This window comes from Myodes glareolus, chromosome 8 (assembly GCF_982192425.1).
Source record: "Myodes glareolus chromosome 8, mMyoGla1.1, whole genome shotgun sequence".
Lineage (NCBI taxonomy): Eukaryota > Metazoa > Chordata > Mammalia > Rodentia > Cricetidae > Myodes > Myodes glareolus.
The window spans coordinates 106919823-106991911 of record NC_142033.1 but is presented as its reverse complement, the minus strand read 5'-3'; the positions used below and the strand labels follow the sequence as shown (position 1 = coordinate 106991911).

General features: G+C 40.6%; 1 protein-coding gene and 1 pseudogene across 4 annotated transcripts; both read left to right on the top strand.

Annotated features, from left to right (window-relative positions):
- The first annotated feature begins 19876 nt into the window (after window positions 1-19876).
- On the top strand, window positions 19877-51847 carry LOC125396604 (uncharacterized). Of its 4 annotated transcripts, XR_015002882.2 has the most exons (6): window positions 19877-19988; window positions 23381-23501; window positions 34501-34627; window positions 34819-34879; window positions 40405-40560; window positions 49802-51847. XR_015002882.2 is itself a non-coding variant. In XM_048428584.3 (5 exons), the coding sequence occupies exons 2-5, from the start codon at window positions 23478-23480 to the stop codon at window positions 37030-37032; spliced, it is 1857 nt and encodes a 618-aa protein (XP_048284541.3). In that variant the 5' UTR covers window positions 19877-19988; window positions 23381-23477; the 3' UTR covers window positions 37033-37478. The 4 variants fall into 4 exon arrangements, 3 of the variants coding, with proteins under 3 accessions (XP_048284541.3, XP_085548536.2, XP_085548537.2); XM_048428584.3 differs by lacking the exons at window positions 40405-40560; window positions 49802-51847 and adding an exon at window positions 35388-37478; XM_085692410.2 differs by lacking the exons at window positions 19877-19988; window positions 40405-40560; window positions 49802-51847 and adding exons at window positions 33258-33335; window positions 35388-37478.
- Window positions 41226-49503, top strand: LOC146894002 (stathmin pseudogene; annotated as a pseudogene).
- Window positions 51848-72089: the final 20242 nt, after the last annotated feature.

Here is a 72089-nt window from a genome sequence, read left to right as displayed (position 1 = left end):
TTTAATTTGCATTTCTCTGATGGCAAAGGATGTTGAGCATTTCCTTAAGTGTTTTTCAGCTATTTTAGATTCCTTTTTTGAGAGTTTTTTGTTGAGGTCTGTACCCCATTTTTTAATGGATTATTTGTTCTTTTGATGGCTAATTTCTTGAGTTCCTTGTATATTTTGGAGATGAGCCCTCTGTCCAATATTGAGTTGGTGAAGATCTTTTCCCACTCTGTAGTTTGCCATTTTGACTTACTGACAGTGTACTTTTATTTACAGAAGCTTCTCAGTTTTAAGATGTCCCAATTATTAATTGTTTCTCTCACTGTCTGTTCTACTGGGTGTTATATTTAGGAAGGGGGCTCCTGTGCTGAAGCATTCAAGTGTACTTTCCTTTCTCTCTTCTATGAAGTTCAGGATGATTGGTTTTATTTTGAGGTCTTTGATCCATTTGGACTTGAGTTTTGTACATGGTGATAGATATGGATTTATATTCATTCTTCTACATGTTGACATCCAGTTATGCCATCACGTTAGTTGAATATGCTTTCTTTCTTCCATTTTATATTTTTTGCTTCTTTGTCAAAAATCAGGTGTTTGTAGGTGTGTGGATTGATATCCAGATTTTTTATTTGGTTTCATTGGTCCTCCTGTCTGTTCTTATGCCAATACCAAGCTGTTTTCAGTATTGTGACTCTGTGGTAGAGTTTGAAGTCAGTGATTGTGATGCCTCCAGACATTCTTTATGGTATAGGATTGTTTTGTCTATCCTCAGTTTTTTTGTTTTTCCATGTGAATTTGAGTATTGTTCTTCTGAGTTCTTTGAAGAGTTTTGCTGGGATTTTGATGGGCATTGCATTGAATCTGTGGATTATTTTTTGTAAGATTGCCATTTTTACTATGTTAATTCTATCTATCTCAGAGCATAAGAGATGTTTTCATTTTCTGCTGTCTTCTTCTATTTCTTTCTTCAAAGATTTAAAGTTCTTGTCATACAAGTTTTCCACTTGTTTGGTTAGAGTTACTTGGAGATGTTTTATGCTATTTGTGGCTATTGTGAAGGACGATGTTTCTCTGATTTCTTTCTCATCCCATTTATCATCTGTGTACAGGAGGGCTGCTGATTTTTTTGAGGTATTCTTGTATCCTGATATATTATTGAAGGTGTTTATGAGTTGTATAAGTTCCTTGCAAGAATTTTTGGGGTTGTTTATGTAAACTATCATATCATCAGCAAATAGTGAGAGCTTGACTTTTTCTTTTCCAATTTGTATCCCCTTGTTCTCCTTTTGTTGTCTTATCTCAAGTACTATATTGAATAGATAAGGAGAGAATGGACAACCTTGTCTTGTTCCTGATTTCAGTGGAATTGCTGGGAGTTTCTCTCCATTTAGTTTGATGTTGGCTGTTGGTTTTCTGTATATTGCCTTTACTATGTTTAGTTACATCATTTTCTATATATTTAGCTTTCTTGGTGGCTGGCTGACATCTTACCTGACTCAGCCTTCTTTTCTCCTTTATCTCTGCTTAGATTTCCTACCTTGGTATATTCTGCTCTGTCCTAGGCCAAAGTTTCTTCTTTATTAACCAATGGTAATAGAACATATTCACAGTGTACAGAGGGGCATCCCACATCCCTAAAAAATTCTGCCGGATACTATGGGCCTATAGGCTGAAGATGAATGCCCCAACATTAAAAAAGAAGTTTGGGTAACTGCCCAGGCAGCAAGATTTCTCTGTCGTTTCTAGAACCTTGGAAGTCGCTTATAATGCACCTACTATTTACTTAGATAATATTATTTCTTTCTGGGGTCTTTGATAGGGTTGAAGTGATAGCTATAATTATAGCTTTCCTTAGTTATGATAAAAATAAATTAGATATAAAATTTTTTACTCACAAAGATAGGATAAACAACAGAATATTTGCCTTAATTTGCAAAATGTAAATAGACTAAAATTTATAATTATAATTCTTGCTGGATAACTTTTGTTATATGTACTTTTACTATGTAAAAGTTAAAACTTTCCTTCTTATTTAGGCAGAAATGGTGAGATGATGTGAAATTCTCCTCTCCATGCTGTGAATATTTTATTATCATTGGTTAATAAAGAATCTGCTTTGGCTTATGGCAGGGCAGAATAGGGTAAGGCAGGGAATCCAAACAGAGAGAGAGGAGGAAAGAAGGTGGAGTCAAGTGAGACACCGGCCATTCCAGCTTGGCAGAACCTCGGGAGTCTCTCTGTGGAAGAGGTGTGCAGCTTCCATGAGTTTTCAGGAAATAGGACGACCAGTAGTGGTAAGCAGGGTTCAGCCCAGCCATGGAAGAGGAGGAACAGTTTCCACAGCCTTTCGCGTAAAGACACGGCTAGCCCAGGGCATGCCGGTCATGGCAGAGGGGACCCAGCTTACCAGAACTGACAACCCAGGACCTGTACGGCCCTGCAGAGGCCAGCCATGGAGGAGAGGAGCAGAGCAGCCTCAGCTTGTCTACCCAGGGCCTGTGCGGCCAACAGAAAACAGCTGTTGAAAGGGGATGCAACTGACCCCTTCTGGTTCTGCAGAGTTTACCTGGCCCTGCATTAACGATCAATGGGAGAGGGCAGTGCAGCTTCCCCTGTTTGGGTCGCCAGGGCCTGTCCAGCACTGTGGAGGTCAGCTGTGGCACAGGGGAGTGCAGCCTGACTGACCTGGGCCCAGAGGTCAGCTCTGGATTTGCATGAGTCAACCATGGAAGAGGGGGACACAGCATCCCTAAGGTCGGCCTGGCCCTGGATAGGTTATTCATGAAAGAGGAGTCGCAGCTTAAACACCCAAACTCCCCAAGGCCCTTAAGGGCCTGCTTCGGCCGGTTGTGGAGTAGGAGAGCACAGCTTCCCTGGCCAGGGTCACCAGGGAACGGCAGGCTCTGGGGAAGCCAGACATGGAAGAGAGGACACAGCTTCCCTGACCTGATACTGCACAGCATGACCACTCCTGGGGGACAGTCATGTAAAAGGGGGTGCAGCTTGCATGGTCTGGCACCCCAGGGCTTGGCCAGCCCTGTTGAGTTCATCCACAGAAGAGCATGAGAACCTTCTGCAGCCTGCCAGGCCGTGGAGAGGCTGAGAAGAGGAGGCAGGCCTTCCACAAGCTTGCAGGCCCAGGTGAGGCCAGCTGTGGAAGTGGGGCCCACTGGCTCCCCAGCCTCTATCATCAGGTTCTGTTCATCCCAGCAGAGGCCAGAATTCAGCGAGTGGGACCCAGCTTCCCTAACTTAGCTAAACAAGGTTTTCCAAGCCTTGGGGATGCAGGCAGTGGAAGAGGGGACCCAACTTCCCTGGTCTGGAAGGCCATTTGGAGGCCAAATGCCTTTTGTCAGGGGGACAGAAAGAATACCCGTAATAGGAGACAGTTTGATGCATTGCCATGCTAAAGATTGTGCTTATCCTTTAGGTCCAGTTATATGGGTAAAAGATGGTGTACAAATATTTAGTCACCTGAATGGAGGATATTTGGTAGGATATTTTGGTAACTGATCAGTCCAAACACTATAATACAGGGTTCAGCATAATGAAGTGCTCTTTAGAAAGCTCTGAGAATGGAAATTATAGTTGAATGAAGATGAGAAATGGATTATCTGATGCACTGCTTTTTAAAAGTTGGTGCTACTGTACCTAGAATACTGCTGTTTCCAGTGGTTTAGAAAATAACTTCTGCCTTCATTTGGCACATGTAATCAACAAGAACAATCCTTTTGTATCATTGGAGACCCATCTATTTCTGGGCTCCTAAAAAGAAATTTATTTGGCATAGGAATCACCCATAAATACTGGACACAAATAACGGGGTCAATATACAGTCCTTCCCTATGTATATTTATAGGGCTTCTCCTGTTTCTCTACCACACTGCTGCACTCTCAATGCACTTATGTCTTTCCTTATTGCAATTCTACTTCTGCTTACACCCATTTTTATGGTAAACAACTGTTTTGGACTGACCTATGGGGGGCACTACTTACACTTCCTTACTGCAGGCTTTAAAGGTCTATGTGCAATAAACCATATTGTACCCATTTTGCTCAGAAAATTTCTGCCCCTATTATGACCACTATTTTTTCTTTAAAATCTTAGAAATGGAGGTTGCTAGGGCCTTGTACTCACAGAGAAGCACTAAGTGAACCAGGAATGTTAATCATGCAGAGTTGTCTCCTCAATGGAGAAGAGGAAATCAAATGCCTGCATTCCATTCAGAAAGCTGAGAGTGGATTTGGTTAATGACCTGGTTACCTTTTTGCTATCTTAGGGACAGACCTCACCCTAAGTCCCCAGAATGATTGTTCCAGATTCTTCCTTCCCTAGACCATTACCCATCCTTAGAGTTCTTTATGGCTTGCTGACTTCTATACTATCAATCAGAGACCACATTAGATTCTGTAACTTTTAGCTATAGAACCCACCCCCATGATCACATGTACTTTGTAAACTAATTTCTATGTAGTCACATGGTGTAAGAGGACCTTCTGTTTATATGTTGCTTTCATTGATTGAATAAAGAAACTGCCTTGGCCTTTTGATAGGGCAGCAGCTTAGGTATCCAGGAAGACAGAGCAGAATTCTGGGAAGAAGAGCAGCGTGGCAGATGCCATGAATCTCTGACATGAGACGGATGTAGGTTAGAATCTTCCTGGTAAGCCACAACCTCGTGGTAATAGACAAATTACTAGAAATGGGTTAGATCAAGATGTGTAAGTTGGCCAAGAAAAGGCTAGATATAATGGGCCAGGCAGTAATTTAATTAATACAATTTCTGTGTGATTATTTTGGGGGTTAAGCTAGCTGGGCAGTGGGACGCAGCCTGCTCTTCCTTCAACAGTCACATATTATTAAGGTTTATTGTATACTTGAATTGGGATGATTATGGAATTTTTGTTGTCTGAAGATATTTTTCCAAGTTCTATTATATTTAAATTTGACTAAAATAAAACACCTGGTGTCTTAGTTAGGGTTTCTATTGCTGTGAAGGGCCACGAAGTCGAGGGAAAGTCTTTTAAAGGAAAACATTTAACTGTGGAAGCTTGCTTACACTTCAGAGGTTTAGTCCATCATCATTATGGTAGGAAGCAAGGCAGTATGCAGTCAGACATGGAGCTAGAGTAGGAGATAAGTGTCCTTACACCTAGGCTCATAGGCAACAGGAAGTGGTCTAAGACACTGAGTATTGCTTGAGCATATATGAGTCTTCAAAGCCTGACTTTGTGGTGAAACACTTTCTTTAACAGGGCCATACCTACTCCAACACAACCACCACAACTCCTAATAGTCCCACCTCCCTATGAGCTTATGCGGGCCAATTGCATTCAAACTACCACACCTGGTATTAGACTCTCCCAAAGTCTGATCCAGGTTGACAAAGTCAGTGTGCATTCAGTTTTCATTCTTATCTCTTCCCATGGTTCACTTTCCTGTCTAACACCTGCAGGGATGCCTTTACCACCCTGTAATGTTTGCTTTCTTTTCTTGCTGGACAAAAGCAGATTTTTGTATATCATTGACTGAACTTTTTACCAGAAGATGGTAGAAATGAACCTGAATTCAGGCCAAGGAAATATTTATTGGAGTGTGAAGATGGTATTCTGCCATAATGCTATAAACATCCTCTTGTTTTCAAGGGACATCTGGCAAGTGCATTGTTGTAGTACGAATTCTTTTTGTTCTGAATAATAAAAAACCTGGAGACAGATATTGGAGGGTGAAAGCTGAGAGATCAGAGAAACAGTGCAGCCAGTCACTAGAGAGACCTTTTCCCTTTACCGAACCCTCAGACTGAAGGGGCGACCACCCTGTCTCTACGAATCCTCAGACTGCACTGAGCTCCTATCTTATATTCTTCTCTCCACCCAGCCTTATCACTCCTGTCTCCACCTCTCTCGTGCTGGGATTAAAGGCGTGAGGTCCCAAGTGCTAGGATCACCTTCTGGGTAAGTTCTCTTTCTCTTTTAGACTCAATCAATTTTGTGCATACCATAACAAAGATATGTCCACCTCTGTCTCATGAGTCCTAGAATTAAAGGTGTGTGCCACCACTGCCTGGCTTCTAGTGGGTTAACACAGCACTATAATCTTCAGGCAAGCTTTATTTGTTAAAATACAAAGTATCACCACCCATTGTCCTGGCCTGATGTCAGTTCAACAAATCTCTTCATTTCCCCTTTTGTGATTAGCCAAATTTTATGAAATAATATTGAATAGAGCTATTCAATGTCAAATCATTTCCTGATGTCAGAAGCTTTTTTCCCCCTAGACTATTAAGAATAGCAAAAACAAGCAAACCATCAATATAGACAGTATAGGTAGAAGGAGTTTGAAAACTTAAATTGATAAAATAGATTTATCTTCCCCAAGTTATTAGCAATACCATCCAATAGCCATAGCCAGGCAGCCCATGTATCTGTTCTGCAAATATGTGATTGATATCAGTGTTATCTCAATATTTCCTGAGGTGTATTTTCATGGTTTAATAAATGTTTTCTAATCTTATCCCAAGGGAACAAGGTCTCATGCCAATGCACAGTAGTAATAGAACTGAGTCACATTCCAACCCCATCTTAATAATAATTATCATTGTAAGCTAACAGTTTCATCTTATAACATAACCACAGCCAATTCTACATCAGTGAATTCAGCATGCAGTATACTCTCTCTATGTCTTTGTGCATGCCATAGTTTTTCTGAATCAGAAGGCCATCTTTGAACTTAATGGACATTTTGCGTGCTTTGCTATAGAACTACTTCAGCACTAGCAACAGTAGCAGTAACAGCGGTAATTCTGAACATAATGGCAATGGTTATTCAAACCACTCTTTTAGCTATTGTCTTCATTTGGTCCAATACATGACGACGCATAGGCGTGGAGAAACATTCCACTTAGGCTCCATCCATCTATCCTGGCATCCAAACACTGCTTTGGGCTGAAAGTACCAAAAGCTCTGGGAACTCAAAATGGCAGGAGCACTAGTATTTAAACATGTATATAAAGAAGAATTAGAACAAGACATATATCCTTTAGATTGATTCCAAGTAGCTTTTCCAATTATAAACAAATAAGGAAGATGAAAACGGGCCATAATATTTTGAGTTACATTTTTTTTTTTGTGTTTTCCTTTAAAGACATCTCCCTAGTTTCTGATCTTTTATAGGTTATTTACATAATATCCAGCATTTTCACTTTATCCCAGGCTTTCCTTTTACATGTCATTTGTTACATGGAGTCCAGATGGGAAAAGGTTTCCAGTCTTTCTCTGCCATCTGGATTTTATGGTTTCTTTCTTTGTTTTTGTTCTGAGACAGGGTCTGATGTAACCCAGGGTGCCTTCAACTCAAACTGTAGCTAAGGATGACCCTGAATGACCCTGAATCACACAGCCTCCCACTGCTGAGTGCTGGGATAGCAGGCATCAGCCAGCATACCTGGTTTATGCCACACTGAAAATGGAAGCCAGGGCTCTGAGCATCCTAGCCAAGCAGTCCACCAAGTCTCAGCCCCTGGCTCCTTTCATACGTTAATCTTGATGCCCATTCTCTGCACATCCCCATGTTCCTCATACAATATTAATGGACCACACTTGGCCAAGAAGGGGTTCATGACAGATTTGTCATTGACATTCTGAGTTCGTTTTAGGAAACACATAATTGAAAATGTCTAGAGGTAGTCCTACCTCAGGCTATTGGTTTGTTTTTAAGAGATGGAAATCAAGCATTTTGGCTCATGCCTATAATTTCACTTGGGATGCTGAGGCAGGAGAATTTCATGAAGTACAGCCCAGTCAATAGTAGATTGCAAATCCAGGCCAGTTCAGACTACAGTGTGATATTTCGTGTACAAATAAATGAAAAAATGGATAAAAAGGAAAGAATCCAGCCTTTCTGGACGATGAGCTCAGAATTTGTTTCATCCTGGTGCACTGGGGTTGGTGTGTCAAGACTGACTGGAGTAAGGGCACTATCATGACTGAACACGGGTAAGAAGTTGATGGGTTTACATTCACATATGTATGCACTTATTTTTATTTATTCTGAATGGGTGCATGCGTTTTCACACATGCAGAGAGGTGGGAAGTGGCTCTATATGCCACAGTGTACACGTCCAGTTCAGAGTCGCGTGCACCTATAGATTCCACGAGATTAACTCAAGTCATTAGGCTTGGGTGCAAATCCCTTTTAGCAATCTTGTTGGCACAGGAATTGGACTCTCAAATTTCTTGTTTTCTTGGCATCTATAAACAAAGTGTCAGTGAAAAAATAGTGAAGTCAGAGATTCATTATAGTGTTTTTACCTTAATGAAATGTAATTCACGCAAGCGAAATCCACAGTTTTAAACTGGTTCACCGTTTACACTACATTATTTTTCCATCACTGCTCTAATTCCACAAGCGCTGGATTATGTGAGACCCTATATTTAAACACAACAGTTTACAGGTTGTGTGACCCCTCTAGAGGCAATGGGTGTTACCTGGGAGAAAGGAGCAGATGAATGAAGTAGACTAAAATCCTGTATAGGCTGGGTGTCATTTTCCCTGTGAGGCAGAGGGATTACTCCACTACATACTGAAGATTGATATATGTATACTAGAGACCCTGTGAATGGGAAAACAGAAATTTAAAAAAGGAAGGGCATGACTGGTTCATGGATTCGGCATCAAACGAATGAATAAAAGAAGTAAAAAAAGCAAAGCACGTGAGTGCTTCTAGCTGTGGCGGAAGAACAGGGTTATCGTAGATAAAAGAGAGTGTAGAGAGAGGTAGAGAGTTCGGGGAGAGTTTAGAGTGGAGGTTAGCCTGAGCCATGAGAGAAGAGGACGGAAGGAAGAGGGGAGAAGGGAGAGGTAAAGAGGTCAGGAAGGTAAAGTGTAGATTGAAAAACAACAACAAAAACAAAAACAGGTTAGCAAAATGATTGGATTATGTGGGAAGAGCAGCCCAGCCCCTGGGCTGGAGAAGGTTAGGGTAGTAGTGGGCGGGTCATGGCAGTCACACCCTGTAATAGGTGGGGACTGAGAAATGCATGGGGAATCTGGCAGACAGTGTGTGGTTTGATATATTAAATAGGGGTCTCAGCCTTGGGACTTGGTTTGAGACTTAACACCCTGTGCCCACAAAGAAGAAGGGGAAGTGCCTACTGAGTGCAGCAACAGTGCAGGAACAACTCTGCAGTCTAGGTGCCAGTTCTGCTGCAATGCCAATCTCTGCAGTTCTGTGCCTGGGGTGGCAGCCAGGGCTGGGAACCGCAGTTCTCTCAGGGAGCTGCTCCTGTCACTCAGGTCTCACTGCCAATCAGTTCCTCCAGGCAAATGTCAATCAGAATAAGGGAAGGCACTTTTGCTTCACCATGCTGCTGGCTCGCCTCCAGATTGAGTCGGGGGTCCTGTGGTCTCCGGTGCTTTGGAGAGTTGGGCAAGCTGGGAATTCCTGCCACAGTGAGGGAAGGGCCCGTTCCCAATCGGGGAGTAGCCGGGGCATCCGTTGTGGGGTCCCTGGGCTGTGGAAACCCGCAGCTGGACTCAGTGGCCTGTGAAATCTGAGGTCCCTGCTGTCCCTGCAACTCGTGTTCAGGTAGCGTCTGAATAACTTGCCTCTGCGGCTGCACAAAACACGGGGATGGGGATACTGTGCGTTCATATTTTATTGTGACGTCACAATCCAGTGCCCACGAATGCACCGCTTTCATAGTCGTCCTGAAAGCAGATTCACTAACTACAGAGCCGTGGTCACTCTAGTGTCTTCTAGAAGTTCTGCACTTGGCCCTAAATATTCAGGTGTAGGATTCGTCAGCAGTCACTTCTGTCAGGAGTAAAGTCTGTGTCATTAACACATTTCTATATAAATGCTAGGGAAGTCCGGTGTCCTGGTTTCAGGTGTCAAAATTGACTCTATATTGCGTTTTTATTTCTAAGTTTTCTCTTACGTTCTGTTCATCTCTGCAGTTGGAAGTCAGATGATGTCACTGGGTGTGTTGCTCATTCAATCTTTATGTTAATCATTTTTCATTCGTGATGGTCTTTTGCCATCAATTTTCTGTTGCTGATAGTGTAAGCTGCTAGACATGTTATTGGACTATAACTGTACTGAAATAATATTGAGACATCCTTCCACAGTCATGGAATTATTCTCCTTTTATTGAGTTCCTTGATTCTTTTAATTACAAAGTTATAGTTTTGTCTACAGGTATTTATCAAATTTCTATGTATTTCTGACTGTTTTTATCCGTAGTGACATATAAGAGATATGAAGGCATGTGTTTTTTAATTTTTCTGCATTTATTTCATATATAGGAGTGTTTTGCTTGCATGTACGTATGTTCACCATATGTGTGTTTGGTGTTCACAGAAGACCATAAGAGCGGCCATTAGGTCCCCTGCAACAGGATCTACAGATGATTGCACGTGGCATGTTAGTGCTGGGGATGACACTTACATGTGGTACAAGAAGTTGCCTCAACTGCTGAGTCAGCTTCCCAGTCCTCGGTGCATTCAATTTTCAAAGCTTTGTGTGTGCGCACTTGCGCACGCTTAAAAACAAGTGTTAAGAGAGTTGGGGTTTACTTCATAAATGCCTTAGGGGCTGAGAGATGACTCAGTAGGGATTCTAGTTGGATTTGGTCAGCTTGACACAAGCTAGAGTCAGATTGGCCTGTAGGCAATTTTAGACCCGCATTCCCTTCCTTAATAGTTGTTGTAATGGGGCCCATCTCACTGTCAGTGGGGCCAGTCTGGGCGGCGCTCCTGAGTTGTTTAAGGAAGCGAACTAAACAAGCCTTGATAGCGGGAGGGCAGAAGGTAATTTTCATGTGCAAACAAATGCAAATGTGCTCCTGAAGAAAATTTAATGTGCCTTGATTTTTAAAGGAAAAGCAGCAGTGCCAATAGGCACAGCTTCAAGTGTATTGATGAGCCTGAGATTCTCTCAGCACCATTTGCCTCAAGGTGAGACAGCTGATGCCTGTTTGCCAAGCCTATGTCTACAAAAGAAGACACGGAAGTAATCCCTTAACAGATTTCATAGTTTTAGTCATACAATGAAATAGTATGTGAAAACCATTTCAAAGAACAGTCAGTCATTTAGTTTTATAACCATTCAAAGTTAGTGAAAGGTACACACCTTGATGAGGGGATCAGTGTATATTCGTGTACTTTTATAAGCAAATCAAACATCCAAAAGCTGTTTTTATTTCTATGCGTGAAGTGATTTACCATAGTTTAATGAGAAGTGCAGGTTTTGAGAGTCAAGCAGTTTGTTTTGGTAGAAATACCTTAATCCCTATACCACATCTCTATGAGGAACAGAAAGCTAAAGTGTTTGAATGGAATGTGGAAGGTTTTTATTTGTTATTCAGGGTACAAACCGTCTGATCCTGATGTACTCTCTCTCTTCCACAACAGTTAGGAAGTATGTACTAGTTCTCACTTTGTGTAGACTCGGTAAGTGTGTTGTAAGTTCACAATTAATTGGTTTTCCAACTTCAGTGGAAATACATCAACAAAGTCACTCAGGAGAGGAACCTCGTGAGTACAAGGAATGTGGAAATTCTTTTGTCTATCCAAGACCACATTGCACATGTAGTGCTACAGAAAATGTTGGGAATGCAGTTGTTTTCAGTTTTCTTCAAAGATGTAAAAAAGTTACAAAGGGAAAAGGAAGTGATGTGTGAGCCATGTGCTAAAATCTTTGGCCATCACGGGTGTCCTAAAACATACAGAAGAACCCATAATGAAGGCGAATCCTGTGAATGTAATAAACACGAAAAACCTTTAGGTCTGATTGCAGGAAGGAACTCCTTTGAAGTAAAATCGTATGAGCACATACACCTTGGTAAATTTTTTAACATTTGAAACTTCTCTTCAGTTTTAGGAAAGACTTAATACCGTTGAAAACATTCACTGTGGTAATGCATTTATAGGTGCTGGTCTTCTACACAGGCATGAAGGAAGTCACTCTGTGTGTGTGTGTGTGTGTGTGTGTGACCCTATGAATGTAATCCATGTGGTATTTCAATAGTCTTTGAAAATATAAAAAAAACATGATAGTGAGATGAATATAATCAATGTGATAAAGCCTTTCATATTGCAGTAATCTTCAGACACATGAAAGAAATCATAATGGAGATAAACATTATGGATGTAATCCATGTGCTAAAGCTTTTGCAAAATAAAGTCAACTCGTAAAATTCTAAGACATATTAACTATGACAGTTCCTCTTTAAAGCTTACATTATCCTCATTCTTTGATCCAAAGGTAGGTCATTTAAAAAACATATCTCAGTTGGGTGTAGTGGTAAGTGCATCTAATTTCACCAAGTGGGAGACAGGAAGGTGGATCTTTATTAATTTGAGTCTAACCTGGTCTATATAGTTCCAAGACAACCATGGCGATATAGAGAGTTCCTGTCTCCCCCCCAAAAAAAATTCCAAATAAAAAAAACATATATCATATTATGGAACTTTTCCTAATATAATCTGGACTCCATTCAACCAATCCTTTTGCTGTTTCCCTTCCATTAAGAGACCTGTGTTAACAATGACAATAAGAAGCATGTGCAGAGATCATTCACAGAGGGATAGAAATCCAGTCGGTTCTTTCATGACCATCCACTGGAGATTTTCATCACCTCCAAGTGGTAGAAGAAACAAGGTGTAATGAGCAAGTTCATCTTCAGCATTATAATGACATTTGATGCTGAAGAGTTGACTAGTGCTGCTCCTGGTCTGTATTCATGTTTGGTTCATAGCCTACACATCAGATGGCTCAGAACTAACTGTAATTTCACAATAATTTCACACTCAGGAAATCCAATGCAGTCTTCTGGCTTCCACTGGGTACCAGAGGTGTAAGTGGTATAAAGATATATATGTGTATCATTATATTTTATACAGTCATTATAAAATGAATATATTTATATATGACTCAGTTTTGTAAAAAATGCTTTCTTCATGTATTCATGAGTGCTTTTACAAAATTAAAATGAAATTAATTTAATTCTGTGTATTGTGAGAACATAATCCTGGAATGGAGCCATGTGAGGAGAATGTTGAGTGCTTGTGGGAACACTAAGGAAACAAGACAAGAGTTTGGTTTTCTTCAAAACAGGGATTTATTCTTGGAACGTGTTTTCTTGTTCTTCCTAAGTGTAGAGATAGGAGTAAATGTACTTAAGATTACTCATTATTGCTTGCTTTCATTATTCCATTAAATGTTAAACAATCTTATTTGGTTCTGCAGAAAAACATGTTTTTGCCATGCATGGTTAACCCTTGTGATTGTAAACAGGTTGAACTCATGAGTAATTTACTCATATTACCTTTCTTAACCAGCAGAGCATAAAATTGTCTGCAGCTCTGTATAAATTTGTTTCTTGAGCCCATAGTCCACTGCTTTTATTGGTTCCATTCTTCCTGGTGCCCCACCTCCATAGTATGATAAGTAGTTCCTGGAGCTAGGATCTGAAGTCAGCTGAAAGATAACAGATGGGGGACACTCACAGAAGGAAGTGAGTGCACAGAAGGAAGTGAGTGCACAGAAGGAAGTGAGTGCACAGAAGGAAGTGAGTGCACAGAAGGAAGTGAGTGCACAGAAGGAAGTGAGTGCACAGAAGGAAGGGAGGATTTCATTTATGCCAAGGTTATTTTTTAAGGAAAGGAAGAACATAAAAATTAAAACCACATCTATTAATTTGCTTTTTAAGTCACTTTTGTTTATAATCCCTGTTTTCCTGAAGAAGAAACTTTAGATGGAGAAGTGTGGGATGAAGATATAAGGAATATTGAAAAGGCATATAAACGGGGGGAAAAGATCCACTTTTAGTTTGGGTCCCTTAACCGTTAATTTGGACTGTTGTCAAAATACTTAAGGAAGATAAGGGGGGTATTAATCATGAGGAAGAGACAGCAAATTCCTTGAATGAATAAAAACTAGATGATCAAACCTCAAAATTGTATATGGATAACCAAAAATAGAAATTTCACCAAGGCAGCTAAGATGATGATGACACTCTCAGCACCAGCCTGTAATAGTATAAAATTAGTCTTAATTGCAACTTGATATGCCAGGTTTGGCTGATAGTCATGGGAGGCCTGTCCTTTTCCTTAGTTGAAATAGAGTAATGCATCGGTGGGAAAAGAGGGGGAGCGGGGAGGAACTGGGAGGAGAGAAAGGAGAGGAAATTGCAGCCAGGATGAAAAATATTTCTTTGAAAAAAAAAGTACCCTAAAGATCAGAATATCCATCATATTATAGGAATTCTATATAATCCTCAAGGCCAGGGCAAAAATTGAAAGAGCATGTAGACCATTAAAACAACAATTGCTAAAAAATAGAAAGGAGAGTTGGGTGTGATGACTCATGCCTTTAATCCAAACACTTGAGAGGTAGAGGCAGGGGGTTTCTGTGAGTTTAGAGCCCGTGTAGTCTACAAAGTGAGTTCAAGGACAGCCAGGGCAGTTACACAAGAAAACTCTGTCTTGAAAACATGCATACACATGCACACAAATTTAAAGGGAAGCCCTAAGGGCTTTGCTTCCGCTTTCCTTATTTACTCTGAAGTTTAAAATTTCAAATGCATGCTTGCACTTTCCATATTTACTCTTAAGTTTAAATTTTTCAAATGTGATATATGTTTGAGAGCTCAAAAGCATTTCTTCTCTACAGAGCATTCTGAACTGCCTTTTAAATAGACTTACTTAGTAGTTTAAACAATTTGAGACTTGAAATTCCAGTTGGCTGAAGACAACTGGGAAGGGTATGTGTCTGTTATTACAGATAGAGCTATTGAAATATCATGAATTCCTCTTTGTCTCCTCCAGCTCTGGACAATAGAGGACAATGGCAGAGTGCAGGGAGACAGTGGAATCACCAGAAAGGTAGCAAATCTCCAGCCATATAGCTAAAGGACAATATAATCAGAATTCCTGTCTGTCCACATGGAGCCGTTTTACGACCCTGTACACCAAGGGAGAAGTATATTGTGAAACACACGGAGCCCCATGCCACCTCAGAATGTCTTTCTGGTGACACTATCTTTGTCTGTATATCTGCGGTGAGTACCTCTGAGCAAGTCTATCTAGCTTCTGTTGTCTGGCTCTACATGGATCAACATGACTGGGATCCAGGAGTGTTAATATGTGCCCCTTCTTGCAAGGTTTGTGTCTACAGGACCGGATAGGTGGTGAGTAGTCAATTTAGGGAAACGGATCCCCAATCTACCATGGCTGGACTCCAAAGGGTCTGGTTTGCCAGGCCAGGGAAGCTGCACCTTCTCTTCCTTGGCTGGCATCTCCAGAGCCTAACTAGCTGTGGAGAACCAGCCTGGGGAAACTGTGCCCCCTCTTCTAAGTCTGACCTCAGCAGGGCTGGACAGGCCCTAAGGAGCCAGGCTGGGGAAGATCTTCTCCCTTTTACTTGTCTGGCAACCACAGAGCTGGAGAATGCCTGTGGAGCCTTGCTGGGGAAGCCGCACCCCCCTCTTCCGCAGCTGGTCTCCCCAGAACAGGCCACAGCTTGTGGTACCAGGCTAGGGAAGCTATGCTTCCTATGCCATGGCTGGCCTCCCAGTGGACAGTAATGCCTGGGTAACTAGGCCATAGAATCTGTGCCCACTCATCCTTGAATGTCCTGTGCTGCCTCTTCCACACCTGGCCTCCGCAGTGCCTGCTAGGCTGGGAAGATGAACCTACTCTTCCATAACTGACCTCCCCAGGGATGCACAGGTCCGGGAAGGCCACGTCAATGAATCTGTGCCCCCCTCTTCCAAGGATGTCCACTGCAGCTCTAGACAATTCCTAGGGAGCCATGTCAAGGAAGCTTTGCCCCACTCTCCCATGGTTGGCATAGTGAGAACAGGAAAGGCCCTGAACTCACAGAATGCACTCTTCCTCCTGAGTGCTTGGATTAAAGATGTGTGTCATCGCCTGGCTATATCTTTGCTTCATTAGTACAGTGATCTCTAGGTGCTATCCTTGAAAGTTACATTTTAACTGGAGTCATTTGGGTCTGTTCATTTCTGGAAAGACACAAGCATAACCTTGCTCTGATGTTAATTTCTTTGTTTTGTCTCTAGATTTTTCCATTTAACATATTCTCTGTCTCCTTTAGGGTAAAATGCTTTTGGGCAGAACTAGAAGCATTATCCTTTAAAATAAAAAAAAATTGAGGTTGAGATAGGTAGATGCAGCATAGTGTGGGGATTTTGATGAGTGCATACACACTCTCTTTATTTTAAGTTTTGTCGTTAAGTGTTTGTTGTTCCTTAATAGTTTGACCTGAGGATTGTAAGGGACTTAAGTAACATGATTAATATTCTGTAAGCTACATAATTCTCTAAAGCATTTGCTGCAATAATCAGGGCTATTAGTTTTTATTATTGTGGTAGTCCTAAAAGTTGTATAACAAATTACTAATGATACCTGAGGTCGTTTCACCTATGTGAGAAGAAGCAATGATCATATTTGAAAAGGTATCGACTGTTATGTGAACATAAATGGCCACATTCTATAATATGAGTAATATCTATTTGCCAAATGATGTTGGATTTTGACTACTGAGGATCCATTCTGCCAACAGATGACAGCAGAGTAAAAGGAGAATAAGAAGAATGGGTCATGATAATTTGTTGAGCTTGCTCACAAAGCAAGGAGAAAAATACCTGTCAAGATTTTGCATTTTGATGAAGTAATTTGTTAGGTTCTTGAGTGACATGGAAAGAAAAAACTAGGGTTGAGGAGGAGGCTAGTCCATCAACTTGGACACTGGTGGACATTTATGGACCTGGCAAATTACAATGAACGTGAATATGAGTTATGGAAAAATGCTGAGTCCATTTTTGTGTATATGTCTAAAGGAACAGAAATAATTGTGAAATAACACTAGTAGTGTGGTAGATTTAAATCTTGCAGTTTCTAGTAGAGGAACTGAGTGCAGTATGCAGAGTCTGTTAAAATAGTCACTGGTTAGGGGATGTCTAATAAAAGCTGGTTGGTAACAGCAAGTTCAGACAGTTGAGCTGTATAACCCGGGGTGGGTACAATCTTTTTTTTGTGGAGTCTGTTGAATTTCCATATAAACTATTTGCTCCATGTCTTCTTTAAGAGCCATCGTAAGAGCATTAACAGCACTCTCTATAAGATTTTTAGATGTAAATTCAGGCAATACCCATGGATTATCTTCCAAATAATCTTAAAGGGGATCCTTTGGATAATGACTATCTATAGATCCCAAGTAACACGCTAATACAGCCTGCCAGTTATTACCTCTGGGAAGCAAATAATCAACCTACATTTTACCTAATAGTACAAAACATTTTGTAGGCTCTTTTCCAGTGAGTTATCTAACATGTCCTTCCCATCATTAGTAAGTTAGAATCTCATAGATAAGGAGTTGAAGATCACTGTGGAGAACAGGATAATCAAATGCATTTATCTCTTTAAGTTTGTATTATCATTCATACAATGGACTTTCAGATTCTCTGCATCTCCTCAAAGAGTACCATAATATAAAAAGGCTTTAACCAGTTGATTGTTCACTAAAAACTTATTTTTGTAAGAAATGTACCATGAAATAAAAAATCACCTCACTGACTATGTTTATAGGGTTTCTGTGCATTATATTTTCTTATGGATTTGAAGACTTCTGATCACATTCAAACAGTTTCTCTAGAGTTTGTGTGTTGTAGGAGGCTGCTTGTTTGTTCCTGGCTGCTCAGCCCCAAAATAATCACACAGAAACTATATTATTTAAATTACTTCTTGGCCAATCATTTAAGGATTGCTAGCTAGTTCTTACATCTAGAACTAACCCATCTCTATTAATCTGTATATCGCCACGTGGCTGTGGCTTACCCTCAAAGTTTCAGCTTGTCTGTTCCCAGTGGCTACATGGTGCATGGCGTCTCTCTGACTCCACTTGTGCTCTCTCTCTCTCTCTCTCTCTCTCTCTCTCTCTCTCTATATATATATATATATATATATATATATATATATATATATACATACATATATATATATATTTATTTCAGTCTGGCTATATTCTGTTAAGCCATTGGTCAAAACAGCTTCTTTATTAATCAGTAGAAGCAACACAAATACAGAAGGACTTCCTACACCATATGTCTTCTTTTATGTTTTTGAAGATTACTGAGATTACTGTGACTTGCAAAGGCATCACCACACTGACTCATTCATAGGGCTTCTCTCCAGTATGTGTTCTTTTATGCCTTCAAAGATCATTGTGATATGTAAGTCTTTACCAAATTGATAGACTACAGAAATATGTATATGCTTTATTACATCAATTACATTCATAGGGTTTCTCTCCACTATGCATTCTTTTATGCTTTTGAAGGTACCCATGTTGTGTAAAGGCTTTATGACACTAATTGTATTTAAAGGGTTTCTCTCCAGTATGTATTCTTTTATGCTTTTGAAGGTAACTATGTCTTAAAAAGACTTTATGACACTGATTACATTCATAGGATTTCTCTTCAGTATGTGTACTTTCAGGACTGTGAAGATGACTGGGATATATAAAGGTTTTACCACACTGATTACATTTGTAAGATTTCTTTCCGGTTTATGTTCTTTTATGCCTTTGAAGAATACTATGATGTGTAAAAGCTGTACCACACTGATTACATTCATAGGGTTTCTCTCCAGTATGTGTTTTTTATGTATTCATAGTCGACTGTGAAATGCATTGACTTCATCATGTTGAATACCTTCCCAGGGCTTCTCTTCCATATGAATTCTTTTATGCCTTTCAAACTGACTTCCGTGACTTCTAGAACTTTGAGAATGCTCTTCAATATCATGATCTTCCCAATAGTAGCCAATAGCCATGAGGTCTTTGAAGGTCTCCAGCACTACATTATTGTAGAGACTCTTCTGCGAAGGATCCAGCAAAGCCCACTCTTCCTGAGTGAAGTTCCCATGTGCATCATCAATAAGTCACTGCATTCACGGTCCGCCAGTCTTCCTTCTTTAATGACAGATGCACACAGCTCACCACAGCCTACTGGCAGAGCTCAACCATGATCTTCTCACAGGGATCCCAAGAGTCAGCAAACATTGCAACTTCTGACTTCCTCGAAATCTCCCATTTTAAGCGGGCTCACCTTGACAATATATAGCCATCGCTTCTCTAATTCTGAAAGCATTGGATTATGTGAGACCCTTCCTTTAAAAACAAAAGTTTGGAGATCGTGTTGGCACACTCCTGTGACCCACTAGAGGCATTGCAACTGGGGGCAAGGAGCAGGTGAATGAGGCAGGCTAGAGTCTCATTCAATAGCCAAATCTATTCATAGCCTTAGATAATTTAATCTGATGGATAAGAAAGGTCCCATGAGTCAAACTCTCATGAGTTCAAGCTGTATGCAATCACCAGGACAGTCCAGATATGGAAAAAAAACCATGGTTTTCCATAATGGCATGTACATTTAATTAACAGAAGCCAACACTAATGAGTAATCGGAAGTAAAAGCAGTCCAGTCATTACACGGAAAGTTAGGAAAGTGTCCTGGTTGTGAGCAATCCTACTCATGCCTTTTTGAAATTGCTGAGACCTTGTGAATATCAAGCAGGTGGTTTAAAGTTGACCTAGGTGGTCTGCGGGCCCTCTCAGCTTTGAGGCAGGAGGATTGCTCCATTGCACATCTGTGTATGCCCAGTAGGAAGAAAGGGAAGTGCAGGCAAGAATAGTACGGGGACGATTTTACAGTCCAGATGCAAGTTCTGCAATGCCAAACTGCAGGTCTGGGACAGTTCTGTGCCTGGGGTGGAAGCTTCGCAACACTCAGTACCTAAGGGAGCTGCTCCTGTCACTCAGACTTCACTGGCAAATCAGCGCCTACAGTATGCGAGGGCATTTCCGGTCTGCCTTGCTGCAGTCTGCACACTGGCTGAGGGAGGTTCCGTGTGCTGCGCTGTCACCCGCTACTGGAAGCTGTGAAGAGAACCGGGCGAGCTCACAATCTGTGTCATGGTGAGTGAGGGGCTGCGGTCTCTACAAGTGGAGGCGCTATGGGGTCCGGTGTCGGATCCCAGAGCGGTAGAAACCGGTGCCCCGTGAGGTTCCTGCTGTCCCTGTAATTCCCGGGTCCTAGTGCCTCTGCCTAACTTCCTTCGGAGGTCTGCGGCCGCGGAGAACTTGGTGCGGAGTGAGGCTCGGAGGAAGCAGGACTTTTGTGATTAGAAACAACCTTATTGAAGTCACCAGGAAATGAGCAGGCATGTGCTGTGTTTACTCCTGTCAGGGAAGTCAATTTTGCTGAACTTGGAGAGCCCTGGTTTCTGTCGTATCTTCTAGAAGTTCTGCACTTGGCATTGAACATTCAGGTGTAGGATCCGTCTGCAGTGCTCTTCTCAACATTTGGCATCTTATACGATTAGTGAAGGGCTAGTCTTCTGGCCCTTTCCGTTGTGGAGGACTAGGTTTTACAAGTGTATCCGCTCTAGCATTGCAATTTCCCTGGGCTTTAAAAATCCCGTCATCACTACGCCACAGGATATCAGGAGTCTCCAAACACTTTTTCAGTGGAGCATCTTTTGACAAATGCTTTGACCATCTGTTCAATCAAACCCTTGACACCTTTTTTTTTTTTTTTTTAAAAAAAAACAAAACAAAACAAAACTGTACAAGCTTCCATACTGAACTCAGGGCCTCATGCTTTTGCACAGTAAACGTCATTTTCCTTGTGAGCTTGCAAGCCTGCTTCCCCCCCCCCCCCAGCTCCTGACCCTTTATAGGTTATTTTCATAATATCCACCATCTCCCTTTTATCCTGGGCATTTCTTACTCGTGTGGTTTGTAACATAGTGTAACATGTCCTGCTGCGGGAGCTACTTCTGCTCCTTCAACCAATAGCCTTTGAGGTACCAGCCCACTGGGGTGTGGTGTCTTTCGCTTTAAAAATAACCGGGCGGCAGCCCTCCTCTCCTTCTCTTGCTTACTTCGGATTCCGCTTCTGACTATCAGACGCTTTTCCTATTCCTGCAGGAGGCTGTTGTCTAGGACGGTGATCTATAAGTTTTTCCTTTTAAATAAATAACCCTTTTATTAATCTTAATTCTGAGTTTGCATGGGATTGTTTTGTTTTGTGCCTTACTCCATCAATGTCCTAGTGGGGAAAGGTTTCCAGTATTTATTTTCCAACTGGTTTTTCTTGTTTGCTTATTCTGAGACAGGGTCAGAGTTAACCCTAGGGTGGCCTCAAACTCAGGATGACCTCAAATTCCAGAGCCTCCCACTGCTGCTTCTTATTGTTGGGATAACAAGCACGAGCTGCCATACCCGGCTTATGCCCTTCTGAGGGTGGAACTGTTAATCCCACCTAAAGGAGGAAAGACTGTTACCCACAGTCTTTGGTCTATAAGCAATCTTTATTTAATGTTAGAAAGGGCTATCTCCCTAAAGTTGGGTTTGAGAAAATTGTATCAAACACAATTTTAAGTGAATTTAAGGAGAAGTGGGGTTATTTAGTTTAAAAAAAACTGCAACACTGGGGGATTTTCAAGGATTGGGGGAATTTCTAAAGGCATTTGGTTACTTAGGAACTTGACTGAACATTCCAAAACTATTTGATAGAACATCTTATCAGGATACAATAAAGGTATTGGTCAAACTCCATAGAGTGTGGAGCATGTCAGATTCCAGAAACAGGCTAAAGCATAGTCAACTGGAAAGTTGCTACCAATAGAAGTTAACTTATGCTGACCTTATAACAAAGATATATCCGTTCTTAAGATGAAGTCAGACTGGCCCATCAAAACCAGGGAGCTGTGCATCCGAGGCCAGCAGTCCACCACGGAGCCTCAGCCCCAGCCCCTGACTTCTTTCAGATGTTAGTCTTACCGCCTCTCTTTGCACATTCCTCCATTCCTCAGACAGTGTTAGTGTATAACTCTTGGCCATAAATGGGTTCGTGCCAACACTGACATTGGCATTCTGGGGTCTTTTGGGAAATACATAAATGACAAAATCTAGAAGTGATGCTACCTTAGGCTATTAGTTGGTTTCTTTTAAGAGATGGACACTGAGCCTTTTGGTTCAAGCCTGTAATCTTGCCAATTAGGACATTGGAGCAGCACGATTCCATGAGGTCCAGCCTAGTCAGGAGTATATTGGAGATACAGGACAGTTAGACTGTGCTGTGATAGCCTTTGCAAAAAATAAAGAACAAATGGATGGAATGGAAAGAGTCCAGACTTTCGGAACAGTAACTCAGAATTAACTTCATCTCAGTGCATTGGGCTGGCGTGTCAAGACTATGACTAGTATCGGGAGTAAGAGTATTGCCATTACCAAACACTGGGGTAAGAACCTATATATTACACTTATTTATTAACTTATTTTGGGTTGGCATATGTGTGCACACACACGTTGCAGGGTGGGAAGTGGCTCCACGTGCAACAGTGCATAGGTAGAGGTCAGAGGGGAGTGTGTAGGCGCTGGTACCCTATGCCCTGCAAGAGCTGAGCTCAGTTCATCAGTCTTGGCTGCAAATACCTCTAAGGAATCTTGCTAGCACAGGAATGGTAGTTGTCTTGGGATTTATAGGCAGAGTTTCAGTGAAATGTATAGTAACATCAGAGACGCACTGTAGAATTTTTGCCGTATTGAGATACAATTTACACAGGTTAAAAACCACCATTTTGAACGGTTTGGTTCACCGCTGCTGCTTCCTTTTTATAGTGCCATTTATGTAGCCACCACTGATCTATTTCTGAAGCCACTGGAGTATGTGAGACCTATGTTTAAAAAAAGTTTGCAGGTGATAGTGGCATGCACTTTGGTCCCAGCATTCAGGAGGAAGAGGCAGGCAAAAGTCTGTAATTTCAGGGACATCCTGTTCTACATAGTGCTGTCCAGTCCAGCAAGCACTGAACAGTGTGGCTTTATCTCAAATATGAATAAATGAGTAAACAAACAAACAAATAAATGGAGAAAAGAAGTTAAATCTGAAGGTGTATAATATAAATGTTATTTTTCAGACTTCTTGCATCTGAGTCTCACAGCATCAGTTGGCTTTGACCTTTCAGGGGCCAGAGTGTCCTGAATATTAGAATTATACATCTATGCATACCAGCTTAAATGTAGTAAATTTAGGCTCATATAGTATTATTTCAGGCTGGCCTCTCTTTTGTCTCAATATATTTTGGAGGTCCAAACTAATGCTTACAGCACTGTGGTTATCTGTTCCTTACAAGGCTTATGTGGCATTGTTTGCTGTAGAAGCTAAGTCACTGAAGACTGCTGTTGCTGACTAGGTGGACATATGCAATGCTTTGTCACTGGAATAAACTGTATTGTGATCTTTTGAATGTCATGTGCTTCTCTTTTGTAAAACCTGCAAATTCTTCCAACCCTCTCACTAGGCTGTCAAGCTGTGTCCATAGGTGTTCACATGGCAGCTCGTAAGGAGAGTCATGGCAACAGCATCGCCTCTGAAGGAAAGGCTATCAGACCCAGAAGATGGACAGGAAGCCTCTTCTCGTGGTAGGATGGTGGGAGGATGTAGTTTTCTGTTTTGGTGTGTGTGTGTGTGTGTGTGTGTGTGTGTGTGTGTGTGTGTGTGTACAAGCACATGCTATTCTGCAAGCATGGAGATCAGAGAATGCTTCCAGGAACCCATTCTTTCCTTCTACCCTGTGGATAATGGGCATGGAACCTAGGTCTGGTGAGGGAGAATTGTCTGCATTCTGTCAATCATGTTTTAAATAAAGCGCTGATTGGCCAGGCAGGAGGTGTAGGTGGGAAAACCAGACAGGAAGTGGAAATGATGCAAAGAGAGCAGGAGAATTCTGGGGAGGAGGAAGTTGATTCCTCCCACTCCTGTCCAGACTACCGAAGCAGCAGGTTGTGAGCTGCCCCACTGAAAAAGGTACTGAGCCACATGGCTAACATAGATCAGAAAAATAGATTAATCAAGATGTGAGGGTTAGCCAGTAAGAGGCTAGACCTAATGGGCCAATCAGCTTTATAACTTATAGAGATCTCAGTGTGATTTTTCTCTGGGACTAAATAGCTGGGGGGTCGGGCAGGACAGAAAAACACAAACAAGCCAGCCCTCTCATGTTACAGTCCTCAGTCTTGGCTCAGGCATTTTTACTCTGAACCGTCTTGATAATCCTCCCTAATGTTTTTCTTTGTATAGCATTATATTCTTTGTGAGTTTTCTCAAGTTCATGTGTTTGACATACATGTGTAAACCAATGAAGAATGTAATAATGAAAACAGTAGTGTTTTCTGTCTGTAATGGCAGTGACAGTGTGGTGACAGGGGCAGTGAGTGAGTCCATCAGAGTCAGGTAAAACCAGACATAGGGCACGCAGGATGTTTCAGCAGGTATAAAGACCCTTGTCACCAAGCCTGATGACTTGAGTTTGATGTCCTGGCCTCATATGCTGAAGGAGAGAATGGCTCCCGTGAGCTGCCCCCTGATGGCACCATGTGCACTGTGGTGAGCATAGCAATGCACATGCCCACACAAGCAAGCTCATTAGTACACGGAGAAAATAACTCCGCTAGCCATGGAGGCATGTGCACTGAGAAGCATGTGTACGCCCAAATACACAAATGAATTAATGTAATTTTCAAACAAGGCAACAGACAGACAAGGCAGTGCTGTGTGTAAGCTATAGTACACCCACAGTGAGGTCAGATGGCAGAGAAACACTTTCCAAGGAGTCTGGGATCATGGACCCCTTTTCTAGGAGATCTATGCAAGCCTCCAGGCAGTGTTTCGGTGTCACAGTGGCTGATTGCTCAGATTTTATCTACAGGAAACCTGTGTAGGGCTCCTATCCAGATCACTAGGGGGACATCATATCATTTTGCTAAAAAAATAAGTTTTTGCATGTTTATTGAGACATGGCTTTCCTGGAAGTCACTATATCGACTAGGGTAGCCTTGGACCCACAGAGAATCTTCTGCCCCTTCCTCTGCCTCTTGAGTGCCACACCCAGCTGGAGAAAGATGTTTTATGATGTGAGTTTTTTCTACATTGTGTTTTAATTTTTTAAAAGTTGTTTCATGTGCTTGATTTTGTGGTGGAGATATATACAGGTCTGTGTGCTGCACCCATGCTCATTGGCAGCAAGACCTGAATAGCTGCCATGTGGGTCCTGGCCATAGAACCTGCGGGTGTGCTCTGAAGTAGCAGCTTGTTCTCTTAACTACTGAGCTATTCCTGCAGCCCATGTTGTCCTTTCTTGACTATGTTTTCTGTCCAGCGCAGCCTAGGTCACTAGGGGTCAGACTGGTGTTGGTTATTAAAGAGACAGTTACCAGGGCTATTTAGAATGGACACTGCTGTCACCTTTCTCTTAGCCAGTCTGTTCAGAGACAAATCAAATAGCACAGCAGAGATATTCATGTCAGAATGGCATCCACAGAGCTGAAAGGTGAATTTTTGTTGATAGAGGCCACTTGTTTTTCCCAACTTCCCAGAACCGAAATAATCACACAGAAGTTGTATTAATTACAACATTGCTTATGCCCATTAGCTTATGCATACTTCTGACTCACTCTTATCTCTTAAATTAACCCATTTCTTTTTTTAAAAAATATATTTATTTATTTATTTAGTATACAATATTCTGTCTGTGTGTATGTCTGCAGACCAGAAGAGGGCACCAGACCTGATTACAGATGGTTGTGAGCCACCATGTGGTTGCTGGGAATTGAACTCAGGACCTTTGGAAGAACAGGCAATGCTCTTAACCACTGAGCCATCTCTCCAGCCCCAAATTAACCCATTTCTATTATTTTATATTCTACCATGAGGCTCGTGGCCTACCAGCAAGGTTCCCACTGGCGACTTGCGTCTTTCTCCTCTGGTGGCTCCGTGGTGTCTCTCTGACTCTGCCTTCTTTCTCCCAGCATTCAGTTTAGTTTTCCCCACCTACCTCTATTTTGTCATATGCAGGCCCAAGACAGTTTCTTTATTAACCAATGGTATTCACAGCATACAGAGGGGAATCCCACATCAAATTTTCTGTGATATCTTCTGCTGAGAGACCAGCTCTTAGCAGGTCAGGTACTGAAGAGGAAGTGTGGAGTTGCTGGCTAATCACACAATAGACTTTTTTTTTCTGTGAGAGAACAAAACTTAATTCTATGGCACTGGCAAAAGAGGAGAACACACACACACACACACTCACACATACATACATACATACATATATTACACACACACACGTACATTATTACATACACACAGACATGCCTTCACCACACCAAGGTCTGACTTTACTTTTTCCCCCACAGCTTATACCCCTCAGCAAAATATTTCAAATACTAAAAAAGTTACAGTTACAGTGCAATTACGTTCTATTTTTCTTCAAGTGAATGATTTCAATGAGTAGAAATAAAAGACAACATATTTCATAGCACCTTTACATAATTAAATGTTTTAATTATAGATGAAAAAGAAATCTTCCAAAGACCCACATACATTCATGTCTGAGCAACTTGTTGCATGTTAACAGAGTGTAAGCAAGTGAGGTGGTATTCTAAGCCAGTTCTTTTACTGGCAGGCTGCATTTTGTGGTTACAAAGAGAGAATCAATTATTTTATTATTTATCTAAAAAGTATCTTACAAAACGTCTTAAAAGAACCACAAATCAAACCTTTATATATAAAAACTTAATTCCTCAGAGGGTACACCTACTCATCAACAGTTTTTTATTACATCATATCAGGAAGTCTAGGGCAAAAATAGGTACAAGAGATTAATCACCACCTTTAATCACCACCCATTTTAGCAAGAAAGACACATCAGCTAGTAATAACCAGACTGCCTTTGTTCTTGTTTCCTGACCTCAGTGTCCCTCGTTCAACTAACAAAACTGTGCCTTTCTAAACTTTAAATTGTTCCCCAAGATTTTCTACACCAAAACCTTAAACAAAAACATAACTTTACTAACAATCAACTTTTGTAAATTCTTTCTAAGTGTGGTGGTTGAATCATTAGTCGGTCTCAGGAACAATTTGTCAAAAAAGTCAGTCACTATTATTGTGAGTACTAGTAACACTGCCCAATGTTACTAGTTAGAGAAGCCTGCTTAGAGTTTGCATACAACTCATAGATTGTAAGGGACATGATGACTACAGTGGAAGGTAGAGCCATGCTTCATAACAGCATGAGGACCTCAGGACGTGTCGTTCTCGGCTCTGCCAAGGGCTATCCAGCATGTCCATGCAAACCTGTGGACATGCATTCCAAAGCTGCTTCCTGTACCTCTTACATGACCCCCACCAACTTTCTGTATTTGTAGTCTCTGTCCTTTAAATTTGTGAGAATTTTGGCATTGGTAGAGCATATATTTTAATTAACAGGTTGTATTGACTTCTAAGCAATCTACTTGCACAGTAGCATTTACTTGATTTCAGCTAGGAGCTTTGTAGAAGCTAAACATTCTAGAAGTAGTTTTGTCTATAATCTTTATACTGTGTATAAGTTGCTGCTTGACTTTGAGCTAAGATTACCCCCAAATATCTCTGCTTTTACTTTGTATCCATGTGCAGAAGTAGACTTGTTAACTGAACAGTCTTAGGAATAGGTAGACCTTTACGTAAATGTGTCCCCTCAGTGAAATCCCCATGCTTCCTTGCTAAAGAAAAGCAGAGCTTTAGCAATGAGTCCCGTGCTCTCCTCGTCCACTGAAGGTAAGCAGTGTTTCTTGCTCTTGTGTCTTGGTTGTGTTTGTTTTGTCTTCATGCTCAGAAAAATGGGAACCAAGGGTGTTGGCTAATAGTAGTGCTTATAAAGAGCACCTCCATTTCTAACTCTTCATGGTCAATTGTACTTTTTATTATTATTTCCTTGTCTACAGATTTAGGGAGTCCAGCATCTGTGAATTTAGGGGCATCCAGATCTACATAGTGAGTTCCAGGCCAGCTAGTGCTGCATAGTGAGAGCCTATCTCAAAAAACCTTAAAGAAAGGAGTATCTATGGTATGTTCTCTTTTTTGGAGTCATGGTCTCTCTGCATGATTTATGTGATGGAATTCATCTTAAGTTTCCTGCAAAAAGACAGTATGCTCTCTTAAAAGCTGAGCCATCTCTCCAGCTGCAAATCCAAGTATTAAATCAAAAGGTTTATTTTGTCAAACATCTAGAGGTTGATTCTTTTATCAATATAAAAGCATTCAAATAATTATAAGGATCTTCTCAATGAAAAAGATAAATTCCATGATACACTATTAACTTTCAAGGCTTACATTCAAGAGAATAGTCTCCCTAGAACAAAGAATTTCTGTCGTCTCCATTCCTTAAATATAATTTTGTATTTTTGAGACCAGGTCTCACTGTGTAGTTTCAGTTGACCTTGATCTCAAGAAATCCATCAGCCTCTGCTCCCAAGGGTTAGTTTTACTCTGTGCAATGGTTACATAAAATATGACAAGATGATGAGTTGCTAAGAAGAAAACTGCATTCTAGACCTCAAGTAAATATACTGTTTTTATAGCATGCTTCTTTTTAACATTGCCTGGGGCTTTCCCCATAGCCTTTATTTTAGTTTCTGTTAAGCTTTATTTCTATTTGTGCATGTATGTGCATGTTGTCCTAGCCCAGAGGCCAGAGGATGGGGTCAGATCCCCTGGAGTTGGAGATCTAGGCATATGATGAAACGGTCCAACTCAGGTCCTCTGCTAGAGCAGCACACAGTTATAACACATGAGCCTTCTCTGCAGCCACTGCAGGTTTCTGGAGCTGGTGAGTCAGTACCATGGAACATGGTTTGATGCAGCTTTTCTTTCCTCATACTGAGCTTGACAGCCAAAGAGCACCCACTCAATGCACCCTTGAAAACGGCAGGAGTCACTCTAGAATTCTTGGTTCTGGTCCTCATGACTAGCTTCATGGTCACAAGTAAGATGGTGTAAATAAACACAAGCTATGCTTTGAAATTGCCAGATATTTGTGTGCTGGAGTTTGGAGATGTTTGCTGCCAGCAGGGTCATCTTGGAAGGGAAAGCCATCTTCATCCACCCATCACCTGCTTTCTGGTGTTTTTATCAATTATTTACAAGTTGTGACAATAGTACCACATGCAGCTTGGACCCATTCATGAGCTGTCAGCTGAGGTGATATATGAGCTAGAACTGTCCAGACATTATATAATCATCATTAGCATGTGACTTCACCTTCTATTTTCCAAGTTCAGATAGAAATGAGCAGTCGTTTTTAGTCTGTACAAAGATGTAGTTCTTTTTTTTCCTCTCAAGATACTGAAGATACTGTACAAGGACTGTTCATTTCCATTTTGCCTTCTAGAATTTTAAATGGATTGGATAGTGCATAATTAGGTAGTAGGTATTTTGATTTTGCTGAAATAGCATTGGAAATACAAAGTGCAGCTCATGAAACTGGGAAAAAATTGGTAAATGAATTCCTTTTTCCTGCTGGGTCCTTGCTTGCCTAGTTTGTGAAGTTAATTAATGACTTCCTCACCTCAAACTTCAGGGTCATTTTCAGACAATGGGGGCTATGTTTTTAAAGGTGGTTCCCGTAAGGGAGCTGCGGGAACTGTCACCAGCTTGGTTGCCAGTGGCACTGGTTTTACTTGACCTATGCTGTTCTCTCTTTAGTTGTAAGAGTATTGGTTGGCGCATTCTGCTTCTTGATCATGAGGCTCTGCTCTCAGGAAAGCAGGATGATATAGACGTGGGAAGTGCAGGTGTAAATACAGGCATATCCTGCAGATCAGTCTGCCCAGCACACTGCACTTCTAATTAACATGCCTGGCCCACCATGCTCCTAAATATTCTGTAAAGTCACAACATTGAACTATAAAGTACCATGGGCTAGCCCATAGCTGATATGTCTGCACTTGTCATGTCTCCTTGTGTGTCCTAATTCTGTGCAGAGACCCTAGAGGGTTATATGAGTCTTCACTTTTCAATCCAACGTAATGTGCCAGTAAACAGCACCTTCCATGGCCTGTCCATTAGCTCAGGTTCCTACCTCGCATGAGTTCCTGCCATGCCTTCCTTCCTGAACATGGGAGCAGCATCCCTTCTGAGGACACTTAATTATTGTTGACCTCGTCAAAGAATGAGCACACCTGAGCTGCTTTATCGTCACCATGGAAGGCAGATTTGCTAACTCAGAAAGCCCTAGTTTCTCTAGTGTCTTCTTGAAGGTCTTTTGTTTCCACTTGACAGGCAGGTGTAGGAGGCTTCTGGAGTTAATGCTGTGAAGAGCTTAGCATCTGTGTTCCTACTACATTTGCACATGAATGCCACAGTGTGTGAGAGGCCTGTGTCAGTAAGGCCATAATTACTGGGCTTGCTGGTCTTGTTGCTCAACACTGAGCATATCTGAACTGTCTTCATATTTCTATCTGCTCTCATGTTATGTTGATCTCTTTATTCTTTCTCCGATGCTATAGTTTTTATTTTAGTTGTATTTGAAGTTTTCAAATCTGATAATGTCACTGTGTGCCATGAATTCAGTCTTATGTTGATTTTTTTATTCATGATGACCTTTTGTCATCGATTTTCTATTGTTGATCGCATAAAATTTTAGATGTTTTATTGGACTTTTGTTGACTCTGTAGTTTAAAATATGAATTTTTGTAGTATACTGTTGAAACGGTTGCTTTCTTTTCAAGGTTGGCTCAGTTCCCTGCTAAAACTAGCCCATCCTTCATCAAGACAAAAGTCCTGGTGGGAATCTACACTTCTCAAAGTTTAAATGTGTACTGTTACACCATTTCTATAAAAAGACACTTTAATTAGGATAGCACGAACATAGGAGGAGCTGGCACCTGTGCCTAGGAAGGTAGATCCAACACAGCAAAGGAGCAGAGAAAAGAATTCCATGGCTTCAAGCAGAGACAGTTGAATCATCCCCGTATCTTACCACACAGATTTTAACTGTAGAAGTCATCCAGGTGTTTCACCTTCCTCTCAGTCCCCAGACACAATATTTTGCTTGGCCCCATTTTATCCCAGTTGAGATTGGTTTGAGCTGTGATCAGACAGATTTGTGACTCCATGTTGGCTGGAATTTAAGAATTCATTCAGAATCCAACTAGCTAAAGTAGTTCAATTGATTTTATAACCTTGGTAGTCTTGGGTGACACATCCATCCAGTTAAGTGCAGTTTCCAGATGTACAACAGTCACATTTAAGGACACTGTGAGTCTGCCTTCATTGCTTCCACCAGACTTGATCCTGGGTTCCCTGAGTTCTCTTGACAGATTGGGAAGGGAGGGAAACAAGGAATAATGCCTTGCATTCATTCAAAAGATAGGAACTTAAACCTAACTTTGGAGGTCTTATATTGTTTAATCTCCTCTTAGATGTGAAAGGGACAGTTATATTGAGGAAGCCTGAAACCCAGCAGGAAATACTTAGAATAAACATTTCCTTTTTTTTGTTTCTCTCTCTCTCTCTCTCTCTCTCTCTCTCTCTCTCTCTCTCCATTCTTTGCCTCATTTCCTCCCCCCTTTCCCTTTCTCTCTCTCTTTCTTACTCCCTGTTTCCCTCTATTTCTTTCCCTCCTTTCCTCTTGAGCTCTTTCTACTTAGGTTATATTTTTTTTCATGGTTTATATTTGCCTCAAGATTATTACCCTCTATCTTTGAATGCTTGGTTTCCATACAGTGGAACTAATTATGTAAAATTAGGAGGTCTGCCCTTGTGGGACTTGGTGTGTATTGTTTGTTAAGATATATCACTATACATGGGCTGTGGGGTTTCAAAAGACCAGTGCAAGACAAGTGTTTGTTTCTGCCTGCTTCTCTGTGTATCAAGATATTATTTTTAGTCACATACATGCTACCTTGAAGTCATTCATGATGATAATGGACTGATCTTCTGTGTAATCAAGCCCCAGTTTAAAAGCCTGGCAATGTAACAGTCACCATGGTCATGGTGATCCTTCACAACAATAGAACAGTGACTAGGGTAGATGTTTTGTGTAATATTTTGGCATATTGTCTGTATGTATTCTTCCCATATCCTGTGAGAATGAGGAAGGCTAAATTAAATAGTCATGGATTGTCTTGACAAAACATTTAGTCTGTGGCTTGGTTATTACTGATAACTCATGCAGATATGTAGAGGAAAAGAGCAATAACAGGGGCAGATATTAATGAAACCTGTGTGGTTTGGCAAGAAAACAGCGCTAGGTAGTTTCAGAGGGCAGTCATGTGCTGAAATAGAGGCAGTAATTATCAAGAAGATTAGGGTCATTAAAGAGAGGGTACCTGCTCTTTGGAAATATAGAAAAGGTGCTGCAACAGAACTGTACACCCCAGTAAATAGCCTAAAATGAGAAAGAAAAAGCAACAAGTTTGCTAATCCCAGAAACCAGCTTTATACAGAATTTGTTAGGGATCTGTTCCAATAGGACAGGACAAATCTAAAGCTAGAAAATGTAGACATGTCATCTGTGTGTCACATTTTCTTGAAAGAAGAAGGATGCAAATTTTAAAGGTCATGGGTTCTTCCTCTGGACTTTCAGTTCAGCATGGTTGCAACCATCTCTTTGGCAGTCTAGAACACAATGAGTGAAGGTGTGAATGAAGAATGGATTGCATTTTAAGGCCATTGGATGCTGAGATACCCAAGCTTTGGGACACCTGCTATGAATAGCTGCTGATAGGCCGTGGAATTAACCAATGAGATGAGAAAAGTTTCAGAGAGAAAGAGTCATCTAAGCCCTTTGAAACTGAAGATCCAGGTGCCTGACACGGATGTGCAAGGTTTATTGTTTGCCCAGCTGGTTTTCAGTGTTGCCTTGGTCCAATCGTTCCTCACTTCTTTGGAAAGAAAATGGGTTGAGTGTAAGCTTATCATATCATGTCTTATGTCAAAATGTGGTGTGTTGAATGAAAAATCTCTCAAGTAAAAAGGTGAATATGATATTTTGTCTCTGGTTTGTGGTTTCCACTGTAGTGAATACGGTACCTTTAGGATGAGGGGACTTTCTAGAATGCGTTATTCTTTGAGACTTAGCATTGAGTGATTATACCCCTATCACACTAGTCTTCTTTCTGTGGTTGAAAGTTAGCCCCTCCCTTCCTTTTCCTGCATCCATACCACTACCATAATAATAGACTCCATCCCTAAATAACCTAAGGTAAATAGAAGCAATTGCTTTTCCTTGCTAAGCCATTAGTCTGCCGGGATATTTTTATTTTTATATTTTGGGCTGATGGGTTGGATTTTGTACATATGAAGCCTTTGCTCTTGTGCTGAGCTATACCCATTTCTTTACTTTTAAACTTTGGCAGAAAATACAAGTTTTTCCCCCACCAGGATGGCATGCATTCATGACATTAATACTGATCTCCTGAATGATTGCATTGCAGGTGTGTAACATTCGCAATATCTTTATGCATGCCTTGATTTGTTTCATTTTTGAAATATGTGCATGAATCTTTATATATATAATATATACAAATACATATTGTATGTATATAAATGCATATGCATGTGTACTGTGTGTATGCTTCATGCTTACTGAAGTCAGAAGACAACATTGGACTTTCTTTCTTTTTTGTTTTTGTTCTTTTTTTTTTTTGAGACAGGGTTTCTCTGTGTAGTTTTGGAGCCTGTCCTGGAATTTGATCTGTGCATCAGGCTGGCCTCAACTCACAGAAATCCATCTGCCTCTGCCTCCTGAGTGTTGGGATTAAAGGTGTGCACCACCACTATCCAGCTGGACTCTCTTGAACTGCAGTCACAAATTGTTGGGACCACCAAGTGAGTGCTGGGGATTGATGCAGGTCCTGTGTAAAAGCAACAGGTGGTTTTAACATTTTACCCATCTTTATATTAAACTGGGTTTGTTTGTTTTCTTTTACTTTTTAGTATCAGCTTTACTTCACTGAAGTTTTTGAGAATGCTTTTAATCTGTCAGTCATAAACTTATTAAAAATACATTCCTTTATGTGAATATCATATTAGCCTTAGAGTTTAAATGAGGTACTTCAGTTTTCTGAAAGACAAGTACATTTCTGGAGGGAATATATAACTCATTGGTGGTCTCTCAGTTGTATTTTTTTAATGTGTTTAAAGCAGGGTCTTAGTATGTACTTTTGGCTGTCTTTTAACTCTCTTCACAAACCAGGCCAACTGAAAATCAGAGGTTCACCTTGTCTTTGCTTCCTGAGTGGGGGTTAAAGGTGACATCATGATGCCCATATTGCTTATCTTTCTTGGATAACAGGAATTTTGATAGAATTTTGCTGATGATTACTCAATACTTTTCCTCTGTTTGCATGTTTTTCTATCTGTAAGTCAGCATTTCTCTTGCAATGCCATATACTATTGAGAAGGCCCAGAAATGAGAGAATCATGATCCTCCTTTTTTATTTCCTTCTAAAACGACTTGGTGATTGCATTTGAAATTCTGTGATATGAAATAAATTTGTTGAGTGTGTAGAATTATTTAAATATATTCCCAATGAAGTGTACAGTTACAAAGCATTCAGTCTCATCATTTCTATTACATATCTGTATGGCATATTTTAGGATGCAGTGACCTATGAGGATGTCCTCGTGAACTTTAGTGAGGAAGAGTGGGCTTTGCTGGATCCTTCCCAGAAGAATCTCTACAGAGATGTGATGCTGGAAACCTGGGAGAACCTCACTGCTATAGGTAAGAATGCTAGTTTTCCTTCACTGTGTAGCTTAAGGGGATAAACCTTTCTTGGACACTGGTGTTTCACTATGATGTTGAGAGAGGGAGAATGTGGTGAATAAATGAGATATGGTTGTAGGGTTCACTGAGATAATAACTCAAAATTTGCATAATTTCCAATAATATATATTTCTGATACTACATTTTAGGCTACAGATGGGAAGACCAGAATATTGAAGATCATTGTCAAAGTTCTAGAAGACATGAAAGGTAATTTTCCCATGCAAAGTGATACATTTCTGCCTCTGAACAGATTTTAATGTGCCTGATATTTAATGAAACCAACACTATAAATTCTCAGAACATCAAGTACCTCAATTTCAGGTAGCTGATCTGTGTTTGCAAGTCATCCCTCTAAGAAATAAAACAAGGAAATGATGCCTTAACAGTTGTCACCATAGTAATCGTAGCTCCCTGAGATCCATGTTGTAGAACCGCCCATCCATTTAGTTTCATTCCATTCAGGAATTGTAAAGTCATTCACATTGATTAGGGAATTAAGGTGTGTCCAAGTTCTTCTATAGACAAATTGTCTCTTAATTAAGCTGGTGTTACTCATGGAACTTACCATAATTTGGTGAGAGGGGCAGTTTATGAGAATTAAGAAGGTTGTTGTGGTAGAGAAATCGTAGTCCCTATACCACATCTCTTTGAGGAACAATAAATTAAACTGCGTGAATGCAATGGGAAAACCTTTTGCTTGTTTTCTTCCTTTAAGGTATATCATCCGTCACTCTGGATACAAGCCATGTGAGCAAAAGAGATATGGAAAGGAGCATTGTAGCCCTGCCTCTCTCCGAAAAAGCTCTGTAGTAGTTCCCACTGTGGGAAGACATAGTTGTGATGATACAAGTATACAATTACTTGGATTTCCAGCTTCAATAGGATTACATCAACATGGTTACACTGGAGAAAAGCCTTCTGAGTTTACAGAATGTGGAAATTCTTCTGTCTGTGCTGGTTCACATTGCCCATGTAATGTGACTCACACTACAAGAAAATGTTATGGATGCAACCGGTGTGGTAAAGCTCCGAGTTCTTCCAGTTCTCTTGAAAGAGGTGAAAAAACTCATATGGGAAAAGGTTTCTATAAATGTGAGCCATGTACTAAAGGCTTTAACCATCATCATAGGTATCTTCAAACACACAGAGCACATAATAAAGAAGAACCCTTGGAATGTAAACAAGGTGATAAAGCATTTAGATCTGATTCATCTTTGCAACTACACCAAAAGACTCATTTGAAAATAAAACCTTATGGATCTAATCAAGATTATAAAGGCTTGGCATGTCGCAGTTATCTTCAAGTACCAAGAACTCATATTAAAAAGAAACAGTATAAATGTCGTCAATGTGGAAAAACCTTTGCATGCCACAGTTATATTCAAATACATGAAAGAATTCATACTGGAGATAAACCCTATGAATGTCATCAATGTGGTAAAGCCTTTGCATGTCCCAGTTATCTTCAAATACATGAAAGAAGACATATTGGAAAGAAGCCTTATGAGTGTAATCAATGTGGAAAAGCCTTTGCGAGTACTGGTGATCTTCAAAGGCATGGAAGAAGTCATACTGGGGAGAAACCCTATGTGTGTAGTCAATGTGGTAAAGCCTTTTCAGATCCCAGTAATTTTAAACAACATGAAAGAAATCATACTGGAGAGAAACCCTATGAATGTCATCAATGTGGTAAAGCCTTTGCAAGTAATGGTGATCTTCAAAGGCATGAAAGAAGTCATACTGGGGAGAAACCCTATGTATGTAGTCAATGTGGTAAAGCCTTTGCTCGTAACAGTCATCTTCACAGGCATGAAAGAAGTCATACTGGAGAGAAACCCTATGAATGCTGTCAATGTGGTAAAGCCTTTTCATATCGCATTAATCTTCAAAGGCATGAACGAAGTCATACTGGGGAGAAACCCTATGTATGTAACCAGTGTGGTAAATCCTTTTCATCTGGCAGTAATCTTCAAATGCATGAACGAAATCATACTGGAGAGAAACCCTATGTATGTAACCAGTGTGGTAAAGCCTTTTCATCTGGCAGTAATCTTCAAATGCATGAAAGAAATCATACTGGAGAGAAACCCTATGTATGTAATCAGTGTGGTATAGCTTTTATATCTCGCAGTAATCTTCAAAGGCATGAAAAAAGTCATACTGGAGAGAAACCCTACAAATGTAATCAATGTGGTAAAGCATTTGCACATAAATATCATCTTCACAGTCACGAAAGAGGTCATACTGGAGAGAAACCCTATGAATGTAATCAGTGTGGAAAAGCTTTTGCTCGTAATAGTCATCTTCAAAATCATGAAAAAATACATATGAGAAAAAAATCCAATGAATGTAGTAAATGAAGTAAAGTTTGCATTGCAGATGAAGACACCATCCTTTTGGAGGTGCCAGTACCATGGGATGCCCACCAAGATCATCAGTATTGTTGAAATGGAACAACTCAGAGCCTAGAAGAGAATTTGTGTATACTGCAGAGGGCATAGCAAGAGAAGTGACCCAAACACTTTGGCTTAGCTCTGACGGTTATGGGTGGATCCCAGTTGTTGGATGTTATTTGTACTGTTGGAGTGAGTTTTTGCTTTTCTCAAATTGTTTCTGCCGTGCTTCTCTCTTGAAGGGAGAAGGTATTTAATTTTGATTTTTATATGAGCCATAGTTGAAAGACTTTGAACTTTTAAAAAATATTTTGACTTTTTAGTGAGATTGAATATTTTTTGAAGAGAATTTTTTTAATGTGTTTGAATTTGTAAAGATTATGGTACTTTTAATAAACTTATTTATTTTTTAATGTGAGTTCTTATAAATGAATAAGAAAGGAAAGGTTGTGACTTTAGTAGTTTGTGTGCCAAGTTGACAAATAGTTATTTGTACTGGCTAGTTGTATGTCAGCTTCACATGAAAACTAGATTATTGGAAAGGGAAACTCAACTGAGAAAATGCCTCCATAAGATCCAACTGTAAGACAATTTTTTAGTGATAGATGGGGAAGGGTCCTAGGGTCTAGAAGAAAGCAGACTGAGCAAGTTAGTAATTAGCACACCTCCATGGCCTCCGCATCAGCCCCGCCTCTCAGTTCCTGCCCTATTTAGGATTCTGTCCTGATTTCCTTCAATGATGAATGGAAATGTGGATGTGTAGGCCAAATAAATGCTTTCCTTCCCAGCTTGCTTTTGGTCATGATGCTTCATTGCTGAAATGCCAAGACATCCTGTCTCAAAAAATCAAAAAAAAGGGGGGCATGTGGACAGATGCCTCAGTATTTAAGACCACTGGCTGTTCTGCCAGAGGACACAGTTTCAATTTCCAGCACATACATGGAAGGTCACAACTATCTGAAAGTCCTGTTCCATGGTATCCAACACCCTCACACAGACATACATATTTTAAAAAAATATGCATGTAAAATAAAAATTAATTATAGAAAGAACATATCACATTATGGAACTTTCCATAACATAATCAGGACTTATCTCTACTCAACTAAATTTTTTATCATCATTCACATCAAGAGAACTGTGTTAACAATTGAAATAAAAAGTAATGTTCAAAGTCCATTCACAGAGAGATAAAAATCCATTGAATTGTTCAAGGACTAAATAGCAGGGAATTTCATCGCCTCCAAGAGGCAGAAGACAGAAAGTAGTACTGCTGATGTTCAGTACCTAAGTTTGGTTCCTAGCACCCACAACATAAGCCTCAGAAGTACTTACAAAGACTTGACCTGGATGTCTGATACACTCTTCTGACATCCCTGGGCATCAGGAATGATGCAAATAGTGCAAAGATTGTGTGTGTGTGTGTGTGTGTGTGTGTGTGTGTGTGTGTGTGAGAGTGAGAGAGAGAGAGAGAGAGAGAGAGAGAGAGAGAGAGAAAGAGAGATTCCATAATTTAAAAGAGCTTTTTCATGTATATGTTATGCTTTTCTTTTCTAAAATCAAAATGAATTTAATTTAGGTTATTGTCAGAACACGGCCCTGGATAGGAGTCATTTAAGGAGAATTCTGAATGTTTTTGTTAGCAGTCCAATAAAAACAAAACAGTAGTCTCAAGTTCTTCAAACCATGAAATTATTCTTTGAATGTGGTTTTATGCTCCTCCCAACTGTAGCAGATAGGTGTGAGTTGACTTTAGATTACTTAGTATTCCTTGCTGGTGTTATTCAATTAAATGTTTGAACTATCCTTAATATGCTGTATGGAAAAACATGGTTTTATCTTATTTGACTCTTTTTAAATCATTGTATACAGCTTGAACTCATGGGAACTCCACTCATGTGACCTTTCTTAACTCACAGTGTATAAATTGTCTGGGGCACTGAATGAGGTTGGCTGTTGTATGAGACTTTAATTCTCCTCATTTGTCTGCTCCATTTTGCCCGGTTCCACTACCTGTAGAGAGGTGAGAAGTGGCACTTGAACAAAAATCGGACGTCAGCTGCAAGTTAAGAGATTGGTGACCTCAGGGAAGTAGGCAAGTGAGAATGATGGACAGAAGCAAGGGAAGACTTTGCCTTATGTTGAGCTAGGACATTTTTAAAGTAAGAAGGAGCCCAAATATTAAACATTAAAAATCACAAATATTATATACCTTCCAAATAATTATGATTATAACTCCTGGTTTTCATAATGAGGAATTTTAGATGATGTATGGGACAAAACCCAAAATAATGTTGAAAGGGCTTATGAACGGGGAAAAGTTCCTTTGGTTATTAGCATGGACTGTTATCAAACTAGGGAAGATATGTAGGATATTAATCATGAAGGAGTGAGAGTGAATTTCTTGAATGAATATAAACTTTATGATTAAACTTTAAAATTAGTAAAAGAGGCAAGAAGGTAATTTTCCTTGTCCAGTCAAAATCAAAGGTTAAAATAGCATCCCCTATATGTGCTGAGAACACCTCATTCAGCTCCTAGCATCCCCTGTATGTGCTGAGAACAGCTCATTCAGCTCCTAGCATCCCCTGTATGTGCTGAGAACAGCTCATTCAGCTCCATCATTGGAGCCTCCATTACACCCATATCTTCTATTTTCTGAAAATGACCCTGAAGCATGGGGTGAGTAATTTACTAATCAATCTAATCTTGAATTCTCTCTATTTTGATAAAGACTATGGAAAAGTTGACTTCATTTACAAATTTCTTCCTGACCCTATGAGGCACGATTGGTTTGTTCAATGCAATTTCAGTTAAATAAAAATGTTTAACACCTAATTATGCACTAACGAATCCATTTAAAACTTTAGAAGGAGAGATGGCATTGGCCTGTCCTCACATATTATCTTGAGAGGCAAAAAGTAACTACAGCTATTTGATTCCAAACCAAAGAGTAATTTGTGTATCCTGTGGATTCTTTGTTGCCGTCAGACTTACTCAGTTACGCCACTAAATTGTCACCTACTGATATTTTAGCATGAGTATAAACCTTTGGAATGGATTTATTTACAGCCTAGGAGGTAAAAGATACTACAGCTTTCCTTACTCTTCTTGCTCAATTAGTAAATCAGGGCAGGACCTGCTATCAACAAGTATAAGTATAAGACTTTGTTTATTGCTGTATTATATTACCCTTAGTTAACAATCAATGGTTAAATGTGTTAAAAAAACTGTATGAACTTTCAGACCATTTGCAGATTACTATGGCAACATAGGGGTTTTCTCATATGACCTAAATTTATGATTATAAAAATTGTCCAACCTTTTCCTATTTTACAGGCAGAACCTTTCAATTGATGACTCAATCATCAAAGGATTCATAGTCCAGGTAGCCCACTAAGACCCGCCCTCCCCCACATGCTCCATATTCTGGGCCACAACTCTGGCAGAAGACTTCGGCTTTACTGGAGGCTATAACAGTACTAGGTACTTCAGGTAAGATATAATCCAATGCCTGTTAACACTTCTTAAAGTTCACCCAACAGCCCCAAAATGCACCCTCTTCCCTGGGCTTGATATCCTAGCTCACAGTTTTGGATGAAGACTTCTGCTTTACTGGAGGTCTTTACTAGGAACCTCAGAGGCCACACAGGTAGATGGAACCCCAAAGGCAACATTGGCACCCAACACCCTAGAGGTCATGCAGGATGCAAAGTCCTCAGTGGAGACACCCTACTGGTCACCAGAACCCCAGGCCACTCAGACCAGGAGACTAAAGAGGAGCCAGGAAATAAGGGGAAAACATCCAAAATATATCCACCAAACAAAAATCAGAAATCAGCACCTAAACTTATAGTAGCTACAAACCCAGATGACTAGAGGCAATTTAAGAACAAAATCATAAACAGCCAGGGCCACCACCAAATTCAAGCTATCCTACTACAACAAGCCATGGATATTCCAACAAAGCTGCAGTGCAAGAAAATGACCTTAAATCCAACTTTATGAAAATGATAGAGGCCCTATTTATTATTAGAAATTAATAAATCCCTTGAAGAAATCTAGGAAAATACAAACAATAGGTGAAGGAAATGAGTAAAGCTGTCTAAGTCCTGAAAATAGAGGAATTAAAGAAAACATAAACTAAGGGAATTCTGAAGATGAAAGATCCAGAGGAGTGGACCGTAACTACAGACACAAGCATCACCAACAGAATACAAGAGATAGAAGAATCTCAGGCGTAGACGATATCGATACATCAGCCAGAGAAAATACTAAATCTAAAGCATTCTCAGCACAAAACATCCAGGAACTCCAGAACACTATGAAAAGACCAAAACTAAAAAAATAGGAATAGACATAGGAGAAGAATCCCAGCTCAAAGGCCCAGAAAATATTTTCAGCAAAATCATAGAAGAAAATTTCCCTAACGTTAAAGGAAGAGATGCCTACAAATGTACAAGAAGCTTACAGACCAAATGAATTGGACCAGAAAGGAAAGTCCTCTACCACATTCTAATCAAAACACTAAGTTACAGAACAAGGAAAGAATATTAAAAACTTTCAGGGGAAAAAGCCCAAATAACATATAAAGGCAGACCTAGCAGAATTACACCTGACTTCTCAACCAGACTAAAAGCCAGAAAGGCCTGGACAGATGTTTTGTAGGCCGTAAGAGACCATAGATGCCAGCCTAGACTACTACACCCAGCAAAACTGTCAATTACCATAGATAGAGAAAACAAGATATTCCATGAGAAAAACAATTTAAACAATATCCATCCACAAATCCAGCCCTGTAGAAGCTACTAAAAGGGTAATGTCAAGATTAACTTCACCAAAGAAAACACAGGGCATAAGTGATTTCACACCATCAAAACCGAAAGAAGGAGAGTGGCCAGGCAGCTCCGAGTAAGCAGACTCTCCTTCCCAGTAGATTGTAGAGGGTGCACGGCCAGTCTCGTCTTCTGTTCGGCACGGCATCTTCTGACATTCAGGAGAAAGAACTGGAGAGGCGCACTTCAGGGCAGATTTCTGAGCTGATTCTCAGCCCATAGTCAAAAGAATCCGTCCCCAATTTCCTCCGTTCCCCCACAAAGAAGAAGGACCTTTCCCTGGAGGAAATTCAGAAATTAGAAGCTGCAAAAGAATGGTGCAAGTATCAGGAAGCAGACATCCAAAAGCAGCTTGCTGAGAAGTGGGAGCATGAGAAAGCAGCGCATCAGAAAGTCATCGAAGACAACAATAACTTCAGCAAAATGACAGGAGAAACTGACCCAGAAAATGGAAGCTAAGAAAACCAGGAGGCAGAGATGGCTGACGAGCTGGAGTGTTTGCAAGAGGTGCAGAGAAACAAAGAATCCAAAGACCCGGCATGGGAGGCTGAAGCTGACTAATTTCTTCTGAGAACTGACTTTCTCCCCGACCCCTTCTTAAATATCTAGACTATACTGGCTAGTGTCATTTTACTTTTTCCCTCCTGACAAATATTCTGAAAGCTGATGTAGGACTGTATAGGTAGATTCAGACCGTGAGATGTTTTAGGGGCTCAAGGGGAGAAACTGAAAGTGTTTCACTCTTTTACAAAGTGTTGGTCTTTCTAATTTAGCTATTTCTCTCGTTGCAACTTTTCCGCTTGAGCAACTTGGTGTGCTGGGTTAACGGCCAGTACTGTTTTGCCTCCGTGGAAGATGCTTGTGAAGAATGTAGTGGCTTCTTCTAACCTGTTAGATGCTGAATATCTGTTCATTTGCAATCCCAATTCTGTCCCCATCTTATCAAATGCTACTGCACTTGAATGCTTAATAAGCTCCACAGTGCTGTTGGTGGGAAAGAGGGGAAACACACAAGGTCACTGCCACCACCAAAAACAACATCAAAATGACAGGAATGAACTGTCACTGGCCGTTAGTATTTCTTAATATCAATGGACTCAGTTACCTAATAAAATGCATAGACTAAGTGAATGGGGGTGAAAGCAGGGCCCATTATTTTGCTGCATACAGGAAACACACCTCAACCTGAAAGGTAGATATTACCTCAGAATAATGGGTGGAAAAAGATTTTCCAAACAGATACACCCAAGAAACAAGCTGGTGTAGCTTTCTTATTAATATCTAATAAAATAGACCATTGACCAAAATTAATCAAAATAGATTGGGAAGGATATACTTCATACTCATCAAAATTCCTCCAAAGTAACATCTCAGTTCTCAACATCTATCTCCCAAAAGTAAGGGTACCCACATTTGTAAAAGAAACATTACTGAAGAGTAAATCAAATATTGAACCCCACGCATTAACAGTGGGAGACTCCACCAACCCAGTCTTACCAGTAGATAGGTAGTCTGGACAGAAAATTAAAAGAAAAGTAATGGAACAAACAATGTTATGACTCAAATGGACCTAATTGATGTACAAAACATTTCACTAAATCACAAGAGCATGTACCTTCTCAGTATCTCACGGATCATTCTCCAAAATTAACCATATAGATAGCCAATAGTCCTCAACATCATTTTAATCTCTGTTTTTGGTTACAGAGTATTGCACACAATACTTTAACTGTTCCAGTACTGTTCATTATGTTTACTCATGCATCAAGTTATCTTTATTTCAACATCTCAAGTCAAAGCCACTGTGAATACCCTGTGTTTAAAAATGAAAGGGGGTGGGAGGACTGGTAGAATAGATGCCAATACTGGAATCATTTAAAGAGAATTCTGAGTACTTGTGAAAACATTCCAAGAAAACCAGACAAGTTTGTTATGACCTCAGGTTCTTCAAAATAGGGAACTGTTTTGGAAATAGGTTTTTGTGCTCCTTTAAAGCATAGCATACAGAAGTGAGTTTTCTGCAGACTTCTCATTGTTGCTTGCTGATAATAAGGATAGTTTAAACTCCCTTTTACATGCTTCTATGGAAAAACCTGGTTTTGGTGTCTGGTGTATCCTTGTGAATGTCGCTTGAACTCATGAGAACTTTCCTCATGTGGCCTTTCTTGACCCCCAGAGTCTGTGTTGTCTGAGACTGATTACTGCTGGCTGTTGCACAGCACTGTTGTCCACCTCACTTATTGGCTTCATCCTGCTTGGTTTTGCAGTGCCCTATAGCACCCTGTAGTGCCAGGTGTGTGCCGTGTTGGTGCTGGGAATCACTCCCTGGTCTTGTGCAAGAGCAGCCCGTGCTCTAACCACTTTGCCATCTTTCCAGCTATTAATATTTCTATTCAGATTTATTTTTCTTTTCTGTGTATGTGCAATACATAGTATGCAGGGAAAGTCATCTGGGAGCCTGTGGAACGCAGACATCTTCTTCCACTATGTGGGTGCTGAGGACCATACCAAAGCTGTTAGGCTAGGCAGCAAGCACCTTTACCTGCTGAGTCATCCTTGAGCCCTGGTCATTTTTTTCTCTTCATTGCTTTTTGGGAGTTTTTTATAACAGAGGCTCACGTTGTCCAGGCTGACCCTGAATTCATGACCATCCTGCCCCCAACTCACAATTACTGGGATAAAAGGTTTTACCACCAAACTTTGTTTATACAGCAACCTGGTGCATAGTGGGCAGCACTTTCCCTACTGAGACTCTTCTGACCTGAAAACCCTGATGTAGCCTACTTGGTGAGGCAGAGTTACACACTGAGACTCTCTCAAATGCAAACAGGGCAACAAGAGGCACACAAACAAAAGCCTTCACAAGGGATTATGTGTCCTTATATCTTCAGGCAGTCTTTCTCTGCCACTGAACTCATAAGATAGCTCTCAAACTACCGACCCTCCTGCCTCAGCCTCCTGAGTGTCAGGAAGCTAGGACAGAGACAGGCTTAACTCCTTGTCCAGGAACACAGAGCTGGTCGCTAGAGCTGCATGGCAGGACCAGAAGGTTCCTGTCAGATGGAAATCCAAAACCTTCTTTGAGGTAGTATGCCACAAGCTCAGCATGGTTGGGTGGGAAGAACTGCATAACCCTGGCCTCTAGGGTCTTAATATCCCTAGAACCCCAGATGGGTGGCAGGTGCAGCATGAAATATAGCCATAGCCAAACAGCAGTCTGAGAGTTTTGTACAGAGTCTGAGAGGACATGCCAGGCCCAGAGCTGTACCCAAGAGGCTCTAGAAATGGATAAGGACAAAAAGGTAGGTTCCCTCCTTTTGCTGTCAAGAACTGAAAAAGTCCTAGCTGGCAAGGTCATGTGAAACCTGCCTATTTTCACATGGGAAACTGAGACACAGAGAAGTAAGAGTCTTGGTTAGACCCACTCTGGGTGCTGATGCTGTAACTGGTCATTGTAACCATGGTAACAAGGGTGGCACTCTTACTGCTCTCTCTAATTATTCCCATATGGAGTAACAGGAAAAGAGAGGTAAATTCAGTCACACAAGGCCACACAATCACAAGATGTATCATAAGCTAGGATTTGAATCCAAATTCCCACCTGAAAGCATTTTTAAATTATATGTATTTCTTTAGTTGAGGGTTGAGGCATGTGTAGAGGTCAGAGGACAACTTGCCTGCATTGGTTTTCTCCTTCAACAGTGTGGGTCCCAGGGGTTGAACTCAAGTATAGAAAGGCTTGGCAGCAAGTGCCTTTACCACCCAAGACACTGCCCCACCAATTATATCTTTTGTGGACTCATTGTGTGCATGTGCATGCGTGATGGTCACAGGTCAACCTTGGGCCTCCAAGAAAAGACTGAAAGCCAAGTTGGGTTCCTGCATTTTTGGCATGACCAGGCTGTTCCAGACTCCAGCGTTACCCATGGTGGGCCTACAAAGACTCTAAGAGGAAGGGAGGCTGGGTTTTTTTTTATTTTTTTTTATGAAGGGTCAAAAAGACAAAGTATTTGCTGACCTGTAGATGACAGAGTGTCTGGTTTCTGTTGGTCATGAGCAGATAGAGTCATGTGCCAATATAACTTTATGGATAAACATCAAATATGGTCTGGAATTCCTTCAAGGGTCACAGAATAAATCTTTCCTTAGATTTTTTCCTTCTTATACATTCAAAAATATGAGTTACATTTTCAGCCCCTGGGGTAAACAAATACTCATTCTAAGTCAGCTCAGCCCCCATTCTGAATCTGTGATCCTGTACTAAGCTACCCGATGAAGAGGTTTCTGGTCCCTGCCTGGCCCTGGGTGATTGCTGCTCATGGAACTCCAGCTCCCTGTAGCTTACAGAGCTGCTGAAGGAGGTCCTAAAGGTGCACCAGGCTGCCCTGCACAGCTCTTAGGAGAAGGAGGCCCTGAGAGGCCATGTGACAGTGCCACTGCAGAGAATGAAGGTTACATTGGTTCTGTGGAGCACGGATCATTCTGTGTGGGGTGTAATGGGAGCCACAGGCAGAGCAGACGGGGTAGAGGGGTGATAGTTGGTAGGATCTATTCTGGAAAAGACACCTCAGAGTCACTTCCCTGTTTCAAGCATAGGTGGCCAGTGATCATGAGGTTTTGACTCAGGTGCATTAGTGTGGTATGGGTGTGTGTTGCTGTACATGGGCTTCATCTCCAGTCCCCTCCAGATTTCCTTCCTCCCCAACTTTCACTCCCATTATCTTCCTCCCCTCTCCTTGCTTTCATCCAATTCTGTTCCCATCTTTCTTTTTAAAGAGGTACTTTCGTGGCTCAGGATGACCTCAAACTAATTGTTCAAATAAGGATACTCTTGATACCATGATCCCTTTGACTTCCCCTTCCCCTGTGCCCACAGGAGGAGGCCTGGGAGAATGGTGCTGTAGTGGCTTTATACAGCAACTGTCTGGGTATGTCATTCTGATGGGTCCTGTGTCTCCTGGTTCTATCTCATGGTGCCCATTCTCATTCAGTATTCCTCTGACACCAGCTCAATCTCCGGTTCCCCTTCTATTGAGGGTCAGACATGTGGTTCTTGTGCATCTCTGTGCACAGAACTAACTGATGGAGCACTGACTCCTTTAGGTTTCAGTAGGGGGCCTTCTAGGAAACAGGGGAACACCCAACAAATACACCAAGGTGTGTTTCTGCCTGCGTCGCTTCCCACCTCATGATAGAGACAGAAGGATGAGGACATGCAGGGCATTCTCAGCCACACAGCTACAGCTGCTACAGGCACAGAGCCATAGTGAGCAGAGTTCAGCTGTTCTGTTTGCATTCATCACCTCTACAAACTGGAACCTCAAGGACCACCTTTCTCAGTACCCAGTATGATGAAGGGACGCATCATGTACTGGTAGGTATGTGCACCTTGCCAATGGTGTCCTCTTGGCCTGCCACACCACTGCTCTGGGATTCTGATTCCTATAACCCTCCAACACATGTCATGTTATATCTTCTGATATGCCACTTATATCACAACCATCACAGGAGTATAAGTTCCCTGTGAGAGGGAGACAAAACCACAATGGAACACTTGCTAAGGGAAGAAATGGAGTTGGGGGCTCAGAAGATAGTCTGATATTCTGGACCCAAAACTCAATTATGGCAATAAGTAAGAGTGCAATGCATCATTTAAAGTAACCTAGGAGTAGAACTGTGACTCAGTGGTGAAATAGGATACTATTGCATCCTGATAAGAACATGTCTTAGGGTTGAAACCTCCCATGAGGGACTTGGGACATGCCTTATGGAACCTTTTTTCTAGAATCTTCCAGTGAGGGCCTGGAGATGTGGTCATGGGTAGAGCCCTGATAACTCTCTGCATACAGTGAGACCTGGGAAAATGTAGCCAATATTTGAAGTGGGTTAAAGTCTATTCAGTAATCAACTTCATTCAGAGCACCAGACAATGTGTACTCTGGGGCTTAAGAAATGTCACATACTCCACAATAGCTAGGGCTGTTATGCAGAGAAACCCTGTCTCAAAAAACAAACAAAAAAAGTGTCACATGAGCAAAGTTCTCCTGACTTCAGTCTGTATACAATCACAAGGAGAGGCCATACATGGCAAAAATATGTTTTACAATAGTGATATAAACATTTAATTGAATAACAGCAGCATGCTGTTTAAGCCAGTGAGGTGCATTGGTCTCTGTTACAAATAAGGATCTGATATGGGAGAGTAAGTGCCTTTCTGTGCACTTTTCCAGCATGTGTTAATTCATACCATACCAATGAAGTAAAGGCAAATCAAATTGGTGTGTGTACAGTTTGGAGAGGTTGCCTTCAACTGATAAAATTAAACCAAAGATTAGCATGTCTTTGTCATTGTTTTGTTGCTGAAAAAGACATGCCCATGGCAACTTTTTATAAACAAAGCATTTAATTTGGGCCTACTTACAATCCAGAGGTTTAGTCTATCATTGTCATGGTGAAAAGCATGGTGTCATGTCAGAAGACTTGGTAACTAAGAGTTACCATCTGTAGGCAGCAGGAAGAGAGAAAGTCTCTGGATCTGGCTTCCTCTTTTGATACCTTAAATCCCAGCCCCAGTGACACACTTCCTGCAACAAGACCACACCTACGCCAACAATGCCATACCTTCTAACCCATGCAAAACAAAACCCCTCTCTTGTGACTATGCATTCAATCCTACAGTCCTATGGATACACTCTTATTCAAATCACCACATTCTAGTCCCTGGTCCCTATAGATTGTAGTCATGTCGTGATGCAAAAATGTCTAAATCCACCTTGAAAAGTATTCATAGTCTATCAAGAAACTAGACATTAAAATTCTAAATAACCCAATTAAAAATGAGATACTGAACTGAACAGAGAATTCTCAACAGAAGAAGTTCATATGGCCAAAAGACACTTAAGGTCATATTCAACCTTCTTAGCGATCAGGGAAATGCAAATCAAAACAACTTTGAGATACCATCTTATACCTGTAAGAATGGCTAAAATCAAAAACACCAATGATAACCTATGATGGAGAGGATGTGGAGTAAGGGGAACACTCATCCATTGTTGGTGGGAATGCAAACTTGTTCAAACACTTTGGAAATCAGTGTGGTGGTTTCTCAGGAAACTGGAAGTCAACCTACCTCAGGATCCAGCAATTCCACTCTTGGAAATATACCCAAGAGATGCCCTATCATACTACAAAAGCATTTGTTCAACTATGTTCATAGCAGCACTATTTGTAATAACCAGAACCTAGAAACAACCTAGGTCCCCCACCCCAGTGGAAGAATGGATAAAGAAAGTATGGAATACACATTAGAGTACTACTCAGCAGAAACAAACAAACAAACAAAAAACAATGACATCTTGAATTTTGCATGCAAATGGATGGAAAATAGAAAACACTATCCTGAGTGAGATAACCCAGACCCAAAAAGATGAATATGGTATGTACTCACTCATTAGTGGACTCTAGCAATAAACAAAGGACATTACGCCTATAGTTCATGATCCTAGAGAAGCTAAATAATAAGGTGAACCCAAAGAAAACCATATATAGATCCTCCTAGAAATTGAAAGCACATAAGATCACCAGGCAAAAGTTGGGAGCATGGGAGTGGGAGTAGGGTAGGGGAAAGGGGAGAGGGGGAGAGAGAAGGGAGAAAGGGAGGATTGGGGAGAGCTTGGGGGAGTGAAATGGTTGAGATGAAGGAAGGGCAGATAATGGGAACAGGTAAGAAGATATCTTAATTAAGGGAGCCGTTTTAGGGTTTGCAAGAGAGTTGACTCTGGAGGGATTCCCAGGTGTCCAAGGGGATGTCCCCAGCTAGGTCCTTGGGCAATAGAGTAGAGGGTGCCTGAGCTGACCTTGTCCCATAGCCTCACTGATGAATATCTTGAATATCACCATAGAACCTTCATCTGGCATTGGATGGAGATAGAGACAGAGACCCACATTGGAGCACTGGACTGAGATCCCAAGGTCCAGATGAAGAGCAGAAGGAGGGAGAAAACGTGCAAGGAAGTCAGGACCGCGAGAGGTTTGTCCACCCACTGAGATGGTGTGACTGATCTAATGGGAGCTCACCAAGGCCAGCTGGACTGGGACTAAACGAGCATGTGATCAAACTGGACTCTCTGAATGTGGCTGCCATGGGGGCTGACTGAGAAGCCAATGATAATGGCACTGGGATTTGATTCTACTGCATGTGCTGTCTTTCTGGCATCCTAGTCAACTTGGGTGCATATGTTCCTTGGCCTGTATGGAGTGGGAAGGGCCTTCAACTTCACACAGCGCAGGGTACCCTGCCCTCTTTTAGGACTGGGGAGGGTGAGTGAGGGAGTGGGAGGGAAATGGGAGAAGAGGAGGAGGTGAAAATTTTAAATGGTATTATATATAAAGCAATAAAAAAAGCAGGTGTATACTCATTAGAAAGATCATCAAAACAGGTCGGACAAAGAAAACAGACTCTGGAGCCACCTAGCTGTGTGACTCTGAGTTATTTTACTTGTCTGCCACTATGCGGTATTTATGAAAATAAATAAACAAATAAAATACTACATATGTAATACATTCATTTATTTAGGTAAATGTATTTATTCAATTTAAATATGCTTATGTAAATAAATATAAAGTATATATAAGTATTAAAATGTTCAGACTTCTTATTCAGTAATATAATTTTTGGAAATTTGTCTGAAAGATAAAATTCAAAATAAATTGCAATGTATTTGTAGAAATGTTATTATCAGTATTCACTTTAGCAGACTTTAGGAACAAACTAAATATGCAACATCAAAGAATCAGGTAAATGAGGTTCTCTATTTGTGTAGTTTTCATTGGTCGAATAAAGAACCTGCCTTGACCTTTTGATAGGGCAATCCTTATGTGGGTGGAGTAGACAGAACAGAATTCTGGGAGGAAGAAGGCAGGCACCAGAGTCAGATATGCTGAATCTTTCCCAGTAAGCCATGACCTCATGGTGACATACAGATTATTAGAAATAGGTTAAATCAAGATGTTAGAGTTAGCCAATAAGAGGCTAAAAATAAAGGGCCAGGCAGTTTTAAAATGAATACAGTTTCTGTGTAATTATTTTGGGGCTAAACTAGCCAGGCGGTGGGACACAGCCCGCCGCTCCTCCTACTACAATATACTTTATATTTCATTGACAAGGGTAGTTTATGAGAGTCAAAAGATTGTCTTGGTGGAGAGATCTTAATCACTATACCATATTTCTATGAGAAATAGGAAGTTATACTGCAAATTCAATCTGAAAACCTCTTGTTTGTTATTGTTCCTTTAATTGGTGTGTCATCTGTCATTCAGGATACAAGCCATGTAACTCTAAGGGATATAGAAAGAAGCAATTAACCTCTGTTTCTCCCAGAAAAATTAGAAGATTGAAGGTAGTTTCCACTATGAAAAGACTTGGTAAATGTGCTACAGGTGTACAGTTAATTGGATTTCTAACTTTAGTGAGAATACATAAACATACGCCAGAGAAAAGCCTTATGAGCACAAGGAATATGGGAATTCTGTTTGTCCTGGTTTATGTAATTTGACTCACACTACAGGAAAATATTATAAATATAATCAGTGTCTTAAAGCTCTGAGTTCTTCCAGTTCTTTTCAAAGAGGTAAAAAAAAAACTCGTATGGGAAAAGGATGCTATAAACGTGAAGCATGTGCTAAAGTCTTTAATGATCACAGGTATCTTCAGACACACAAAAAAAATTCCTTAATGAAGAGAAAACCTATGAATGTAAACAACATGATATTTAGATCATTTAGATCAGATTCCTCTTTACAATTCCACCAAAGAACAGCTATGAAAACAAAGCCATACACATTTAATCAAGGTGATATAGACTTTGCAAAGCACAGTCATCTTCAAGTACCCAGAACTTTTATTAGAAAGAAACAGTATGAATGTCATCAATGTGGAAAAGCCTTTGCACAGAAAGGTTATCTTCAGAAACATGAAAAAAATCATACTGAAGAGAAACACTATAGATGTAATCAATATGATAAAACTTTTGCACATAGCAGTCATCTTCAAAATCAGGAAAGAATACATACTGGAGAAAAATCCCATGAACCTAATAAAAGCAGTTGACTTTTGCACACCAAGTCAAAGATTCCATTTTGGAGTTGCAAGTACCATGGGGTGCCCATCAAGACCATCAGCAGTGGTAAGGTGGAACCAGTCAGAGCCTAGAAGGGAAGTTTTGTATCCTGCAGAGGGTATAACCAGAGAAGTGACCCAAGCCCTTTGGAGAAGCCCCAAAGATTGTGAGTGTATCCCAGTTTTTGTATGTTGAGTTATTTATACTGTCGGAGTGTGGTTTTGCTTTTTTCAGGTTGTCCTGCTTTCTTGAAGGGAGAATGTATTTAATTTTGATTTTTTACAACAGTCATAGTAGGAAGACTTTTTATTGTTTGAATTTGTAAAGACTGTAAGACTTTTATTAAATTTATTTATGTTTTTAAAGTGAGATCTTGTGAATGAATAAGAGAGGAAATGTTGGGGCTTAGTTTTTGTGTCAAGTTGACAAGTGATCATTTGTACTGGGTAGTCATGTCAACTTCACACACAAACTAGACTTACCTGAAAGGGAACCTCAACTGAGAAAATGTCTCCATAAGATCTGGCTCTAAGACATTTTCTTAATTAGTGATTCATGGGGAAGGGTCCTGGGCTCTATAAGAAAATAAACTGAGTAAGCCATGGGGAGTAAGACAGTAAACATCACCCCTCCATGTCTTCTTCGTCAGCTTCCACCTCCAGGTTCCTGCCCTGTTTAAATTTCTGTCCTAACTTCCTTCAATGATGAACAGCAATATGGAGGGGTAGGCAAAATAAACCATTTCCTCCCCAACTTGCTTTTGGTCACAGTGTTTCATTGCCAAAATGCTAAGTAAGACATTCTGTCTCAAAAAAAAAATCCAAAAGAGATGTGGGCAAAGGCTCAGCAATTAAGAACAATAGCTGTTCTTCCAATAAGTAATAGTTTCAATTCACAGCACCCACATGGAGGTTCACGACTGTCTGTAGGTCATCCTGTTCCAGGATATCCAACATTCTCACACAGACATATATACAAACAAAACACTTACGCATGTAAAATAAATTATTTAAAAGAGAATATATTACATTATGGAACTTGCCCTAATGTAATCTGGACTTATCTCTACTCAACTAAATCTTTTGTTGTCTTTATTCACATCAAAATCACTGTTAAAAATTACGAAAAGAAAAAGAAAGCAGTGTGGAGAGTCTATTCGCAGAGGGATGGAAGTCCATTCAATCCTTCAATGACCAAGAAACAGTGGATTTCATCACCTCCAAGTGATAGAAGACAGAAAGGAAAGTGACATATCTTCATCTTCTTCACCATAATGATATTTTTGGCAATTGGGGGTTTGATTCATTTGTACCGCTGTTGGGTACCCAGGTTTGGTTCCTAGCACCCACATCAGATAGCTCAGAACTACTTAATAAAGCCTTGTCCTGGAGTTCTGATGCACTCTCTGGCTTCCTTGGCCACCAGGTATACAAATGGTACAAATACAATGTGTGTGTGTGTGTGTGTGTGTGTGTAACTAAATATATTTTAAAAAGAGCTCCATGTATATGTTATATTTTTTTTCTAAAATTAAAATTAATTTGGGTATATTGTCAGAATATAGTCCTGGAAAGTAGTCATTTGAGGAGAATATTGGATTCTTATGTGAACACTCCAGGCAAACAAGATAAAAGTCTTGTGACCTCAGTTTCTTCAAAGCATGGAATTGTTCTTCAAATATGTTTTTGTATTGCTCCCACATGTAACAGATATGTGTGATTTGACTTCACATTATTCAGTATTGCTTGCTGTTGTTATTCAATTAAATGTTTGAATTAGTCTTTATATGCTTTTTGTATGTTTTGGATTTTGGTTTTTCGAGACAAGTTTTCTCTGTTCTTTATATGCTTTAATGGAAAAACATGTTTTTTCCCATGTAGCTTCTTTTTATTGTATATTTATCAAACTCATGAGAACTTTACTCATGTTACCTTTCTTAATTTGCAGAATATAAATTGTTTGGGATACTGATTAAAGTTTTTTTGTGTTGTTTGTTTGTTTGTTTTTGCAAACTTATTCTTTAATGTCTAGAGAGATGGCTCTGCAGTTAAGACCACTGCCTGCTCTTCCAAAGGTTCTGATTTCAATTCCCAGCAACCACATGGTGGCTCACAACCATCTGTAATGAGATTTTGTTCCCTCTTGAGGAAGAGACCTGGTCAGTCGCCCTCATTAACTTAGACCATGAAACCATATGGACAAGTTCAACAGAATAGCTAAATATGGGCTGCACATGCATGCTTCAGCATTGCTAGGGCATCAATTTCATTTTCATTCTTTCTTCAAATTTTATTCTGAATAAAGTTGGCTATTTATGAGGCGTTAGTCCCCCTCACTTATTGGTGCCATTCTCCTAGGAGAACCCTACCACCTCTAGATTGGTGAAAAGTTGTAATTGAACAGAAAGAAGTCAGCTACAAGTTATGAGAATGCGACCTTCAGAGCAGGCTAGTGAGAATGATGGAGCAGAAACCAGAAAAGGCTTTGCCGGATGCCACACAAGTATTAAAATCATAAATATAAGATTGCTTAAAAATTGATTTTGATTATAACTCCTGGTTTCCAGAATTTTAGATGAAGTATGGGACAAGGCACAAAACAATATTGAAAAGGCATATAAACAAGAAAACAAGGAAAAGTTCCCCATTCAATTTTGGGTCCTTTGTTTATTAACATGAACTGTTATTAAGCCAAGTAAGGAAGATAAGGACACTATTGATGAAGGAATGATCGTGAATTCCACGAGTGAATATAAACTTTATGATTAAACTTTAAAATTGGTACGAGAGAAAAAGTTGATTTTGCTTGTCAAGGCAAAATCAAAAGTTAAAATAGTATCACCTCTATGTGTGCTGAGGCCAGCTTCCTCATTGGACACTATTTTATATTAATGCACTCCATTTCCTGAAAATTACCCTGCAGCATTGCATGAATAATATACTGACAAATATGACCTTGAATTCTCTCCATTTTGGTGAAGACTTTGGAGAGCCTATGAAGAAGTCTACTTCATTTACATATTCCTTCCTGACCTCATGAGATGTGATTGGTATTGCCAGTACAACTTCAGCAAAGGCAAAATATTTAACACCTAATTATGCACTAATAAGTTCATTTAAACTCTAGGAGGAGAGATGGCACTGAACTTTCTTTGCTTTTGTCCATCTTGATAGCAAAAATTAACTACAGATATTTGAATCAGAACCAAGATGCATTTGTGTGTCTTTTGTTGCCCTCAAACATACTTATTTACCCCCTAAATTGTCACCTAAAGATATTATAGCACAAGAGGATAAACCTTTGGAATGGATTTATTTACATTATAAAGACCAGAAAATGCTAAAACTAGACAGACAATGGCAGGTTTACAGCCAGCTTTACTCCCACAGGTATTCCTAAAGATTAGCCTTCAGTAGTTTTAGATTTAAAAGATTGCTTTTAAAGTATACTTATTCATCCTGATAATGTGCATTTGCCGTCTTTCCCTCCATCAACTATAAAGAACCTCTCCTCCAATATCAATGGACTTTATTGCCTCAAGGCATGACAAACTGTCCTACTTTGTGTCAGTACTACATAGGAAAGGTGTAAGAGCCTGTGAGGCAGGCATTCCCTTAACCTCATATCATTCAAAATATAGATGATATCCTGTTAGCCTAATCCAAAAAGGAAGACCTACAATTCATATCTCACATGACTCAGAATATGCCACAAAAACCACAATGAATTTATTGCACTGAAATGGTGCAAATAGCAGACCCTGCAGTATTTACAAAAACTAGTTACTAGAACAACTGTTTTTCCACACAAAACCAAAAATATTCATTAGACAAGACATCTTAAAAGCAATGATTTTCAGAAATTAGTGGCAGGCATTAATTGGCTATGACCTTCATTAGGAGTATATAATGATGCATTAACCATTCTATTTAAAGCCTCAGAAGGAGAGGCAGCATTGGCTATTTCTCATATATTACCTCCAGAGACAGAATAAGAACTACAGATATTTGAATTCAGACTAAGGCATTTGTGTGGCATGTGAATCCTTGGCTCCTTTTAAACTTATTTCCTCCACTATGTTGTCTCATATGTTTACTATAGCACAAGGGGATAAACCTTTGGAATGGATTTGTGTGTGCAATAAGGAGTAGAATAATATCAGTTTCCCTTACTCTTCTTGCTCAATTAGTAAACCAGGGCATGACTTGATATCAAAATTATATAGGTTTGATTGTTGCTGTATATTACCCATAAGTAACAATCAGTGTTTTGGTGTATTAATAGCTTTCAAATCATTTACAGATTACTATGGAAAGATAGGATATAATTATCTTGCTGACAAGATATGATTTGAATTTGTGATTACAAAAATTGTCCAACTATCTCCCATTCCCCAGGAAGAAATTTCTTTTACTGATGGCTCATCTAATGGATTAGGAAGGATTCATGGTCCAGATAGTCATCAATCTATTAATAATTCTTTTTTGCTAAGATCAACAGGTAGAACTGCATGTTTTGTTTCCTGAATTACAGTTTATAAACCTTTAAGAATTGTTTCAGATTCTGCTTATGTTGTACAAGTATTCCAAAAACAACAGAAACAACAGAAAGCCTACAAACTAATGGAAACTGAACAACTCTATTGAATTACCAATGGGTCAAAAAAGAAAGAATGAAATTAAAGATGCCCTAGATTTCAATAAAAATTGATGCACAATGTACCCAAATATGTGGAACACGATGAAAGTGGTGGTAAGAGGAAAGTTCACAGCAATAAGTGCCTTCATAAAGAAATTCAAAAGATTTTATACATAACATAACAGCACACCTGAAAGTGCTAGAACAAAAAGAAAACACACCCAATAAGAGTAGATGATAGGAAATAATCAATAAAACATGACTGGCACAAAAAAGTCAAATGATTCCTATTGACATTCTGCTATATTCATTAATGAATGTCTAGCTCAGTTGTCATCAAAGAGGCTTCACCCTGCAACTGACGGAAACAGATTCAGAAACCCACAGTCAAATAGTAGATCAAGTTCAGGTAATCCTGTACAAGAGGGTAAAGTAAGAGTGCCAAAGGGGTGAAGGACACCACAAGATAATACACAAAATCGACTAACCTGGACACATAGGGCTCACAGAAACTGAACCACCAACCAGGTGCTTGCATGGAACTGACCTATAATAGTTGTGTAGCTTGGCCTTTTGGGACTCCTAACAGTGGAAGCCCCAGCTGTCTCTGAATCTGTTGCCTGCTTTTGGGACCCTTTCCTCCTACAAGATTGCCTCACTCAGCTATAATAGAAGAGATGTCTAGTCTTACTGCAACCTGATATGCCATGGCTGGTTTGGATGTGGGGGAGAGGAGAGTTGTGGAGTGCTTAGAGAAGGGAAGGGAGGGAAAACTGGCCAATATGTAATAAATAAAAATTTTTGAATTGTAAATAATGGAAATTAAACATATTACAGTCATTTCTCATAATCCTTAAGGTCAGGGTATAATTGAAAAGCCACATAGAACATCAAACCAGAAATTATTCAAAAAACAAAAAGGGGAGTGTATCAAGGGATAGTCAGACACTTTACTTATTTACTCTTAAATTTTAAGATTGACCCCCAGGTTATACATGTTCCAGAGCTCAAAATCATTTCTCTATAGAAGGATTCTGAACTGCCTTGAGATAGGCCTGTGTGGTTTAACGAATTTTGAAACTTGGAAGTCTGGTTGGCTGAAAATTTTGGAAGGGAAATGCATTTGATATTGCACATAGATGCACTAAAACATTATGGATTCTTCACCTTCTCTGACTGTGGGCCTTCAAGAACAACTATGCAGGGTGAGATGCAATGGAAGTCACAGGAAAGATGGCAACGTTTCAGCTAAGGGGCAAAGAGAGATATCAACCATCTCATCAGAATTTAATTGGGCCCAGTAGGGCCAATGTAAGAACCTAAACACCAAGGGAGAAGGTATTATAGGAGACAGAGTCCTATATCAACTGCAAAACTGTTTTCTGCCATTGTAAGCTTCTTTGACCCATGCATCTGCAGTGAGTACCACTGAGTAAGTGTATTGCTCTTTTGTTCCTCATCATTATATCCTTCATCTTGTTTGTATTCAGCTCCTGCTATCAATACTAATAACTCTGTGTTAATGACTGGATATTGACCATAATAGACTCATTTCTCCATCTGAAAAAGGGACTGTATTTCATTTTTCCTTGGGAGGTGAATCACTTCTTTTTTGCATAGGATGTCATAATATTCTTATTCCTATTAAGGACAGATATGAACTTATGTTCTAGATACCAGAACTACTAAACAAATGGGTCTCTTTCCAATCTATTCTCTAGATTTTTATGATCAATATGATAATGTAACAAATAATACTCAACATAGTTTGCATCCTGTTCTTGGTTACAGAGTATTCTACACAATGCTTTCAATGTTCTAATATTATTCATTATGTTTATAATTTGCTTATAGGATACTCATGCATCAAATGATAATTAATTTTATCTACATCTCAAACCAAAACCATTGTGGATATCCTGAGTTTAAAAAATAAAAAAAGGAGTCACTTGCCAATATAACTTTATAGATAATGTGATTTGGGATCCCTTCAAGGGTCACAAAATTAATCTTTTCTTGGATTTTTTCCTTATTAAACATTTAAAAATAAAAGGAATGTTTTCATCTTATGGGGTAAACAAATATAAGTTCTGGGTCAGCTCAACCCCTGTCCTGAATCTATGACCCTGTAACAAGCTGCCCGGTGAAGAGGTTCCTGGTCCCTGCTTGGTTCTTGGTTACTTTTCATGGATCCCTGGCCACCTGTAGATTATAGAAACATCCAGAGAAGTCTTTATGCTGAGGGAGGCTGTAAAGGCACACCAGGCTGCCTTGTCCAGCTCTGAGGAGAAGGAGGGGCTGAATGACCAAGTGACACTGTCACTGTAGAGGGTGGAGGTTACACTGGTTCTGTGGATGAGTGTGTGTGTGATGGGAGCCACAGAAAGAGCAGACAGGGCACAGGGGGTGACAGTTGGTAGGATCCAGGCTAGAAAAGGCACCTCAGAGTCACTTCCCTCTCTCAGGTATCAGTGGTCACTGACCTTGATGTTTTGACTCAGGTGTAGAGGTGTGGCATGGGTGTGTCTTGCTGTAGATGAGTCTCACCTCCACTACCTATTTCCCTTTCCTCTCACTTCCTCCATTCTCCTTTCTTTCTTCCAATCCCCCCTTCTTTCTCTTCAGGAGGTACTTTTGTGGCCAAGGCTGACCTCAAACTAATTGTGCAGACAAGGGTGATCTTGAGCCTCTGATCCCCTTGACTTCTCCTCCCCTGTTCCCCTGGGGAAAGTCCTGGGAGAATGGTGCTGTAGTGGCTTTATATAGCAACTATCTCATGTATGACATTCAGTTAAGTCCAGTATCTCCTGGGTTCATATTATGATGCCCATTCTCATTCAATATTCCTCTCCACAACACCTCTGCCACTCTCGACCAAACAACCATTAAGACTGTTCCAAACACACACATGCGAAAAGGGCAGCCATGCAGACACACAAATCACACATGCCCTACCCTCATTAATATACCTGTCACACTTAGAAACATACCATAAACATACTTCCATATTTCTCAAAAGTTATAGCTGGAGTCAGCAAGACAGACAAGCCAATATGTGGCTTGCTGCCAGCTCTACTGACCTAACTTTCCTACCCACATGATGAAAGGAGAGAACCAATTCTCAAATTGTCCTCTGACTGCACTATGGCGTGTGTGCACCTGACTGCAGATACACACACACACACACACACACACACACACACACAGACACACAAAATAAAATGTGATAAAACTATCTTTGCAAGTACATGATTACCCAAACATGTGCAATACTGACTATATATTTGAGAAGGTATTGGTATTCAAACACAGAGACTTGGTAATATCTTGAGATGCAGCCAGTGAGTGAGGGCTGGAGTACATGAGCTGAGCACCCTGGCAGACCACATCACCTAGGGGCAGATGCAGTTAGTTGAGCTGGGTTAGAGGCATGAGACGATAAGAGTAATGTCTGCCACATGAATTGTTCCTGCCACAAGGCTCTACTTAAGGTATATTTCCTCATGATCATGGGCATTTGTCTGCATGTCTGTCTTCACACAAGGGCACTGCCCATTAGGTAAGAAGAGGTGGTCAGATTGCTTTGAACTTTGGAGTTATAGATGTGAACCACCATGTGGGTGCTGGATACTGATCAGTGTTTTCTACAAGAGGTACTAAAGCATTAAACCATGTCTCACCCCTTTTTATTATTTTAAAATTTTCTATTGATCTCTCTGTGTGTGTACATGCATAGTTCCATTTGGAAGGCAGATGGCAGCCTGTGGGACCCAGTCCTCTCCTACCATCTCGTCCTTAGGACCAAACCATGTTCATTAGGCTTAACTGTAAGCATCTTAACCTCCTGTATCATTCACTGAGCCCTGATATTTTGTTAATCATTGTTTTGGGGGTTGGTTTTAAAACACGTTCATGAAGTTCAGGCTGACCTTGAAATCATGACCTTCTTGCCTCCAACTCCAGTTACTGAGATGACAGGTTTCACTACCAAGCCATGTTTATGCAGAGGCCTGGTACAATGCCATCAGTTCAGCATGGAAGGATAGGAAGAGACCCAGGATCCAATTCTGTCTGAAGTCTAAATGTCCTGAGAATTCTCTGTGGGCAAGGGTCACAAATGCAGTGTGAGGCATAGTTTATGAAGAGAAAGAGATGCATACAACTGAGGCCATCTGGCCATGGCAAAGCAGCTCCATTGGCTTTTTATGGAGTCTGAGTGGGACTGGCGGGGGCAGAGCTATGCTCAGGAACCCCTGGAAAAGGACAAGGAGAATGACAATAAGGAAGGTTCTTTCTTGCTCACTGTCAGGGTGCACTAAGTCAACAATACAGAAAACTGAAGAACCTGGGATGCCAGGACATTATATTGGAAAATCCTCCCCCTTCTCACATGGGAAATGGTCAGAGAAAGAACAGAGTGCCAGCTAGAGCATTTCTGGGTGCTGATGCGCCAATTGTTTGTTGTAACCACAGTCACAAGTGTGAAACACTTTTCTCTCTATGAGCACTGGGAGATGAAACCTCCCACACAAAGTCACACAGGTACTAAACGGATCAAAAGTCATGTTTTAAAGCCAAGTTTCCCGTCTAAACCCATATACAGTTTTTAAAATTGCATTTATTTATTAATGTAGGGGTGAGGGCACATATGTGTGGAGGTTAGAGGGCAGCTGAGGTGCATCCATTTTCTCCTGGGATGGAACTCAGGTAGAAAACAGGCTTGTTAGAAAGTGTCTTTATCCCCAGAATTATCTCACTGGACCGCAGTTGTATCATTTTCTGTGTGTTCTTTGTGTGCATTTGCATGTGTGGAGTTCACATTTGACTCAAAGTGGCTACTCCTGGACCCACTGCCCTCTACAGATTACAGAACTTTCCAAGGAAACGTTCATGCTAAAGGAGGCTTCGAAGGTGCATCAGGCTATCCTGGACAGGTCAGAAAAGGAAGCACTGTGTGATCAAATGACAATCTTGCTCTTGAGAATGGAGGTACTGACTCTGTGGTACAGGGTTTGGTGATGGGATCTACCGTTAGAACAGTCAGGGTACAGACAAGGATAGCTTGCTGGATCCCTCCTGGGAAATGCACCTCAGGGATAGGCCCCTGCTTCAGCCATCTCTGGCCACTGAACATGGGGTTTGCTTTAGGTGCAGAGGTGTGGTATGGGTATATCTTATTATAGAAGCAGTTGATGCATGCTCAAGGTTCTTGGGAACACAGCTGGGTCGTTCAAACTCCATCCTTCACTTCTGCAAGCAAAAGCCTCATAGACATTCTCTAGATTGCAGGATGATGCACAGGACTCATGTACTGGGAGACCAACCTAGGACCTTATGATTGGTGCCCAGTTGACCCCATCACACCAGGGCTCCCTACACTCTGGCCCTCTGATTCCCATCACTCCGCATCACCTGACAAGTCACATAATGGACTGTTCATTGCAATAACAAGAAAAGAGTTTATATGTGCAGCATGACTTCTTGTTTCCTACCAGAGTAGAGGGAATCGTTTACTATATACACTGCAGGTGGGAACAGGCTAGGCAAAAGCTAGATCAGAGCTTTCAGATTAAGTCAGTGAGTTGCACCAGTCTCAGTTATAAAACAAGGTTCTGATGGACCAGTGTGAGTTACTTTCTTTGTACTTTCCCAGCATACATTAATTCATACTATACTGATGAAGGAAAACCAAATTGGTGGGTATACAATTTAAGGTGGTTAGCCTGTGCCAGTAAAATTTCCAATTAGTCAACTCTCTCATGTTGGTAAGTGCAAACCTGATTGACTCACTACAGTCTGATGAGACAATAGACACAGGGCACTTGACATATAACACTCACCAGTTAACATTTTACACAGGGCAGGGTCATATAATCTCTTGTTAATGGTATTCTTACTACCACAAAAGAACCTACTCTCTTTTAAAAACCAATTTTTCTAGGTGTTTTTTAGTTATTTTTATCTTTTTCTAATGGCGATTATTGGCACCTGTCTTAGTGTTCTATTGTTGTGAATAGTCACCATGACCATGGGCCTCTAATAATGGAAAATATTTAAGCAGGGTTTGCTTTTAGCTTCAGAAGTTTAGTCCATTGTCATCATGGAGAGCATGACAGCACATAACTAGACATGGTGTCTTAGATTTCTACATCCTTTTCCACAGGCAGCAAGAAGAGTGAAAGTCTATGGGCCTGGCTTGGGACCAAGAAACCTTGGAGCCCACCCACAGTGGAACACTTCCTCCACAAAGAACACACCTCTCCTACAAGGACACACCTCCAAATCCCTCCAAAGTGTCCCATGACGAGGAAACATTCAAAGACATTGACCTATGGGGGCCACTCTGCTACAGATTACACACTTTCAACACGCAGTTTCCCAGCATAAACTTTACCATTACAGAGGAGCAGAACGAAGACGGTAAGAAAACGCTGAAAGAAAGCAAGACTAAAAAGCAAGTCGACGGACTACAAATTCTGCATCTCAGTGTCTGATGTCAAACACTCTTCATACCTCCAGTCCTTTCACCATGTGAACGGCAGTGCTCTTCTCTCACTGGAACGGGTTCCACATCTTCTCAGCAGGCTTTCTGGGGAGGTAATCTCATGGCTCCAGCTTCTCCAACGTCTTGGAGTCTCCAACACAATCCAGGCCTCATCTTCACAGCTTCACACAATGGTTTCTCTGGGCTTCTGTGGAGAGCCACCTCTGACGCATGCCTGGTCTCAGAGGGAGATTCCTCAACACCATTCCAGTATCATTGGTTTTAAAGACAGAACCAAGACTGTCTCTGCCAAGTTCATCTGCTTGCTGGGACTGGACTTGGCCACCTCATTACATTCACACCAGTTTTCCATTGCTGACGTTTGCCTTCACTGTTTAAGCTTTTCTTTAATCTCTTTCCACAATTTGGAAGCTTAATTAAGCAGGTTGTTGCTGTGAGGACACCACTCCCTTTAGTCCATTTATCATCAGGTTTTTCTTTAAACGTTTTATCTCTTTGTGCAGCAGATTGAGTCCATTGCATTCCCTGACTTCTCTTTTTCTGTTAAAAAGAATGGACATTATGTCCTTGCTCAGATTGCTGCCTTTCAGTATGAGTGTGCTCAAGGGTGACCACCACAAATCACAGGACAGAGTCAATATTAGGCTGTCTCCACACCACTTCTGCCAATGCAATTTTTCTAAATGTCTTAAATTTAGCCTCCTTCAGAAAACAGGGCAGAAAGCAGACACATTTTTTTTTTTGCCAAAACATCATAGGAATATTTTCTAGCCCACTCTCTCTCCTCTAAAACCTCTTGAGCAGGACCATCATAATCCACATTTCCCTCAGCACCACTGTCTTACACTCTCCTTTTAGTATGACTTATTAAGGCCCAGTTAAGGTGTTCAACCACTTTAACAATCCAAAGTACATAAGGCCACATTCCACCCCCAAGCTGCATGGTCTGACCCATCACAGCAGCACCCTGATCATGGGTACCAACCTCTGTCTTAGTCAGTGTTCTATTGCTGAAAGGAGATAACATGACTAGAGTAAAGAAAAGCATTCAATTATAGTTTCAGATATTTATTCTATTGTCGTCATTGTGAGTGGCATGGCGGTACACAGGCAGACATGATAGCTGATAGTTCTACATCCAGATAGTAGGAGAGAAGGGCACTGTGACCACCTCAGGCCCTTGAAACCTCAAAACCTACCCCCAGGGACACACTTCCTCCAATAAGGCCATGCCTACTCCAGAAATGCCACCCTTCCTAATCCCCCCTCTTACTAGCACCACTCCCTGAGGAGTATGTATTAAAATATATGGGCTTATGGGGGTCAATCTCATTCAAGAACCACAGTATCACCTTTTTTATTTTATTTTTTACACAGATCACTACTCTAACCTTTATTTCCTTTTATTCCCCAATATCTCCCAGCCATTAAGAATTGCCTTTGATTTTTCACATATGGTTATTTCCTTGTTTGTTTGTAGAGCAAGGTGTCTGGTAAATGTCTTAGAATTGGTTTTTATTGCTACAATGGACACTATGACCACATATGAGTTAGGGAAGAAACAGTTTATTTGACTTACACTTCTGTATCACTCTTCATTATCAAAGGAAATCAGAATGGGAACTCAAACAGGGCAGGGACCTGGAGGAAGGAGTTGATACAGAGGCCATGGAAGTGCCCAGCTTGTTTCATACAGAATTCAGATCCACCAGCAACAAGTTGTGTTATCACCCATCGACCACTAATTACGGAAATACCTTTTATTCCAGCTTACAATCCGAGTTTATAGGGGCATTTTTTTTCAATTGAGGTTCCCTCTTCTCAGATGACTTCAGTCTTTATCAAGTTGACAACAAACAATCAGCATATTATGCCAGACTTGTCTTGTACTGTGTCATTGAGAATTGCTTTGAGCACCTAAAACTGCCTGTGCCATCCAGTGCTGGGAATATAGTTATGCAGGTCAGCAAGGAGAATAAGACAAGGCAGTGGATGTTCTAACAGCACCCTGATGTGGGATTCCCCTCTGTATGCTGTGAATACCATTGGTTGATAAAGACTCTATTTTGGGCCTGTGATAGGGCAAAATAGAACTAGGTAGGGAAAACTAAATTGAATGCTGGGAGAAAGAAGAATGAGTCGGAGAGAAGCTGTGTAGCCCCACCAGAGACAGACACTGGAACTTTACCCGGTAAGCTACACCCTCGTGGCAACATACAGGTTAATGGAGATGGGTTAATTTAAGTTATGAGTTAGCCAGAAATACACTTAAGCTATTGGCCAAACAATATTGCAAGTAATATGGTTTCTGTGCGGTTATTTCGGGAGTCTGGGCAGCCAGGAACACACAAGCGAACTACTACAACAGCACCCGGTCTTTTGTTGTTGGGGAGTTGCAAATGTACATGAACCTCTATAAGAATCAGAGTCTACTGCCTACTTGCAAGCTGGTATACCCACGTAGAGAGAGGGAGGTGTCAGGAAAGAGGTTGATAGTCTAAATTTGTCTGCATTGGGGATTATCAGGGATTAGTCAGATAACCAACTTTAGGTGATCAAGTATGTCCTGATTAAAAAATAATTAGCTTTTTCATAGACCAGGACTGTGAAGAATTTGGACAAACAAGTAAACTTCCTTTCCTACTAGAAAGCTAGTTACTATAGTTGCACTAGTTCAAATGGAACAAAAGTGCTGAACAAAATTGTGTGACTCTGAATAACTGACCTGTTATTCTTCTTGCTGAAAATATACAGCTAGAGATGTGATTAGTTAAGGTGTGGTTAATGCTTTGCATGCTCCAGTAAAAAGTATTAGTCCCTTGAGCACATGGACCACAAAGTTTGACTTAATGCTTCAAAATAATTTTTGAGATTATAATTGTTAGATCTCAAATCTGTGACAATTTACAAACTGAATTTTCCATTAACATGTCAAAGCAGCCAATGTCTGCCAGTCTCTCTGCATCAGGAGTACCAAAAGTACCCTTCCAATGGACCCTTCAGTCTCTATCCAGGGACTAACACTCGAATTCCCTTGCCCCGGTCTCTGATCCATTTGTACAGTACAGTATTTAGTCTTTGCAATCATGGAGCAAATTATATAGGAGAGATATCAAATTAATGTATTTGATGCAGTAAAGCTTTTACACACCCGTCAAATCTTGAAACACACACAAAAAAGTCATACTGGAGAGAAATCCTCTACTTTCAATGTAGTAAAGCTTTTCAGGTCATTGTTCAAAGGCACGAAGAAACTCGTATTGGAAAGATGTTCCATGAAGATAATAAATGCGGTAAAACCTTGCATAGCAGTAATTTTCATAGTGAATTATCTCACCAGTGCTCAAATGATAAGTAGAACCATTCCATCAGTAAAACATTGTCTCATTTTGAAAATGTATTCATATTGTCATTATAGGATAGAAAAACACAAGACAAAATGAATAATGAAACATTTTTAAATGAAAGTGGTATTTATAGTGCCATCCATTTTTGTTATTTTTTTCTGGGGACTAAACACTTGTTCTTATCACTTTCTCGGTAACATAAATGAATAGCCCAGAATTTTGTTCCTGGGAAAAGGTGGTTGCTGTTAAGCCTGGTGACCTGAGTTCGTATTCTGAGAGCCCCACGTTTCTCATTCTTTTCCTCAGACTAGTTCACACAGACCATGGCATATGCACACACACACACACAAGTACATACAGAGATATTTTAAAATCAAAATATTGGCCAGTGAGGTCATTCGATAGTTTAAAGCACTTGTTACCAAACTTAAAGAGCTCGGTTTGATCTCTAGTACTCACATTTGGGATATAGAGAATAGACTCCTGTAAATTGTCCTCTGATGGGCACAGGCAAACTTTGCACAGTTGTAGACACAAAACAATGGTGGGGTGCACAAACCAACCCCCTTGTGCTGCCATAAGCTGACCAGCCAACATTCAAGGACTCCGACCCCAAGTAACCTACTCACATGACCTTTCCACACTCCATATACCAAGGCCAGTTAGGCTCCTGTGCCACCCCTGCGCAGCCCTGTGGTCCCCTGACCACATGCAGTTATTCTTATTATTGCTATTGTTATTATTTTGGTTTCTCGAGACAAGGTTTCTCTGTAGCTTTGGAGCCTGTCTTGGAACTCGTTCAGTAGACCAGGCTGGTCTCAAACTTGAGATCTGTCTGCCTCTGACTTCTCAGTGCTGCAATTAAAGGCATGTGCCACCATCATCCGGCTTCTTCTGTGTGTTAAGGAAGCTACTTGAAAAACTCTACTACTGAATTCCACGCTTTGGTGCTGCTCCAACAGCCTCATATAATTAGCCCCTGAGAAGGAAATCCACTGAGGCCAGGCATGCCTCTGGGGTGACTCTGGATGGAGGCCTGGTAGAGAGGACATTGAGTGAAGCTGTGAAATTGAAGGCTGGATTGCCTCAGAGAACCCTAGGTGTTAGAGATGCCAGAGTCATGGATGACTCAGGGGCTAAGTGTATAACCTCTTTCTCCTATCCTTGATTCTAAAGTGAGAAACACGTGGCTGAAGCTATCAAGTTCTGCTGCTTACTGGGGCTAGAACATGGCCCCCTTATTCAATTACATCTTATCCAGCTTTCTGTTTCTGATTGTAACCTTCGCTGCCTAAGCTTGGCTATCCTTGAACTTGTTCTGTAAATCAGGCTTGCCCCAAACTAAGAGATCTGCCAGTCCCTGCCTTCTGAGTGCTGGGATTGAAGGCATGAACCACCACACTGGACTCTAAGTTTTTCTTTAGTTCCTTTTCACAAGTTGGATGCTTAGCTGGGTGGGATCTTGCCCTGAGGTCATCTCTTCCTTTATTCCATTTCTTAATCTGTTCATCTCCTTGAACACAGAACTTAGCTCTGCTTTACTTTCTGGCATTTTTTTCTCCTCAAATATCTGTCCTTGCTCAACTTGCTCCTTTTCATTATAAATCTCTGTAAGAGTTTGTAGCTACCAAGGTTTCTTCCCTTCTCTCCTGGCGATTTGCAGGGCCTGTGACCTCCGGCTCCCTGGAGACTCTGCACTAGCTCTGGCTTGAGGGGATAACTTAGCAAGAACCTGGTTCTCTTTGTTATGGTGATTCCACTTGTATTCAAGGTTTTAGCAGTGGGCCCATAGCCTGGCTCCCCAGCTGATCCTGCTCCAGGCACCGGGAAGATTTTAATCTTCTCATCCTGCTCCTGGATGGGAGGAGGCCTTGCATTTTCGATCCTTCTAGCCCACTGGTATAAATACCCGACTTGAGTTTAATAAAGTTGCCATTTACTCTGGTAAATGAGCAAAGGTCTCTTTTGTGTGTGTCTCTTTTTCAACCCTCAGGACAATCGTCCATTCTCATGGGCCCGAGTTCGGGAAAGCGCGCAGCCTAAACCGGGTGTGGGTATCCATTGGAAAGTGCAGACTCTTACAAGAGTTAACACTAATAATCACACACCAGTGTCTATGCTGGACTGTTTTGAGATTTCCTTTGCCAACAGATTCTTTGCTCAGCTTCAGTCAGACTCTTTGTATGAGGGCAAAAAACAGTCACTTTCTTCATCAATATCACAAGAGCAGCACTTAGGCCACCTACTAACATTCTTCTCCGAAACTTCTTGGTCCCCACAGTTCTTCATACCACATTCAACACCACTGTCTTCCATGTTTTTCCTAGGATGGCCCATTAATCACTGCATAAAACATCCCACTGCTTTCCTAACTGCCAGAAGCCATCCCTGGTGGTGGGCAGGTCCCAGAGAGGAGGTAAGGAGTCAGTCAGAAAGGGGAGGAGTGATCCAGGCATCATGGTCTGGAAAACCTTGTAGCCTGATTGACTAGCAGCCAATGTTTTTATTATTATTATTATTATTTATTTTTACAGGATTCGGTAAGCAGAGATACACTCATGCTGTTCCTAAACACAGATCATATCATTTTTGGTTTTGGACATGTGTTTCTCTTTCTTTTGCAAATGTTTTAGTCATCAGTGATAAACCATGACAGAACAGAGTTGTCTTTTATAATCATTTTTAGCTATTAACTCCATAATCCAATTTTTAAGAATCTAGAGGCACATGACAGTCAGTTCTCAGGCTGGTAGCTCTGGTTGCTTTAAAGATGCTAGACCAAAACATAATTTCCAATCCAGTCTAGGCAGATTGCCATGCCCTACAAGCAGTGTGTTATTAACTTTTTGTTGTTGTTGTTGTTTGTTTGAGACAGGGCTTCTCTTTGTTATTTTGAATCCTGTCCAGGAACTAACTCTTGTATACCAGGCTGGCCTCAAATTCACAGAGATCCCCCTGCCTCTACCACCCGAGTGCTGGAATTAAAGCCATGCGCCATCACCACCTGACTGTATTATTAACTCTTAATGGTCAGAGTGCTCAAGAATGTCCTCAGGCTAAAAATGCTACCATTATTATTCAAATTGTGGAATAATACAATGTTTATATTCTATCTCTAAAGAATTTGTTTATATGTCTAATTCTGACAATCAGTTTTCTTCAGACACATGACATCTGCATGTGTTAACTTTTCTTAGAAAGGGAAGTTCTGGCATCTCATTCTTATATCATCTTTTCACATCATTCTTTGATTATCAGTGAGTATCTGTGTAAGGCAGACGCAGCTCCAGTCAATCTAACTTTGTTGCTGTATATGCCATGTAGTCACCTGAGTGTATGGTGAGAAGAGACTTGAAATCTGATCTGTGGCCAACTCCTCTAGCCCACCAAGTCTTGTTGACCTTTTTTAAGTGTGCTTTGTTTTGACTATCTTGTTCCTCAGTAAGTACAAGGACAGATATTTCAAGAATATCTCATAGCCTCATAAAGAGATCTCTGATTTCTTTATGTATTCCACAACCTCCAAGGCATAAGGAAGACCTTCAAGGAAATGAGGATATTTCCCTAAAAGCATGAGGTGTAGTATGTTAAGGACTTTCCTGGGGAAGCTTAGAAGTAGTAATCTTGGTAGAATGCATAAATGACTCATAAGAAAATTTCTATCAATCCAATATCCCAAAATTGTACAGTTATTAAAAGCCCCCGAAGTATGCAGCAGGTAGAGATGAAAACCAAAAGGAGCCTTGGCCCAGACTGCCCTGGATAGGTGACTGTCTGGGATCCTGGTTAGAGGGTTCTGCTCTCTAGGCCCTAACCCTGGGAGGAACTTCTCGTACCTCACCCACCAAACTCTAGAGACCCCAGAGTAGCCTTCCTACATGTGCAATCATTCCCCACTGCATCTGTGGCCACCTAGAGGCTTGAACCAGACTGCCCCTGGAGAGGAGAGTGGCTGGATTCCTAGTTATAAGCCTCAGTTCTGTAGACCCTATGCCTGAAAGGTACTTTCCATGCCCCACCAGCACCCACCAAACCCCCAGAAACCCCAGATAAACCTTCCCATACTTACTACCATCCCCCACCACATCCGTAGCCACTAGAGCCTTGGCCCAGAATTCCACAGAGAGCATCTGTGACCACTGTAGTCTTGGCCCTGAGATTATTGGTCCTGCCAAAACCTGGAGAAGCCCCAGAACCATATCAGCATTCACTAGAGGCATGAATCTTCCTGCACCTGGAGGAAGAGTAACCACCTAAGCCACAGGCCCAACCTTTACAAATTTGAGGAAGAGGAACCCCCTGAAGCACAAGTCCCACCTGCACCTACTGGAGGAAGAGATGGGCAGACAGCAGGGAAGAATAACTTCAACAACATAAAGAACATTATGGCACCATGAGAACCTAGTGGTCCTTCAACAGGAATACCTGAACATTCTAAGAAAATGATCATTTAATAAAATGAACATTTAAGAAAATGATCTTCAATATATTTTTATGAAAATGATAGAGATCCTTAAAGAAGAAATAAAAATTTTTTCTTAAAGAAATGGAGAAAAAGACAAAAAAAGAAGAAATCAGTAAATCTCTTAAAGAAGGACAAGAAAAACCAAGAAAAAAATCCACAATCAAATGGGTAAAGTAAACAGTTCAAGACTTGAAAACTGAAATAAGGACAATAAAGAAAACATAAACCAAGGGAATTCTGAAAATGGAAAATCAGGGTAAATTAACAAGAACTACAGATGCAAGCATAACTAATAGACTACATGAGATGGAAGAGAGAATCTCAGGAGTTGAAAATATAATGGAGAAAATAGATTCATCAGTTAAGTAAAGTTAAGTCAAGAAAATGTTAAACCCAACAAATTCTTAATACAAAACATCCAGAAAGTCTGGGACACCATAAAAAGACCAAACTTAAAAGTAATAGGGATAGCAGAAAGAGAAGAACTCCAGCTCAAACGCATAGAAAATATATTCAACAAAATCATAGAAAAAAACTTTCCCAACCTAACTAAGAATATGCCTATGAAGATGCAAGAAGCTTACAGAACACCAAATAGACTGGACCACAATAATAATCAAAATACTAAATATAAAGAATAAAGAGAGAATATTAAGACCAGCCAATTAAAAAGACCAAGTAAGATATAAAGGCAGACCCATCAGAATTACACCCAACTTCTCAATGGAAACTCTGAATGCCAGAAGGTCCTGGATGAATGTGCTGTAGACACTAAGAGACCACAGATGCAAGCCCAGACTACTATACCTAACAAAGATTTCAATCACCATAAAGATAGAAAACAAGATATTGCATGACAATACCAGATTTAAACAATACTTTTCCACAAATCCAGCCTTAGAGAAAGTACTAGAAAAAACAAGGAAAACTCCAACCCAAGGAAGCTAGTTGTACCCACTAACACACACGCATCATATAACTTCACAGCTCACAAAGCAAAACACAAAGAAGGGAAACACACAAACACTACCACCAAAAAATAACAGGAATAAACAATCACTAATTATTTTTTGTTTTGGATTTGGTTTTGGTTTTGATTTTTTGAGAAAGGGTTTC

Coding starts and splice junctions, on each gene's coding strand:
- LOC125396604 (XM_048428584.3), top strand. CDS start 23,478: ATGGACAGGAAGCCTCTTCTCGTG. Junction 34,628..34,818: donor GGAGAACCTCACTGCTATAG/GTAAGAATGCTA, acceptor ACTACATTTTAG/GCTACAGATGGGAAGACCAG. Junction 34,880..35,387: donor AGTTCTAGAAGACATGAAAG/GTAATTTTCCCA, acceptor TCTTCCTTTAAG/GTATATCATCCGTCACTCTG.